This window comes from Schistocerca gregaria, chromosome 2 (genome assembly GCF_023897955.1).
Source record: "Schistocerca gregaria isolate iqSchGreg1 chromosome 2, iqSchGreg1.2, whole genome shotgun sequence".
Taxonomy (NCBI): domain Eukaryota; kingdom Metazoa; phylum Arthropoda; class Insecta; order Orthoptera; family Acrididae; genus Schistocerca; species Schistocerca gregaria.
The window spans coordinates 754,523,300-754,595,388 of NC_064921.1; the positions used below are offsets into that span (position 1 = coordinate 754,523,300).

At 43.5% G+C, this 72,089-nt stretch overlaps 1 protein-coding gene across 1 annotated transcript; it reads right to left on the reverse strand.

The window, feature by feature from the left end:
* Positions 1–3,324: 3,324 nt before the first annotated feature.
* On the reverse strand, positions 3,325–16,296 carry LOC126334945 (uncharacterized). The gene is made up of 3 exons (XM_049997689.1): positions 16,194–16,296; positions 9,092–9,369; positions 3,325–3,529 (listed from the first exon to the last, which is right to left on the reverse strand). The coding sequence occupies exons 1-3, from the start codon at positions 16,209–16,211 to the stop codon at positions 3,415–3,417; spliced, it is 411 nt and encodes a 136-aa protein (XP_049853646.1). The 5' UTR covers positions 16,212–16,296; the 3' UTR covers positions 3,325–3,414.
* Between the last annotated feature and the right edge of the window lie 55,793 nt (positions 16,297–72,089).

The following is a 72,089-nucleotide window of genomic DNA, read 5'->3' on the forward strand; positions in this document are numbered from 1 at the left end:
GTCCAGCGAACGTTCCTGCGTTTGGCCCTCCGTAGCAGGTGCCTGTTTCGTGCACCAATGTTGACTGCTGTCCATCGTCGACGGACGCTGGAACTTTTTAGTTGAATCACGTTTTATGCTTCGTCGGACAGATGGCCCTTGCCGTGTACAGCGTGAAACGTCTGAAAGAAAACACCCTGCACCAATCGTCGTAAGGTTACACGCCGGAGGAGGGTGCGTTACGATCTAGGTAATGGTTCCGTGGCCTCCCTAGGTGATTTCGCCATTCTGGAAGGCACCTGTCCTTGAGAACCACGTCCACCCCTACATGTAGTTTGGTTTTTCTCGGCACTGTGGCATCTACCAGCAAGAAAATACGACGTCTCACACAACTGGCAGTACACGTACGTGGCTTGTAGAGCCCTAGGATGAGTTTACCGGTGTCCCACGACCAACAAGCTACCCTGGAATCTGCGGGACCAGCTCTATCCTCAAGCGAGAGACCTAGCGCAGCTGGCCGCGTCAATGGAATCGGTATGACACCACATCAGTGTTGGCATCTTCCAGAACCGCACTAACTCTCTTCCTGCATGTCTCGTTGCGGTTCGCGCATCAAAAGTTTTTGACAGGCAGTCACATTAATGTGGCTTTACAATGTACGTTCGATTTCGACTGGTGACCGAATTCTTACCTCGCTAGGAATAATTACAGTTACTAAATGAATCCATGTGCAAATACCATCGAAAATTAGAAATACAGGGTGATTCAAAAAGAATACCACAACTTTAAAAACGTGTATTTAATGAAAGAAACATAAAATAACCTTCTGTTATACATCATTACAAAGAGTATTTAAAAAGTTTTTTTTCACTCAAAAACAAGTTCAGAGATGTCCAATATGGCCCCCTCCAGACACTCAAGCAATATCAACCCGATACTCCAACTCGTTCCACACTCTCTGTAGCATATCAGGCGTAACAGTTTGGATAGCTGCTGTTATTTCTCGTTTCAAATCATCAATGGTGGCTGGGAGAGGTAGCCGAAACACCATATCCTTAACATACCCCCATAAGAAAAAATCGCAGGGGGTAAGATCAGGGCTTCTTGGAGGCCAGTGATGAAGTGCTCTGTCATGGGCTGCCTGGCGGCCGATCCATCGCCTCGGGTAGTTGACGTTCAGGTAGTTACGGACAGATAAGTGCCAATGTGGTGGCGCTCCATCCTGCTGAAATATGAATTGTTGTGGAATTTGCAGCTCTCTGCTAGCTCTGCGAGTCGATTTTCCTGGGCTGCGAACAGATGCTTGCTGGATGCGTGCTACATTTTCATCACTCGTTCTCGGCCGTCCAGAACTTTTCCCTTTGCACAAACACCCATTCTCTGTAAACAGTTTATACCAACGTTTAATACACCACCTATCAGGAGGTTTGACACCATACTTCGTTCGAAATGCACGCTGAACAACTGTCGTCGATTCACTTCTGCCGTACTCAATAACACAAAAAGCTTTCTGTTGAGCGGTCGCCATCTTAGCATCAACTGACGCTGACGCCTAGTCAACAGCGCCTCAAGCGAACAAATGTACAACTAAATGAAACTTTATAGCTCCCTTAATTCGCCGACAGATAGTGCTTAGCTCTGCCTTTTGTCGTTGCAGAGTTTTAAATTCCTAAAGTTGTGGTATTCTTTTTGAATCACCCTGTATTATGGGCATTTTTTCCCGATGGAGTGAATTAAGCAAGACACACGTTTACTTACTGATTTACGGTAAGTTCTGTTCTAACTGAAATCGAGGACGAACGCAGTGAGGGACAGATGAGGGCAAGTTTCCCAATCCTCACAAAAAAAAGTTCGCTAATCGAACTGTCATCCTGCCCCGTGAAACAGATAATTCAGCATCGGTTTGGAGAAAGCCAGAACATGCCATGAATAATGACTAGTGGCAAGTGTACCCCGTGTCATTTGTCGTGAAATCTCAAAATTGTTTCCCTGTTCACAGCGAAACTAACGTGGTCTTGAGATAAGTCTACACAGGTCGCGTATTAACTGATTCGTTTGGCTAGCTTCGTCCATCGTGACACACGTATATCAACAATATTTATCGCCTAACTGGCAAAACACTTATACGAGTGCTATTTAAAAGTAAAGAACGTTTCGATTTGACGAAACTCGCAATTGTCCCCCATTGCTGCCGCCGTGTCATAGACCTAATATGTTGGCGTCAGTATGACGCTAACAGTGAACACAAACGGTCGTTTGCGGTTTATTTGTGCGATTTTAAAATGTATGACCAAATTAACAGTCGTGCCAAGCGTGAGGCTCGTAGAGTAATACGGTTTGTGAAACCAAAATACGCCCGTCCTTTCGAAATTTACGGACAGATAATCGAAGTTTATGGAAATATGATGAATGAAGCATCAGTTCGAAAGAGGTGCCTCGCTTTTAATGGTGTATGAACGAATGCTCATGATGAAGAAGTGTCAGACCACCCTTCAGTTATGACTCACAAAGAAAGGCAAAAAAGTTCTACACACCAAAAACCTTATGATCAGAGTGCTTTCGAATCGAAAGAGCGTCCTACTCATCGACTTAATGACTAGAGGAGACACCATAAATGCAGCGGTCTTCTGCCACATCCTTCACATCGACTTCGCCGCTCCGTTCAAAACAAATGGCGTGCATTGTTGCCCAGCGGCTTTGTGCTTCGTCAAGATAACACTCGCCCGCAATCTGCGGGGTTGACGAACGATACGCTTCGCCAGTTTAAGTGAGAAATTAAGTTTTTGAACAATCGCATTATAGACGGGAGTTGGACACGAATTGAACGATTTTTGGGGCACGGAAGCACTTTGGAAAGAGGACGTTAGTGGCTGGTCCAACAACGTAGCGACTACAGGGCATGCAGAAGGAAAGCAAAGGAAAGATGATGGAGCGCTACGATAAATCTTTGTATTTTGATGGAGACTACGTAGAAAAATGACAAAGGTATCAAAATATGTTGTGAAATTAGTTTTCTTTTATTAGGTCGAATAAAAGGTCTGGAAAAACTAAATTCCTTTACTTATAGAATTACCCTTGTATTTAGCCACCGGGATAATGAATATCTGAGAATGCTCGCGCCTGATGAGCGCATATATCAAACAAAAAGCAACCTGTGGTGATTCTTATGAACATTAATTACGACAGTCGCAGCGTCGTCTCCAGGCGATGGTTGAGTTTGCTCCCCTTTCGCCACCCCCTACCCCTTTTCCCTCCACCACACGTCCAACTAGCAGAGATCCTGGGTTCGCTGTTGACTGGGATGTTTGTGACCAGGAAGGAGCCGTAAAATAAAAGACACCGTGGTAAGAATGGAAGCAGCAGTTTATTGGGTCAGAGCGCGTTACGAGCTATGTACACAGGCAGATGACAGAAGGTGGATGGAGGTGGTGGGCGTTACTCGGGCACGCTGTGCACGGAGTAGTTGATCTCTTGGCCGTCGACCACGGTGCGGACGGAAGCCGTGCCGTCCGGGTTCTCCTTGGGGCCGGCGAGTGGCTCCACCTCATCCCTGCGAACATAACACAGACACACACATTACCACCACTCACTTACCAGTCACACAAACACTTTGTTTATCTAGCCTCATTCCCTGCCGGTGAAATACACAAGCTGGGTCGTAAGTCAGTTGTCACTAATAGTTTAAGGTTATGTTGTTTTTAGTATCTGAGAAACAACGAATAGAACGTCAGCTGTCGAACAGAGCGTATTTATTTTGCATACATGGTGTAAACATCACCATCATTACAGTGACGTTTGCGATTTCTTTGTGGAACGCTTTGCAAACACCAGGTCTACGGACATAACCTACTCTAATCACTGGAGACATTAGAGCGCCATTCTACTCGCCAGTCGACTCTTTCACGACAGCAGAGTAACCGCGCTTGGCGGTGTCGTAGTGTCGGTGGTAGCCTGGCCAGACCCACACGTGTTCATACTCCTCCTCCAAGCAGAAGTTTCCCAATGGTCTTTGGGTGACACAGCAGATGCGATATGTGCCCTGATTTCGTCCCTGGATCATGTTCGGTCGGACACCGTTGTTCGCACAGTGCGTCGTCCGTGATGTACGCCTGTACTAAGCGGACGCCAGAACCTTGTTTAGAGAGTGGGAATGTTCCACGGACCACTGCTGAAATCAGCGACACATCTCCGATACATTGTACCCAGCATCTACATCTACATCTACAAATACATGGATACTCTGCAAATCACATTTAAGTGCCTGGCAGAGGGTTCGTTAAACCGCCTTCACAATTCTCTATTATTCCAATCTCTTACAGCGCGCGGGAAGAATGAACACCTATATCTTTCTGTACGAGCTCTAATTTCCCTTATTTTATCGTGGTGATCGTTTCTCCCTATTTATGTCGGGGTCAACAAAATACTTTCGTATTTGGAGGAGAAAGTTGGTGTGAAGATTCCCTCGCAACGATAAATGCCTTTCTTTTAATGTGTCCAACCCGAATCCTGTATCATTTCTGTGACACTCTCTCCCATATTTCGCTATAATACAAAACGCTCTGCCTTTCTTTGAACTTTTTCGATGTTCTCCGTCAGTACCATCTGGTAAGGATCCCACACCGCGCAGCAGTATTCTAAAAGAGGACAGAGAAGCGTAGCATGTGCAGTCTCCTTAGTAGATCTGTTAAATTTTCCAAGTGTCCTGCCAACAAAACGCAGTCTTTGGTTAGCCTTCCCCACAACATTTTCTGTGTGTTCCTTCCATTTTAAGTCGTCCGTAATTGTAATACCTAGGTATTTAGCTGAATTTACGGCTTTCAGATTAGACTGATTTATCCTGTAACCGAAGTTTAACGAACTCATTTTAGGACTCATGTGGATGACCTTACACTTCTAGTTATTTAGGGTCAACTGCCATTTTCACACCATTCGGATATCTTTTCTAAATCGTTTTGCAATCTGTTTTGATCTTCTGATGACTTTATTAGTCGATAAACGACAGCGTCATCTGCAAACAACCTAAGACGGCTGCTCAGATTATCTCCCAAATCGTTTATATAGATAAGGGACAGCAAAGGGCCTATAACACTACTGCACCTACCCAATGTAGAGCAATCAGTCGATACGTCCCAGCTTCCCGCAGGCCTATACTGCGACCCCGTTCAAATGGCTGAAGCTGTTCAACAGACGTAAGTACCCGTTGGTGGGGCATGATTGTAACCAAGATTAAATACTGCAAACACTGTACACCTCCAAACTCAGCACAGTTACTGCCTGCACAGTCAAAACAGACAACGCACAGACAGGCCTCCAGAGAGAGATCTGATCAGCGATGATCGTGACAAATGAATCAATAACACTACAACTCCTCAGTACGCACCTACGAGAGTGAGTCAAATGAAAACCTTAAATTTGTAGTAACAAATCGAAATTTCCCGCCGTTATCCTGCAAGTTGGTAAGCGTGCTACAAACAGCGTACAGAATGGCCTGTAGGTGGCAGCATAGTGCAGATGCACACATACCTTCGCAGTATCAGTATAAAGATGACCGCCCCACTTGCGACTTGCACCAGGGAAGAACAGCGTTCTGTTATTCGGTTTTTGCGTAGTGAAGGTGTGAAGCCTATTGAAATTCGCCAACGAATGAAGGTTCAGTACGCTGATGCATGTTTGTCACAGCAGCAAATCTACGAATGGAGTAGGAAGTTCTCAAATGGTATGATTTCAGTGGAAGATGCTCCTCAGCCAGGTCAGGCACAACGAGTTGTGACTCCACAGAACACTGCAGCAGTTGAAGCCATAGCTTCACCGCCGAGTGACACTGAATGACATTGCAGCACGTTTACAGATTAGTCATGGGTCAGCACACCACACTGTGCATGATGTGCTTCAGTGTCACAAAGTGTCTGCAAGATGGGTGCCATGGCAACTGACTCATGAAATGAGAGAACGACGTGTTGATGCTTGTGAAGAACTTCTTCGGCGCTTTGAACGAGAAGGTGATGGCTTTCTTGCAAGAATCGTTACTGTGGACGAAACCTGGGTTCACTTCCACCAACCGGAAACGAAGAGGGCGCCATTCTTCATCACCAAAACCATCAGCAGGGAAGGTTATGCTGACATTCTTTTGGGACGAAAAAGGCGTCATTTTGGAGCATTACATGCGTAGAGGGACCACTGTCAGCAGTGCATCATACACAGCTCAAAAAATCATCTGCGGCCTGCAATCAAATCAAAGCGATGTGGATTGGTATCAGCAGGTGTCCTTTTGCAACATGACAATACAAGGCCCCACACTGCCCGTACCAGAGTTGCAACAAACACTGACCTGCATTTTGAGTGCCTTCCTCATCCACCATACTCACCAGACCTTGCCCCAAGTGATTTCCATATGTTTGGACCACTCAAAGACGAAATGGAAGGAAAGAAGTTCCGTTCTGATGAAGACGTACGCCACGCGGTTCATGAGTGGTTGCGCGGACTAGCAAAAGAATTTTTTCTAAAGGAATTTATACACTTTGCAAGCGCTGGAGGACTTGCATTGAGCGTGGAGGAGATTATGTTGAAAAGTGATACAGCTTTGTACCACTTCTGTACAATAAATAATATTTAAAAAATATTTAAGGTTTTATTTGGCTCACCCTCGTATTATACCTTACAAGGGAACCTCCCCATCGCACCCCCCTCAGATTTAGTAATAAGTTGGCGCAGTGGATAGTCCTTGAAAAACTGAACACAGATTAATCGAGAAAACAGGAAGAAGTTGTGTGGAACTATGAAAAAAATAAGCAAAATATACAAACTGAGTAGTCCATGCTCAAGATAGGCAAAATAAAGGAGAGTGTGAGCTCAGGAGCGCCGTGGTCCCGTGGTTAGCGTGAGCTGCTGTGGAATGACAGGTCCTTGGTTCAAGTCTTCTTTCGATTGAAAAGTTTACTTCCTTTATTTTCGCAAAGTTATGATTTGTCCGTTCGTTGAGGTGACGTCTCTGTTCACTGTAATAAGTTTAGTGTCTGTGTTTTGCGACCGCACCGCAAAACCGTGCGATTAGTAGACGAAAGGACGTGCCTCTCCGATGGGAACCGAAAACATTTCATCGCAAGGTCATAGGTCAACCGATTCGTCCACAGGAAAACGCGTCTGATATATTCTATACGACACTGGTGACGGCTTGTGCGTCACATGACAGGAATATGTTGTCGACCCACCTAACTTGTACACTTGACGAATGGGTATAAAGATTCTTGTGCCTTGCCCGATTTAGGTTTTCTGGTGGATGTGATAATCACTCCCAAAAAAGTGGTGACAACATAAGAGTTTGTCACGTAAACTGCAACAAATGCATGCAACAGTTTCACAGCTCCGTCAAAAGATATGTTTTTAGCGTTTTCAAATTTTTCCGTGTGCAGACCGTCAAATCCTGCATATGTCAAAGCAAATCTGAACATGTCCTGGAATTTTGGAGAGCGAAGTTGATTATGTGTGAGTGCCTGAACTCTGATATTTGTCTGAAAATAAAAAAATGAACTGTTCTCTGAAGGGAGGGCTTGAACCAAGGACCTCCCCTTCCGCAGCTGCTCACGCTAACCACAGGACCAAGGCGTTCCTGAGCTCATAGTATCCATAATGTTGCATATATTGCGCCTGGACTACTCAGTTTGTATATTTTGCTTTTTTTTTTTTTTTTTTTTTTTTCATAGTTCCACACAACTTCTTCCTGTTTTCTCGATTGATCTGTGTTCAGTTTTTCAAGGCCTATCCCCTGTGCCAACTTATAACTAAATATGAGGGGGGTGCGATGGGGAGGTTCCCTTATTAGTGACATGCACAGTGGTTGTAGTTGGACTTTGAGTGAGGGCGTATAGTGGGCATGCGGGACGCCGGGTGGACGTACCGCCGAATTGCTCAACACGTGGGGCGTGAGGTCTCCACAGTACATCGATGTTGTCGCCAGTGGTCGGCGGAAGGTGCATGTCCCCGTCGACCTGGGACCGGACCGCAGCGACGCACGGATGCACGCCAAGACCGTAGGATCCTACGCTGTGCCGTAGGGGACCACACCGCCACTTCCCAGCAAATTAGGGACACTGTTGCTCCTGGGGTATCGGCGAGGACCATTCGCAACCGTCTCCATGAAGCTGGGCTACGGTCCCGCACACCGTTAGGCCGTCTCCCGCTCACGCCCCAACATCGTGCAGCCCGCCTCCAGTGGTGTCGCGACAGGCGTGAATGGAGGGACGAATGGAGACGTGTCGTCTTCAGCGATGAGAGTCGCTTCTGCCTTGGTGCCAATGATGGTCGTATGCGTGTTTGGTGCCGTGCAGGTGAGCGCCACAATCAGGACTGCATACGACCGAGGCACACAGGGCCAACACCCGGCATCATGGTGTGGGGAGCGATCTCCTACAATGGCCGTACACCTCTAGTGATCGTCGAGGGGACACTGAATAGTGCACGGTACATCCAAACCGTCATCGAACCCATCGTTCTACCATTCCTAGACCAGCAAGGGAACTTGCTGTTCCAACAGTACAATGCACATCCGCATGTATCCCGTGCCACCCAACGTGCTCTAGAAGGTGTAAGTCAACTACCCTGGCCAGCAAGATCTCCGGATCTGTCCCCCATTGAGCATGTTTGGGTCTGGATGAAGCGTCGTCTCACGCGGTCTGCACGTCCAGCACGAACGCTGGTCCAACTGAGGCGCCAGGTTTAAATGGCATGGCAAGCCGTTCCACAGGACTACATCCAGCATCTCTACGATCGTCTCCATGGGAGAATAGCAGCCTGCATTGCTGCGAAAGGTGGATATACACTGTGCTAGTGCCGACATTGTGCATGCTCTGTTGCCTGTGTCTATGTGCCTGTGGTTCTGTCAGTGTGATCATGTGATGTATCTGACCCCAGGAATGTGTCAATAAAGTTTCCCCTTCCTGGGACAATGAATTCATGGTGTTCTTATTTCAATTTCCAGGAGTGTAAAAAGTATTAGGACAATTAATGTAAAGAGAGTTGGACAGTAGATAATGTCGGAGAGGAGAGGAATAGGAGTGGTGGAGAGGAGTGTGGGAGAGGGTTGGGGGAGAGGATTGGAGAGAGGAGAGAGACTCACTTGAGGATCTTGAAGCCGTCCTCGTCGCTGACGTACTCGACGTTGCGGCGGAGGTAGCCGTCGCTGTAGGAGAAGGAGCCGCGCGTGCTGAGGCCGTCGCGCACCTCGGAGCGGTGCTGCGACTGGTCGGCGATGCCGTCGTCGATGTGCGTCTCGTACGAGTACTTAGCGTTGCGCGCCTGCTCCAGCGCCTCGCGCTCCAGCTGCTCCGCGATCAGCGCGCGCTCCTCCTTGGGGGGCGCCGCCGCCGCCACCGCCGCCACTGCCACCAGGACCACCTGCCGTGCCAACCGCAACCACACGTCACCATACCACACTAAGGCTACCTCACTTGTGGATGGCCAGACAGGAGCATGGACGCCGCTTCTCCAAAATGTAAGTCTTACAGCATATGATGAAAAGTATCCGCACATCCTATCTAACGCGGAATTGACCGCTAGATATCACGAGAGGCGGACCCGGTTGTACAAAAAGAGGAGGGGTGTACTGTATTGCGTCAATAGAGAAGCAGTAGTAGCTGAATGGATCAGTCAGGACAGGCTGTGTCTTCGAACGTGGATTAGTCGTTGGAGCCGGCCCTTGGGGCCGTGCGGTTCTAGGCGCTACAGTCTGGAACCGCGTGACCGCTACGGTCGCAGGTTCGAATCCTGTGGTATCCTTAGGCTAGTTAGGTTTAAGTACTAATTTCTAGGGGACTGATGACCTCAGAAGTTTACTCCCATAGTGCTCAGAGCCATTTGAACCATTAGTCGCTGGATGTCACGTGAGTAGCAGATGCAGAAGGCACACATCGACCAAGTCGACTGTTGCAGTTGTGAAACTGGACTGGGAACGTGAAGGGACAAACACAGCTAAACCAAGGCTAAGCAGACCTCGTGTCCTGACGAACAGGGAGCGTCAAACACTGCCGAAGATGGCGACGAAAAATCGCGAGCGTTCAGCTAATGGAGCCACTCCTGAGTTCCAGACTGCTACCAGTAGCCCAGCTAGGACACTGACTGTAAATAGGAAATAAAAAGAACGGGGTACAATGGTCGAGCAGCTGCTCATTGGCCACACATTTCTGTTCAAATCAAATGGTTCAAATGGCTCTGAGTGCTATGGGACTTAACTTCTGAGGTCATCAGTTCCCTAGAACTTAGAACTGCTTAAACCTAACTAACCTAAGGACATCACACACATCCATGCCCGAGGCAGGATTCGAACCTGCGACCGTAGCGGTCGCGCGGTTCCAGACTATAGCGCCTAGAACCGCTCGGTCACCCCGGCCGGCCACACATTTCTGTACTCAATGCTAAGCGACACGTGACTTAGAGCGACGCCACTGGACAGGGGATGACTGGAAACGAGTGATCTGGAGGGACGAATCACGCTGTATCCTGTGACAATCCGATGGAAGAGTATGGGTTTGGTGAATGCCTGAACAACTGTACCTTCCATCGTGAGTATTGCCAACAGTGAAGTATGGAGGAGGTGGTGTTAAGGTAGGGGGGGGGGGGGGGGGTGTTTTTCGTGGATAGGGTGTGGTCCCCTCACTGCGCTCAAGAAAACGCTAAGTTCGGAAGGATGTAGACCTATTTTACAGCGTTATTTACCGCTTATAGTAGAACAAGACTCCTAAGATAATGGTTGTTTTTAGCCGAGCGGTCTAAGGCGGCGCTGTCATGGACTGTGTGGCTGGTCCCAGCGGAGGTTCGAGTCCTCCCTCGGGCATGGGTGTGCGTGTTTGTCCTTAGGATAATTTAGGTTACGTAGAGTGTAAGCTTACGGACTGATGACCTTAGAAGTTAAGTCCCATAAGATGTCACACACATTTGAACATTTTGAACATAATGGTTGTTTGAACCAATGTGACAACGCACTCTGTCACAAAGCAGCATCTGTGAGGCAATGATCTGTGGACAATAACATTCTTGAAATGGAACGACCTATCCAGAGTCCCGACCTTAACCCTGGGGAATATCCTTGGCGTGGCTTGCAACGTCGACCTCAGTCCAGACCCCAGCACCCAACATAACTACCTCGTCTGGTTTCTACTCTTCACGAAGAATCGGTTGCTGGTTCTCGAGACATTCAGACATCTCACTGAAAGAGTCCTAAGCAGAGTTCATGCTGTCATAAAAGCGAAGGGCTAACAAACCCAAATTGATGACCACAAATAGGCGTTCGGCTATATTTGGTCAGCTAGTGTGTGTCTCGTGCACTGCTCCACCTCACTAGATTGCTGTCTCTATAAGAAAGTTTTGTTGGGCAGAGGAAGTTCCTCAGCGAACTAGCTGCATTGTCATAACGCTAGGGCCAATCAGTGTCCAGCGTCAGTTGCGCAAGGCGTTAACGGCCCCTCCTGCGTTCAATAGTATTGTAAAAGCGTTAATGTAATGTTCACCTGAGTGCGCGTATTGACGTATTGCCAGTATTAGTAATATAGACCACTAGTATTAATGGCCCCACTGATATTCTCAATACTGAGCGTGAGTTCAAATGTTGACGGTTTGAAAATATTCGCCTTTCAGTTATTGACAGAGCTTAATGAATCTGCCTCACCGCATTAATGTGCACTGTTTGTGGTTTCAGTTCGTCTTTGTGCATATTATACAGCAGATTCAATTTTTTGAAGTTATCTTTTAACGCAAAATGTTTTAATAGTCGAATGCAGGGGTAGTCAATCAATGTAGCACTTGGGACTGTCAGTGGAGGATTCATTATGACAATACTTTCTTTATTAATCCGAAAATATAACAGTTTCTTGTTGAATTACGCTGCAGTGTTGAAAACTAGTTTTGCTTCCAAAATTGCCACGGTAGAGGGTGCTTAAGAAAAGTCATACTCCGACAGGAGGCAGCACTAGTCAAAACTAAAAGAAAAGTTCCTACAGTTATATGTCCGGCAACGAATACCGGTTCTTATACGGAGCGTTTTACTTGTAATGGGCCGGCCGGAGTGGCCGAGCGGTTCTAGGCGCTTCAGTCGGGAACCGCGAGACCGCTACGGTCGCAGGTTCGAATCCTGCCTCGGGCATGGATTTGTGTGTGTCCTTAGGTTAGTTAGGTTTAAGTAGTTCTAAGTTCTAGGGGACTGATGACCACAGCAGTTAAGTCCCATAGTGCTCAGAGCCATTTAAACCATTTGAACTTGTAATGAGCAATGTGTAGTATTCGTTGGTGTAGGCTGCATTAATAGGAGATGGCATAGTAAATTACCACATACGCACTTATGAGTAGAGACAAATCCTGGAGCAATCATGGAGGTAAGACACCATGATTGCTTCATTATCAATGTATGGGACAATAATTGTCAGTGAAAGACTCATAGGATCGTACACTTTACCAAAAATATTAACAGGTGCTGTGTGCCACCAATTTTTGAGCGATGGTTCAAATGGCTCTAAGCACTATGGGACTTAACAACTGAGGTCATCAGTCCTCTAGACTTAGTATTACTTAAACCTAACTAACCTAAGGATATCACACACATCCGTGCCCGAGGCACAATTTTACGGGGCTTTTCTGTAGAGCAAACCGTATCGCATCAATATTCTCCGAAGAATAAACAGGCATCGACGGAGGTCGCTTAGCTTCCAGTACTGATTGCGAACGGTTGTCTTGCAAGGGACCCGCCACGTCGTTTCGTGAAAAAGTAACACAGTTGTCGATCGTTGCTTCGTTGTTAGTCGTCAGTTTCCGGCCATGTTGTAAATACTAGTCTCCTAACGACGGTATCGTGAATTACACGTCATTTGGTAACTTATTTGTTTCTCCAAGCTCTCCTGCTACTGTTCTTGAGATACTCTTAACAGGACATCTAGTGTGGCTCATAAATTATGTTCGAAACAAATGGTCAGACGTTTATTGCACAACCCTGTGTAACGACATTATGGAGCTCTTGAAAAGCTTCTATAGGATAATACGGCTTGTTAATATTGGAGCTGAAATTTTTGGCGACTGGGAGAGATGTGCTACAACTGATAGGCTAGGCGGCCGGATTTGGCTATTGAGGTGCAAACAGCGTCAAGTGGGACTCACTCGCCAATCTTCATCGTTCTATGCAGCAGAAAGGGAAGACTACATTACTACGATGAAACGTATATCCTCTTGGTCGTTCTTTATATTACATAGGTACAGGGTAATCTACGATTTTGTGTGGATGAAGCTATATACTAACTTCTAGCGTATCAGAAAGGGCGTGGGAAAACATTTCAAAGCTGTGTACACATTCATGTTTAAGTAAACAGCTTTTGTGAAAATATGAATACAGTATAAATCTCGATGCAACGTGAAGTCTGGCATGAGAGCTGCACTCGCCTTCGAACTTGAGTTTATTTAACTGAGTTCTTGATAAAAGTTTCAACGCCAATATTAACAAGCGGTACATCATAACACGAGGCTTCTGAAGAGCTTTCCAGTGCTGTTCAAATGTGTATTGTTCCATAAAAAAAAAAAAAGCCTTCAATATCTCGCTTCATACAAGTATTAAGAGAATTAAAAAACAGAATAAAATTAAGTGCGCCTTGCATGCTAAACTTTTTCCGAAAACCTCTTTTTGATATATAAAGCCATTCGCGAAGTTAAAGAGGTATTCCATCTCACGAGGCTCATTCGTCTTGATAGGGCTCCTTCACTCACTGAGTGCTAGAGGTTAAAGCTGGTAAATTCCTAACATCGCTGATCTGCTGACCATAGAGGGAAAATCTTATTGGTACCTCACCCAACCGACAACTTACAGATTTAGTACACGCTAGCAGTGAGGGTTAGTAATCCATAAATTTCCAGATTGGCGAGAAGTCGTGAATGGAAGATTGCGCTCCGTATGACAGTCATTGTATGAACCTCTGTGAAGAGCCCAGGGAACGTTGCCCGGTAACTTACTTAGCAACGTCAGCGCCTGCCATCTCATAACATGATTCCTGGAGCGCTTCACAACAGCGGCCATACGAAGGACATCAAAACAACGCTACAGCACCGAAAAACATTCACGCTATGCGGCGAAAACAGTCTGCCGGAATCATCCTGTGGAGAGACACTCTTATGTCATCGTTATCTTCAAAAATATATAATTAGACGTCGGCGTTAATGTTGCGTCTGTAGCTATTAATATAGTCAGGGAGAACAAGAAAAACAGAACCTCCCATTTCACACATTGTAAGCTTTGTGATGGATAACATTTTGCCTGGTCGTTGCAAGGTTTGTGATGAGCAACATTTCTATCTAGTCATTATTATGAATGTAAATATTTTGACCTGCTTTAGATGCTGTTGGCGGACGTACTGGAATGTTGAAGTATAATCCATCTACTTTACTCAGAGTAAAGTGTCAAGCGTGTCATCACTTAAAACTTCCGGGCTATTAGGTCGTGGCCGATGTATGAAGCTTTCTCCTACTGTTTCCTCTCCGGCTGCGGGAGACATATTTAGATGTAAAAGGACGAACACTGTATGAAACGAGTATATTTACATCTCAAAAAATGTGCCTTAAATTTTAACACCTAACTGTTCATTAGAGACGAAACTTAGATCGTACGGGACAAAGACAAGAACAAGCTAAGACGATTAGATGTTGGTATCGACGTTAGTCCACACAACTGCGAGTCTATTGTTTTAAGTGTCCCATCAATCAGGCCAGGCCGGATGAATGTAATCAGTGCTTGAATTTTAGGAGAGTTACTGAAATGAAATGTAGGATGACGATTAACTCCAGAATCTTGCACGTAAGCTACACCTCTCAAAAAACACAAAGGAAACAGGCGCTGCGAAAAAAAATGGTTCAAATGGCTTTGAGCACTATGGGATTTAACTGCTGTGGTCATCAGTCCCCTAGAACTTAAAACTACTTAAGCCTAACTAACCTAAGAAAAGAAAAGACAGCATGAAAGGAGATTAAAACGTACTGGAAAAATAGGAAGCGACGAAGCAAGAAGAGGAACTGGAGGAGTGATCTCAGCTCGTCAATACGATATTTTTAAAGAATTTTATTCTTTCATAAATCTAGCGTTGCACAGGGATTACAGGAAATCGGTTAGGAAGTAGCTTCGTTGCGTCAGTCTCTTATTATTGCCATGCACACCTATAGTCACGAAGTGGCTGTAGAATACATAAACCAATGTCATTCAGGAGACGAGGTAAATAAATGTGTTGTATGTGAAGAATTTAATTTTGTGTACATCAGCTGCAATGATTTATGATTACGCCGTGTGGCTAGGGCCGCACGTCCGGTAGACCGTTCGCCTGGTACATGTCTTTCGAGTTGACGCCACTTCGGCGACTTGCACGTCGATGGGACTGAAATGATGACGATAAGGACAACACAACACCCAGTCCCTGAGCGGAGAAAATTTCCGACCAAGCCGGGAAACGAACCCGGGCCGTTAGGTATGACATTCCGTCGCGCTGACCACTCAGCTACCAGGGGCGGACATTATTTATGATAATTATAAATAATTTCAAAAAAAGAGCAGCTGATGTACATACATTGAAGTTCCTCAAATATCTTATAGCTGTCAACGATCTCGTGCAGAAAACATTAAATTTAAAGCGTAATTAATGCGAGAGAAAAGAAACATTGTGTATACGGGGTGTCCCAGGAGGAACGGTCAATAGTCAGGGATATGACAGCCCAATTATCATTCAAAGAAAAATAGTCCAGTAAACATGTGCTCTGAAATGCATACCTTAAGAGCTGCGAGCACTTGTTAACATTCGAAACTGTGAAACAAATCTTTTCTACTACAAGCACTTTGTTTTCCATACTTTGCGAGATAGTAGTATGAACCAGACAAAACAGTAAATCTAGTAAACATGGGCCCTAAAGTTAGACGACTGTCAGACAGCATTTCGAAATAAATTCGATGAATGCATATAACTTGGCTTCAGCTGTGATAGGTATAGATGTACTATGTATTGGTGATATAGTGAACATTTGCCAGTATAAGAAAATGGCTGAAAAGAAAAGTGGAACACCAGGGAAGGGATCCGGCTAAGGGGAACAAGAACTAGTCAGACGAGAGAGTATCTTTTAGAGGGAGGAAAGGTACGAAAGCACTGGAAACTGGGACGGGATTAAGCTGGGGAACGTGTTGGAAGCGCAGGTAGCGAACTGGCGGTACTCACGAGTGTGATGAGCTGCATGTCTGCCTCGGATGTCGCGTCTCTGGCTGTGTGGCCTTCGGGCGCTGCCTTAAGTAGCCCCGGGCTGTTTGCCGCATCCCCTGTGACGACTCGCTTTCTCTCGCAGCTCTTCCTGTCTCCCCACCACCGACCTCCTGCTGACCTTCAATCTGTGTCCCATTATCAATCACCTTTTAACTAATTTACGTATCTTAAGGCAGTAAACTTGGAATCGAATCTCGTTATAGGAGTAACGGGAAGCCTCCGAATGACAGTAGGTGCTCCAGATGTCACATTCACAGTCGGAAAGGTACAAGTACGCTTCGGTCAACCTGTGGAAGGTTTATGGCGGCAACGAGGTAGGAGAATGTTGCGTGAATTGAGATTTACAGACCCGGGTTCGCTTCCCGACGGGGCCAGGGATTTTCTCTGCCTCGTGATGACTGGGTGTTGTGTGCTGTCCTTAGGTTAGTTAGGTTTAAGTAGTTCTAAGTTCTAGGGGACTGATGACCATAGATGTTAAGTCCCATAGTGCTCAGAGCCATTTAAACCATTTGAGATTTACAGACACTGAGGGATACAAAGTCACGGGCTTCAGATCTGTAGTTTGAAAGTGCACGCATGCGTCTTCGTTCTTACCATATCGCATCCCGCCAAGAACAGCGACACGACGCAAAAAAGCAATACTTGAAAAAATCGACTTAAAGAGTTCTATAAAACTTTAGTATAAGCGTCCATTAAATTTCGAGTAAGTAATTTTGCCAGTAAATTCCATTTTAGTCTGTGCAACAGTAACATGGACATGAGGCTCTGTTTTCGACGAATGTGAGGTGTCATCGGGTAATTACTAATTAATTATTTGAGTTGTGTACTTTTCATGATTTTCTAACAACTTTTTTGTTTTTGTTGTGACCTGTCACTTGTCACTTTTCCACCCTATATACTTTATATGTTTTTACTTATTGTAATATAAAACAACACTTGAATCTCCATCAGGCAAAATTAATGCTTAAGATAAAAATCAAGTTGAAATTGTATTAGCAAAATATAAAATGTGAAAATGTAATCTATGAAGATTAATACGATTTTGCAAGGAACTTCAATTAGGTACAGTTTAAGAAACACAATTTGCGGGAACATAGAATCAGAAATGGTCTTGTTTAATATTGGAATATAGCCGAGAAAAGGAATTCATTACGAACTTTCGTCACGGGAGAAATTTCCATGTTTTCTTGTACGCTGCAAAGGACGAAATTTCGTAATATGTACAACAGCTGTAGTCATCAAAACACAGGTACTGTATATAAACGCAGACATGGTAATAATCAATTATTTTAAAAACTGCATTCAACTTACCTTATACACGAAAAATTTCGCAACTCAGAATATGCCGCTCTTCTTAAATGAGCCAAGCAAAGTTGAAGTGACACCGTTCTTGCTGTGGTGAATAATTAAGCAGCCTACGACAGAACTGACACAACTGCCCTGAGGTGGACAAATTGCGAGGTATAGATGTGACGTTTTTCGTGCGCATTGGGGCACTTCACATGTATATTTATGTGGCAAATAGCAAAAAAGCCGTTTTGCAAATTCTGTCACTTTTCTTGCTGGGGTGTGATATATTTACATATACATATTCATCTCTGCTCCGCATACCACTGTGAAGTACACGCAGAAGCATACTTCGCATTGTTCTATGTACTGTATTATGGGTTCTTCTTTTCCCACTCGGGTAAGGAACACTGGAAGAATGAACGCGTAAGCCCTTCTGTGTGCACAGTAATTACTTCTGTCTTGTCAACGGTCCCTAGGGGAGAGAAATGTGGGAGCAGCATATTCCTAGATTCCTGGACTGATACTGATTCTTGAAACTTCGTCAAATAGAATTATAGCGAGAGACTTAGCGTCTGTCTTTAGGGTAGCTAACCAGTGAATCTGATTTTAAAAAAAGATTATTTCATCTGAAATCGATATTTAGAGTTTTTGAACAAAATAGTGGTTAAAATAACTGAATGGTACATCGGGAAGTCTTTTAAAAATCAACTTAGAGATCTCTCGATGTGCTCCCATTCCTATGTTTCGATTGCTTTCAGACGTCAATGTTGTCATTATACACCTGTTCGAGAAACATGACTATATGTCTGTTTTTTCAAGTAGACAGCTCTGTTAGAAGATACGCTTTCGGATACTCCTCTGTTTCCTTTGTATATCTTCGGTTCTCGAGCCTTGTTTTCCCTATAAAGTTTTCTGTAATTCGAGCTGCTGCCATTTTGCCATTCTCAGAAGTTATTATGCCTGCAATTTGTTTTAATGTGGGGCAGTTAGCAGGTGTGAAGTTTTAAGTTATTCTGGGTTTAATTTGAGACAGTCACTGTTAGCAGTTGATTCCATGAGAGTGGCCGAAGCTGAAAAGTGGGTTCTTCAGGCAACTAAAGACGCCTGAATAATGAGGAGAAACAAGAAAAGGAAGACTGAAGATGTGGAACATGTAACCTAAGATGATTAGCAAGTGGAGTGTATTAGTAACAGCAGAGATGAGTCATAAATCAAATATAACTTTGAATTGAATTTTCCGAGAGGAAAATTTTCTGACGTGTTTAGTTCATGCACAAAAAATCTATTTGAGATTGACGTCTGAAATTTTTTGAGGTGTTTCAGATATAAACATTTTTATAATAAAAACTTGTTACTAATTTTTAGATAGACATGTCGTTAATGTGTAATTAATGTCTCAAGCATCTAAATAAGGTAGTTAGTCAGTGCATAGATTCCAAATGTGGACCGACATATAAAACTGTAAATTACTGATCTTCACAAAAAACTGTAATAAAGTCAACGTGAGAACGAATATGATTAATTACATGCCAAAATGTTCAGCAAGAAACGCTCCTATTGTCCTGCAGTTCTCATCCAACTACCAACTAAGAGTTCACTTTTTTTAGATATTGCCTTGTAAACGTTATGAAAATTGTTAGTGCTTTTCCAGGCGTTCGTATGAAAGTCACCTTAAGTATATGCCACTTCAGGTTTTTACATCATCTCCGCGAGCCCCCCCCCCCCCCCCCCCTGTCCCCTCCACAGGTGAAATAAATCTGTGACCGTACGAGCTGCCCTTCTTTGTACACGTTCAATATTCCGTGACTGAACTGTATGGTATGGGTCGCACACACTTGAGCAATATTCTAGGATGGGTTCCACGAGAGTTTTGTGAACAGTATCCTCTGTAGAATGATTGCGTTTTCGCAGTATCCTACCAGTGAATCGAGGTCTGCCATCTCAAAAATTTTCGACAAAATAGACGGAAGTTTTCCAGGCGTCTTTAATATCATAAAGCAAACTTGCTTTCTCGATGGGTATCGTGGCTAAAGGAAAGGAAGTGCATGTTCCATGAGTACTTCCGTGAAGCATGATATACGTAATGTATGAAAAAATGATTTGTAATGTTTGTAAGGTTTCGTATCTCAATCGGTAAAAATGGAATCCTTAAAGGATTGCTTCGTTGTCTGTGTGTCTGCTGTTGAGAGTCATTTTCTCAGGAAGTGGTAGACATATCAAGTTCAATTTATTGTCACACACGGCCCCTTGCCAGGGTAAAAAATTTAACCTTCTAAGTTAATACAATCAAAAGATATGGCCATTTATGTCACAAATTCTTATACTCGCGAACTTACTCACCAGAACCTATAACATCCATTCCGTTGACCTAGAATCGTGAAATTTGGCTAGAGGCAAGGTTTAACACTACAAGTAAAGGGAAAAACAGCCGACAATTGTTAATCTGTAGTTATATCTCACGAAAAAAAAATCTTTTGACATTTTTCATCCGTCTGTCTGTCCGTCTGTTAGGGCCCCTTTCTTTTTCTGGAACCCCTTGGCATGTCAGGTTCAGATTTGTCACATACTAAAGTCAACGGCCCCGTGGCGGTGTAAAGCATCTAACCTTCTAAGCCAATGCAGTCAACAAATGCCGTCTTTTATCTCACCTATTTTGATACTTGCAAACTCACTATTTAAAATGTACAGGCTACGTTCGGTTGACCCAGAATCATGAAATTTGATAAGAAACAAGATTTCACAGTACAAGTAAGGGAAAAAATCCGAAAATCATTACATTGTAACTATATCACACAAAAAATATCTTTTTGCCATTAGCACATACGCCGCATTCATCATCCGTCAAAAGCGTAATAGGACAAATATTACTGCAAACAAACATGAAATGTAAGTTGTAATCATGTTTCATTAGGTAAATTAAAATATTTTGTTAGGTCTCCTCTCTCTACGTATATAAATTGATGTCCCCTATTCGCTTGTTTTTGTATGTACCGACAAATCTCAGGAACTACTGTAAAAGTTTTGACATGGTCTTGGAATTCCCGGGACCGATATTGATAACAGACAAAAATCGTCGATATCCTCCATCCCACAATGGACGAACTATCTGTATTCAAAATTAAGTTTATTTTATAAACTATTTTTAATTAACAATTTATATTTATAATTGAAACTAGATTCCTGCGTCCTGCGTCCATGCATAAGAAATAATGAATCGTGCATTTTTCATGAAAAATGACAATTAGTTATGTAACTTAGCATTTAGTTGATGACTTTTATATTTAAATGACTTTGCTATTCGAACTAAACGGGAAACAACATAAATAGGTGAATGTAATGATCCAGCAATTACCAGTCTCGAGCGGAACCGATTTTTTTCATCTTTATGCATTTTACACTTCGTGGAAATGCTCTCATACAACATAGACCGTTGTTTAAAAAATCGCATCGGACAGGGACTGAACCCAGTAACGTTACTCGCAATACATGTATTCTACCAGAGAGCCACACTGCCTGTCGAAGTAACGTGACCACACTTCATAGTATTAAGGACGCTTAGAAAAGTTCGCAGTCGATTTTATAGAGAGTTTGTGAGAGTTGCATTTGTCGGATTTATATTTGACTTCTGAACTTCAAGTACTATAAGTACAAAAATTAACAAAAATCTCATTGCCGTGTGGTATCCTTGTTAGCCTATACGAGCATTCTGTTTCATACCTCTGTAAATTGTATTACAAAGGTATTTGTACGAGGGGCGTTCAGTTAGTGATGCAACAAGATTTTTTTTTTGAAAGCACGTTGGTTTTATTCAGGATTCCAATACACCATATCATTCGCCACTCTTATGACTGCAGAATCCTATTTTTCTACAAAATCTGCTTTCATTGTGACGTATTACGGCGTCTTGCTGGAAGTGCGTGTACGCCCGGATGGTGCCACTCTAGCAGTCGACGTCAAAGCCAATGTCTCCCTGCATCAATAACCTATTCATCAGCCACATACTGCTTCCTTCTGAATCTGTTTAGTGTATTCATCTCTTGGTCTCCCTCTACGATTTTTACCCTCCACGCTGCCCTCCAGTACTAAATCGGTGGTCCCTTGATGCCTCAGAACATGTCCTACGAACCGAGCCCTTTTTCTAGTCAAGTTGTGCCACAACTCCTCCCCAATTCTATTCAATACCTCCTCATTAGTTATGTGATCTACCCATCTAATCTTCAGCATTCTTATGTAGCACCACATTTCGAAAGCTTCTATTCTCTTCTTGTCCAAACTATTTATCGTCCATGTTTCACTTCCAAACATGGCCACACTCCATACAAATACTTTCAGAAACGGCTTCCTGACGCTTAAATCTATACTCGATGTTAACAAATTTCTTTTCTTCAGAAACACTTTCCTTGCCATTGCCAGTCTGGTTTTACTTCTTGAAAGGTGTGCAATGCTTAACGCACTAGACTAGTATTCGAGACAGTAGAGTTTAAATGCGCGTCCCCCCATCTGGATTTAGGATGTCTGTGGTTTCCTAAATCGCTACGAATGCCGGACTACTATTTGAAAGCGAACGGATGACATATTCGTTGAAAAAGCTGTGGGATAGAGCACAGCATTTGTTATGGGAACGAAAGAGTAAAGACTAGAGCAACCAATTCTGGTCTAATGTTTAGATACTGTATCAGACAGTAAAGTAAAACTTGTTCACTCGTTAATTATTATTTATTCTTTTTTGACATATAGTGAGCTTTGTAACTTGTTATAGCTCCTACTATTTGTTGATGATTTTGCTCTTTCCATTTCTTACCCTTAATGTACCAATGGTCTTTAGAGATTTGATTCATTTGTGTTTATCGTTTTGGGAATCTGGGTGACCAATTCTGTCTACATGATTCATTCATTCTGTTCTAAACTCTTGAATGTGATCTTATGTATTTCGTATTTGTAATTCTGTCTTTACTTCTACATTACTTTTTCCCTCTACTAGTGTTCCCTGACTTTTTTCTCGAAAAGTTCATTTTGCCTTTTCTTTCTTTCTTTTCTTCTTTTTCGTAGGACTCCGTATCTTAACTCCCATGTAACAGAAAAGGAATAGTCATAGTTTTTAGTGTGTGCCACTTGTGTAACTGGATCTTGTTAATTTTGATTTCTGTATTTACTTCCATTCCTCTAACTTCTATGACCTTACAGTTTTTGATCGAGACTTTAAAGTTGTACACTGCAGCTGTTAAGATAAGCTCATGACCTTTCCTCATTAGGAATACCAACTTCAAGATATTATTATTTGATCTGAAGCATACGAAATAGACATTAAATGCGCGTTATCATGTTAAAAAACTTTGTGTGGTTTACGGAGGTATTGGCGTGGGGCAAGCCTCATCGGAGAGGTCCACCACATGAGCGGCTAGGGAAGGGATTCCAGTGGTGGTTTCCCGTTGCCTTCCACTGATGCTGAGGAAATACACGCCAGGTCTCTGACCGAACACGCTGAGCTACTGTGCCGGCTGTCCACCTAAATATCGGGGCGGACTTGTTACGTTAAGTTCGGTGTTTAATTCTTAATCTCCAGTATACGTGGATATAAAATGTCTTCTGTATGAAAGCTTAAAAGTCCACTAAGACAAAAAAAAGCGACGCATCACTAAGGACTTACCCGAATGGAAATCGGTAGGTGCGATCTACATATACAGTCAATTTCAGAAAAATTGAATGATTTATTCAAGAGAAAAATCTTCACAAACTGGGCGAGTCATTAACGCGTTGGTCCGCCTCTGGCCCTTATGCAAGCAGTTATTCGTCCCGGCAATTACAGATAAGTTGCTGGATGCCCTACTGAGCGATATCGTGCCATTTTTGCCTAGTCGGCGCGTTAGATAGCCAAAATCCCGAGATGGTTGCAGGACCCTGCCCATAATGTTCCACACGTTCTGAATTGGGGAGAGATCCGGCGATCTTGCTGGCCGAGGTAGGGTGTGGCAAGCACGAAGACAATCAGTAAAAATTCTCACCGTGTAAGCCCAGGATGGCTTGCCGTGGAGCACTAGAAAACTGGGGCGTAGACTGTCATCAACGTACCGCTGTGGTGTAAGGGTGTCGCGGATGACGACCAAAGGGGTCCTGCTATGAAAAGATGTGACATACCAGGTCATCACTCCTGGTTGTCGGTCGTATGACAGGCGATAATCGTGTTGATATCCCAGCACTGTGTAGCGTGTCTACAGTCACGTCTCCGTTGGTCACCGGGGCTCAGTTCTATGCGGAACTCATCACTGAAGACAATTCTTCTCCATTCAGTGAGATTCCAGGCCGAAGACGTGTCTGCAGACGTCCCAGACAGCGGTGGAATACCAACCGGACTGTTGCCAGCCACACGACCCGACAAACAGGAGTGATGATGTAAGGTGCTATTTATTTTCAGAGCAGGACTTCTTTGGTTGTCATCCACAGCACATTTACAGCACAGCGCTACGCCTATCATACTCTACGCCCCACTGTGTTGCTCTTCATGGTAAGTCTTCTGGGCTTATGTTTTAGCAAGGAAATGTACGCGTGCACTAAGCGAGAGTCTCTACTGCTATCTTTGTGCTTGGCAAACCCTACCTTGGCCACCAAGGTCGCCGGATCTCTCCCTGAGATCCCGTGGGGTATTATGGACCGGACCTTCCAGCCATCTCGGAATTCTGACGATCTAACGCGCCATTTCGACAGCATTTAGACGAAATCCCTTACGAGGACATTCAGCAACTGTATCAGTCAATCCCAACCCTAATAACTGCTTGCATAAGGGCCAACCCGAATAACTGCTTGCTTAAGGGCCAGATGCGGGCAAAAGCGTTACTGACGTGCACAATTTGTGAAGATCTTTGTCTCGAATAAATCATCCAATTTTTCTGAAATTTATCATTTGCTTGTCTCTACACGTACATCACATGTGCCGATTTCCATCCCATTTGGATAGTACTTCGTGCTGCGTCGTTTTTTCTTGTCTTAGAGTGATATAAGTTAATGGACATTAGTATTCTTCTTATGTCCGAGGACAATCTAACGCTTATTGTGCTTTATTTCAAGCTTAATATGACTTGATGGCTACGAAAACAAATGTCCAATGAAGAGTTAAGACTTCACTGAGGTTGATCGTTCGACGTTTTTGGTAGTTAACGTAGAAAAATCAAACTGAACAATGTTTAAGTTCTACGTTAAATTGTAATTACAGTAAGTTTGACGAAACTCTTCACAGTTGCGGAGAAGTCAGCAACCATTAACAGACATTTGCCCAGTGAAGAGCTATGTTAATCATCTCAGTCTTCGAAATGAATGTACTATATCCCACATAATATGGGGAACAATAAATTTTTATGTGTGATTCGAAATATCGAAACTTAAGTTTCGGCTATGAATGGCATCCAAAATGACGAGTATTTTTTTTCTCGTAACGTTTTTGTCTACCAAGATATTACAACTATGACATTTTTAATGTTGCGTTGATTATTTTTGCCACATTCTGGAGTTTTTGAGAGAGGAAGTACATTAATGTGCTGTTGATAATGCTTCCACTCGAACGTTTCACAAAAGTAGTTGACGAATGCTTCTAATTGTGAGTTGGTGACAATACATTGCAGTATCATTTCTGTTACTGTTTATTAGTGTGGCAAAAAGAGGCAAATAGAGGCGTCACTCTCGACTACGTTCACAAATAGCACATAAGCATTAAGAGTGTTATATAAATCACAGAAAACCACAAGCAATTTATAGCAACATCTATTAGCATCCAGAATGGGGTTTCACTCTGCAGCGGAGTGTGCGCTGATATGAAACTTCCTGGCAGATTAAAACTGTGTGCCCGACCGAGACTCGAACTCGGGACCTTTGCCTTTCGCGGGAAAGTGCTCTACCATCTTATTTATTTATCTATTTTTAAATCTCATTTTGTTCGATTTTGTTCGTTATATCTGCTCTGAGCGGACGTCGTAAGACATCCGTTTTAAGCTCGTTGTTAATCGATTAACTCAGTTTTTTTTTTTTTTTGTTACAGAGGGCGACTAACCCTCTGAGCGAACACGCTGAGCTACCGTGCCGGCTTCCACCTGAGCTACCGAAGCACGAATCACGCCCGTTCCTCACAGCTTTACTTCTGCCAGTACCTCGTCTCCTACCTTCCAAACTTTACAGAAGCTCTCCTGCGAACCTTGCAAAACTAGCACTCCTGAAAGAAAGGATACTGCGGAGACATGGAGTGCTAGTTCTGCAAGGTTCGCAAGAGAGCTTCTGTAAAGTTTGGAAGGTAGGAGACGAGGTACTGGCAGAAGTAAAGCTGTGAGGAACGGGCGTGAGTCGTGCTTCGGTAGCTCTGATGGTAGAGCACTTGCCCGCGAAAGGCAAAGTTCCCGAGTTCGAGTCTCGGTCAGGCACACAGTTTTAATCTGCCAGGAAGTTTCATCTATTAGCATCTTCTTTTTTTTGAGATCTCCAAAATGCATTGTTTATGTCATACATGTGTAGTTTCTACACTCTCTGCAAAATGCATTTTTATGTAATACATGAGTACTTTCCACAGTCCCTCAGTAAATATGTAAATCACAAGTATTATCCTTACAAATAAATATCCATTTGAGTGCTGTCATTTGTAGGAATACTGTTCGGTAACTTGAACCATTTATGGCGTATCTTGTGTGGTCATTTTTCGTGAGGAAGACTGTTAGTGTATGATCACCATGCGCAAGAGTGCTTCGAAGTCGTTCACCACCAAGTTCTGTCTTATGGCAATGATTTCCTCTCTGCCTGCCAACAACATCGAAAGTCCTGGGGTATTCGTCATGTATAAAGAAGCTCGGAAGAAGGCTATATCCAACAGTGGATGATAAATGACTGATGTAAATTCAACTTTTTGTTTACTTCCAGAGTTTATCCTTCCCCTCTGGAACCAAGTTAACAATCCCTTAGCAGACGTCTCAATAATTTGTTGATTCTACCGTTTAGTTATGAGTTCGTGTCACTGACATAATGAGGTCTTCATCTTCCATAACTGGTAGCAGAATATCATTGAGAGAGGCGCATAATTCCTGTGGTGACTTTGATCGTCAAGTGACGACGCCGTCACATAAAACAAAAGTGTGTGGTTCCTCAAACGGTGGCGCAGTGCTTACGTCTAATCAAGTTTTCCTGAAAGAAAAAATATTCATTACATGCATTATGTTCTCACCTGACAAAACATCAACAGACTTAACAGTGGTGCAACAATTCCAAGTATTCGTCTATTTACGGTAGAGTAGTACAATCCGTGAGTACTGGGCTACAGTATTTTAAGTTCTGTAATAGTATCCAGTGATTGTGTGATGCTGGTAGTGTGACCACGTTCCACAACTACTGCTCATGTTTTCATGTTCTGGTGAATCGTGTACGAGTTGCTTTTCTTCCTTTTCTTTACATCGTTTTCACCTTCGTAGTTTTCGTCTACGAAGCGTTTAACCGTGTGGTGATATTCCTGCTTGCATTTCCTCATTCAATAACTGCTCGCAAACGTATCAACTCCAAGTCTAACCAGTCAGTGCTGTTTGTCGTTCCCAGAGATCAGCAACTGTTTTATTTTGCTATTGGTTTTTGTAGTTCTTTTATTGACGGGAAATGGAAAGTGCCATGCCATGAAGCACGAATCAAATATTTATAAAATCTTGTAGAGCTGTTCATCACCTCATTATCATCAGCATTCTACCCATAGTCAGGTTTTCACATGATAAATCTCTGTGCTCTCCTGTCTTCTGCCACCCTCTTCAGTTCCGCATATTTTCCGCTTCCCTGTATGTCGTATATAATCTTGTATCTCCTCCTTCCTCTGAAGCTCCTCCAACATACTAGACCTTCCAAAGCGCCTGTTAGCAAGCACTCGTGCCCCAAGAAATGTCTCATCCAGTTCTTCTTCCTTTCTCTTATAACCTGCAACAGTCTTCCCCTCTCCCCAATTCTTTCCAACACTTTTTCATTACTCACTCTTTCCTTTCAGCTTATCCTCTCCATTCTCCTCCACTTCCAGCTTTTAAATACTTCTAGCTTCTTCTTCAGCCGCTGTTATCAGTGTCCACGTTTCTGCCACATAGAGTGCCTCATTGAGGACAAAACACTTGCCACATCTTCTCCTCAGACCTTTATCTAATTTGCCTCATCATAATTTATCTTTCTATTGAATGTTTGCTTCCCCGTAGCAACGCGTATTTTCACCTCCTGGTGGTATCTCAAGTCTTCAGTGATCGTACATCCAAAATATTTAAATGGTCGTATCTTGTCCTATTTTCATATTTGCAAGTCTCCTTCTTTTGTAGATCACCATACTCTTTGTTTTTGTTGTATTTATTCTCATCCCATATTCCACACAAGCTCCATTCATACCTTTTATTTTCATAGCATAACGGGAATTACACAGTTAAACTATCATTCCATTCGAAACTGATGACCATCATCAATACCAATACAAGGTATGCACTGACAGGAACGTCTCCACTCTTGTATGGTTCAAATGGCTCTGAGCACTATGGGACTCAACATTTTAGGTCATAAGTCCCCTAGAACTTAGAACTACTTAAACCTAACTAACCTAAGGACATCACACACACCCATGCCCGAGGCAGGATTCGAACCTGCGACCGTAGCAGTCCCGCGGTTCCGGACTGTAGCGCCAGAACCGCACGGCCACCGCGGCCGGCTCCACTCTTGTATCCGTTGTGGCTTGGAAGAAAACATCTCCTAAATGTCATCCTGAGGATTTCCTTATCATATCTGAAACACAAGCTGTTGCAACATATGAAGGTTGCTGACTGGAGGCCAATATGGAAATATACGTCTTCCCATCACATCTCAGACGTGCTGTGTCGGTAGCAAATCAGGAGATCGGGCAAGACAGTCAAGGACGCATGTATTCCTCATGGTGTTTGTGGTATCAGTTGCAGTGTGGTACTTTGCATTATCCTACTGAAGTATATCATTTAATGCCCTGATCATTACGAGAATGGCAACACGGTTTAAAGCACTTGGCACATACTGGCGAGCGTTCACATGCTCACCAACAACTATCAAATCAGATCTGTTGTATCAAATAACTCCTCACATCGTGATTGTAGAAGTTGAGGTCTGAAAACGGTCGCTTCCAGTGACCTTTCATGAGGTCGTCAACGAACATACTGAGGTAGATCTGAGCGCCGCAGACAGAAACCAGACGCGTCGCTTAACATGGCAGAATGCTACTCAATGTCCCTGTTGACTCCGGTGCTACACCACGCAAGTCTCTGTTCCCTGTGTTATGGTGTCGTTGGTGAACGACGCATGATAACCAAAGATCTCAGCCCATCTCCCAGTAATCTCCTGACGGTTCGCGGTGACACTCTGACTGTAGCCTCTGCCAAGATTGCAGCTGTTGCCATACGTCTATTCGTCAGAGGCAGTCGGACACTCGTACCAGCTTCTCATAGTGTAACGTTCCTGGAAGGACCCCCGCCTACTCTTCTCGCCACACAGTTCTCCTGGATCCACCTCATCACCACTCGTCCTACATCTACATCAATATTCTACCAGCACCTGACGGCGTGTGGCGGAGGGTACTTTTGGTACCACTAACTGATCCCCCTTCCCTGCTCCACTTGCAAATGACACGCGGGAAGAATGATTGTCAGTAGGCCACTATATTAGCTCTAACTTCTCGAATTTTCCCGTCGTGGTCGTTTCGCGAGATGTGTGTGGAAGGAAACGATATGTAGTCCGACTCTTCCCGGAAAATGCTCTCTCGGAATTTCAACCGTGAACCTCTCCGTGATGCACAGCGCCTCTCTTGTGACGTCTGCCACTCCAGTTTGTTCAGCATCGCTGTAACACTCTCGCACCGACTACACGATCCCGTGACGAACCGCGCTGCTCTTCGTTGAATCTTCTCTGTCTTTTCTATCAGTCCTGCCTGGTAATGATTCTAGATTATGAACAATATTCCCGAACTGTTTGAGCAAGCGCCTTATGAGCCACTTCCTTCGAGGATAAGTTACATTTCCTTAAAATTCCTATAAATCTGGCAGACATATGCTTTTCTACAATTTGTTTTATGTGGTGTAACATAAGATCCATGTCACAGATTGCGCGGCCTTGCCTTGTTCTTAGCATAAGTTAATTTAAGTAGTGTGTAAGTCTAGGGGCCCGATGACGTCAGCAGTTCGGTCCCTTAGGATGTTACACACATTTGAACTTCAGATCGCTCTGGACAGTTACTCCTAGATATTTTACAGTAGATAGTGTTTCCAGCAGTTTTTCGTCAATAGTGTAGTTGTGAAGTAGTGGATTTCTGTTCCTACGTACGCGCAATATTACATTTATTTACATTCAGGGTGAGCTGCCAGAGCCTGCAACATTAATCAATCCTCTGTAGGTCCTCCTGCAAATCGTTACTGTCTTCTGGCGTTGCTATCTTCTTATAGACAACCGCATAGGCTGAAAACAGTCTTAAGGGGCTTCCGACGCTTTCTACTAGATCATTTATATACATTGTGACAGTACCGGTGTTATCACACTTCCTTGGGGTGTTCCGGAAATTACGTTTGCAGCTCTCGAGTTTGTAATATTAAGAGCGACGTGTAGAGTTCCATCTGCAAGGAAGTCGAACCCTGTCGCAAATCTGGTCCGATACTCTGTAAGTTCGATTTTTTTTAAGTTCGTATTTTTTTCACTAAACAGCAGTGCGGAAATGTCTTCAGGAAGTCAAGGAACATGACACCAGTCTGACGCCGTTGTTTACAGCCAAGTGGATCTCATGAAGGAACAGAGCGAGCTGATTCACAAGATTTCTGTTCACAGAACCCGTGATGATTTTGCTAGAGAATATGTTCGTTGTCCAAAAACGTCATAATTTATGAGCATAAAATATGTTCCATAATTCTACAACGATATAGATCTGGCTATGCTGACACGTCGAACTGAAAAGCTCGAGTAACGCTACACTCGTGGAATAGCCATCATGTACTCACTCCAGTCTTCAAATGTAGGAATGACCTCTTTCGGTACTGAAAATAATTTTAATCAATGTATATCAGAGGTGTGGAAGTATTGAAGAATTTTAACACCTTTGAAGTCCAGAACAAGCCCCCGTGGCCGATGTCGCTAACTTATGGCCCTCTATCTAATGTGAAGAAGACCCAGATCTCTGGTCGATCATCAGCGATCGGCTTGTTATCTTTGGCGCGTCCCCGTGCATGAGCATCTTTGCGTGGTCAGTTTGGGGCGGCCGGTGAGACTGGCGGAGTTGTGGCTCGGGAGTAAGCACACGTGTGATGTCTGTTACGCTGGGGCTGTTTGCTAATCGTGAAACTCCTGCGGCGGTTGCTGGTTGCCTGGAAGGCATTTCATATAAACTGTGTCAAGCCTCACAGTGAGATGGAAGTCCGGAGTTGGTGTCGGCCTAGATGTTTGTACAAATTGAGGTGCCTGTGTGAGAAGCACGGCGTGGGCCTGTTGGTTGCGTCGTCCTTCTGGCAGCCACCGCAAGCGGATGTTCGGCCGGAATGTCTACAGTTTGTGGTGAGCATAGTGTGAACAAGTTCTCGTATGATGTGCTCCCAGCCTTAGCCTGTGTTATTTGTGGGTGCCGACCCCTTGTCTGTTACTGCTTTCGGGTGTCCTGTAAGATTTCACAGCAAAACTGTGTTTTTGTGGCAGTCTGTGTTTCTGGCTCAGCCTCCGCCTAGAAAGGGATTGGACATCTTTGGGAATTCCTTAAGGATGTAATTTAAACATATTTAAAAAAAATTGTTCTTTCAGAATAAGCGCCTGTTTCTTTGGGACACTGTAGGTCAAACAGGAGTGGCGTAATGTTAATGAGCATTTGTCATTCGTCAAATGAAGTGTATTTAATGTGTTGCAGTTTTCTGGGGCACGCAGCTGTGTTATTGAACTCATTTTGAAGTGCTCTGTCGGATGAATGACTGCTCCCCACTTCGGTTTATTCCTCTGAGTAGTATTGTAAGGTTATTTTGGATATTTGTCAGTGGGGTGTATTGCTTCAATTTTGTTTTCCTCCTTCTCTGAATTATGGAGAATTGTTTAGTTTATCTGGTTATTGGCTTAACTCGCGCTTCACGCACTAAATCACTTGATATTGAAATTGTTTTTTTTTAATTCCTGTTTGATGTCAGACAGATTCAAATGTAACTTCATTTATGTTATTTGAAATAAATGTGTTGGATTGACCTTAATGAATTATGTGCAATCGGAGTAAGGAACCCAGCCCTTCATTAGTGCTTAACAGTGGCATGTGGTTCGGGTTGTGAGCCCCGTGCTCGGACCACTATCGCCCTCTATCTAATGTGAAGAAGACCCAATGTTTTTTATAAGGCAAGCAACAAAGATAAAAGCGAAACTTTGCGATGAGATAGTGGCACAAGTTGGTAACTTCAGATTCCTAGGATGCAAAACTACCAGTAAGAAACAAAAACAAGGAACAGTATTTTCTGGAACCCATTAATTAAACAATTAAGGTAAATATTAGTGAAATATCTAGTGGGGAGTTGCGCCGAGACATGGACACTGTGGCGGAGGGAGGGGAAACGGTTAGCTGCTTTCAGACGTAGATCTGGAGAAGAACGGAAGCTGTGAAATAGCTTTCAATGGAGAAACAATACAGCGAACCTGCTGAAAATAATTGTTTAATATATTTTCCTAGGTTTGGACACTTCTGAGTATGTCTTCATTACAATGAAAATTTGAAAGCCTCAAAATTACATTGAGAGAAGGCTATAATCAATGTTTAGAGCAGAAATGCTCATGTCAAACATTAAAAATTAAGACCATTTCAGCCGTTGGAACGCTTTTAATTTTTGACGTGAGTATGTCTGCTTGAAACTTTGACTATTGCCTTCTCGCATTGTAACTTTGCGGCTTTTAAAATTTCAGCCTGTAGAAGATATCCTTACAAGTGTCAAAAACTAGGTTGTTGTTGTTGTTGTCTTCTGTCCTGAGACTGGTTTGATGCAGCTCTCCATGCTACTCTATCCTGTGCAAGCTTCTTCATCTCCCAGTACCTACTGCAACCTACATCCTTCTGAATCTGCTTAGTGTACTCATCTCTCGGTCTCCCTCTACGATTTTTACCCTCCACGCTGCCCTCCAACGCTAAATTTGTGATCCCTTGATGCCTCAAAACATGTCCTACCAACCTATCCCTTCTTCTAGTCAAGTTGTGCCACAAACTTCTCTTCTTCCCAATCCTATTCAATACCTCCTCATTAGTTACGTGATCTATCCACCTTATCTTCAGTATTCTTCTGTAGCACCACATTTCGAAAGCTTCTATTCTCTTCTTGTCCAAACTAGTTATCGTCCATGTTTCACTTCCATACATGGCTACACTCCAAACAAATACTTTCAGAAACGACTTCCTGATACATAAATCTACATTCGATGTTAACAAATTTCTCTTCTTCAGAAACGCTTTCCTTGCCATTGCCAGTCTACATTTTATATCCTCTCTACTTCGACCATCATCAGTTATTTTACTTCCTAAATAGCAAAACTCCTTTACTACTTTAAGTGTCTCATTTCCTAATCTAATTCCCTCACCATCACCCGATTTAATTTGACTACATCTACATCTACATCTACATGACTACTCTGCAATTCACATTTAAGTGCTTGGCAGAGGGTTCATCGAACCACAATCATACTATCTCTCTACTATTCCACTCCCGAACAGCGAGCGGGAAAAACGAACACCTAAACCTTTCTGTTCGAGCTCTGATTTCTCTTATTTTATTTTGATGATCATTCCTACCTATGTAGGTTGGGCTCAACAAAATATTTTCGCATTCGGAAGAGAAAGTTGGTGACTGAAATTTCGTAAAAAGCTCTCGCCGCGACGAAAAACGTCTATGCTGTAATGACTTCCATCCCAACTCGTGTATCATATCTGCCACACTCTCTCCCCTATAACGCGATAATACAAAACGAGCTGCCCTTCTTTGCACCCTCTCGATGTCCTCCGTCAATCCCACCTGGTAAGGATCCCACACCGCGCAGCAATATTCTAACAGAGGACGAACGAGTGTAGTGTAAGCTGTCTCTTTAGTTGACTTGTTGCATCTTCTAAGTGTCCTGCCAATGAAACGCAACCTTTGGCTCGCCTTCCCGACAATATTATCTATGTGGTCCTTCCAACTGAAGTTGTTCGTAATTTTAACACCCAGGTACTTAGTTGAATTGACAGCCTTGAGAATTGTACTATTTATCGAGTAATCGAATTCCAACGGATTTGTTTTGGAACTCATGTGGATCATCTCACACTTTTCGTTATTTAGCGTCAACTGCCACCTGACACACCATACAGCAATCTTTTCTAAATCGCTTTGCAGCTGATACTGGTCTTCGGATGACCTTGCTAGACGGTAAATTACAGCATCATCTGCGAACAACCTAAGAGAACTGCTCAGATTGTCACCCAGGTCATTTATATAGATCAGGAACAGTAGAGGTCCCAGGACGCTTCCCTGGGGAACACCTGATATCACTTCAGTTTTACTCGATGATTTGCCGTCTATTACTACGAACTGCGACCTTCCTGACAGGAAATCACGAATCCAGTCGCACAACTGAGACGATACCCCATAGCTCCGCAGCTTGATTAGAAGTCGCTTGTGAGGAACGGTGTCAAAAGCTTTCCGGAAATCTAGAAATACGGAATCAACTTGAGATCCCCTGTCGATAGCGGCCATTACTTCGTGCGAATAAAGAGCTAGCTGCGTTGCACAAGAGCGATGTTTTCTGAAGCCATGCTGATTACGTGTCAATACATTCCATTATCCTCGTTTTGTTTTTGTTGATGTTCATCTTATATCCTCCTTTCAAGACACTGTCCATTCCGTTCAACTGCTCTTCCAAGTCCTTTGCCGTCTCTGACAGAATTACAATGTCATCGGCGAACCTCAAAGTTTTTACTTCGTCTCCATGAATTTTAATACCTACTCCAAATTTTTCTTTTGTTTCCTTTACTGCTTGCTCAATATACAGATTGAATAACATCGGGGAGAGGCTACAACCCTGTCTCACTCCTTTCCCAACCACTGCTTCCCTTTCATGCCCCTCGACTTTTATGACGGCCATCTGGTTTCTGTACAAATTGTAAATAGCCTTTCGCTCCCTGTATTTTACCCCTGCCACCTTTAGAATTTGAAAAAGAGTATTCCAGTCAGCATTGTCAAAAGCTTTCTCTAAGTCTACAAATGCTAGAAACGTAGGTTTGCCTTTTCTTAATCTTTCTTCTAAGATAAGTCGTAAGGTCAGTATTTCCTAACGTGTTCCAACATTTCGACGGAATCCAAACTGATCCTCCCCGAGGTCCGCATCTACCAGTTTTTCCATTCGTCTGTAAAGAATTTGCGTTAGTATTTTGCAGCTGTGACTTATTAAACTGATAGTTCGGTAATTTTCACATCTGTCAGCACCTGCTTTCTTTGGGATTGGAATTATTATATTCTTCTTGAAGTCTGAGGGTATTTCGCCTGTCTCATACATCTTGCTCACCAGCTGGCAGAGTTTTGTCATGACTGGCTCTCCCAAGGCCGTCAGTAGTTCTAATGGTCTAGGTAAAGTATTAAATAATTATTTGCAACCAGTTGGCTGTGTTATTTCTCCTTTGAAATTTATATACGGTTGCTGAAAGACAGCCAAGTTCAAAACTGGTGTGAAATAGAGAGATAAGGTGTGTGTTGTTCTTAGCATAAGTTAGGGATCGCGACCCTAGCAGTTTGGTCCCTTAGGAATTCACAGCCATTTGAACATTTTCCAGGTGTAGTCCAGTGTGTGTAGCAGGCAGGCAGGTTGGTTGAAGGTCCTCAACTGGCCTCTTGGTGACCAATTCACGGCCATCAATAGCATCAAAGCCGAATCAGTTTCATCAGTAAACACAACAGACCTCCACCCTTGCCTCAAATGAGCTGTCGCTTGACACCACTGATCTCGCAAATGGTGGCGATTTGGGGTCAGTGGAATGCACGCCACAGAGCGGCTGGCTCGGAGCTATCCTTGTAGTAATCGATTTGTAACAGTTTGTTGTGTAACTGTGGTGCCAGCTACTGTTCAAATTGCTGCTGCAGATGCAGTAAGGTGTGCCAGAGCCATACACCGAACACCATGGTTTTCCCTCTCGGTAATGCCACTTGGGCTTCGGAAGCCCGGTCTTCTTGCAACCGTACACTTTCGTGACCACCACGGCCAGCAGCCATGTACAGTGTCTACATTTCTGCCAATTCTTTCCGCAGTGTCGCAACAGAACATCCAACTTCTCGTAGTTCTATTATACGACCTCGTTCAAAGTCAGTGGGGTGTTGATAAAGTCGTCCTTGTTGCCTCGTAGGCATTCTTGACTAACATCAACTCACCATGTCCAGTTCCAAAGGTGACTAACGCTCACAATCGTTACAGCACATATTTAAAGCAAAGCTGATTTGTAACATCAAAGTGGCGCTACGAGCACCATTCTTGTGCGACCGGAGAGAAGCTGGAATAGACATCATCTTTCAGATATAGAAAGACGCCTATCAAAGTTTCGTTTACGTCACACACCTGTGTGGTGCGCGATTTTTTTTTCATTAGAGTAGGTCAGGACGCTGGATGAGAAGAGACTGCACAGTAAACGATGCACCAGAAGTGACTGGGAATCGGACCATTGGATGCCAGTTGACTGATAACATCATATGCAGCTCTGAAAAGAGTAGAGGAAAACCGGGAGGACTGGAGAAGGCTTAACTTGCAACTAGCAAAAGAGCTGTTTGCGAGGTAAATGCGGATGTGAGAGTTATGCTGTCTTCAATATGAAATATTGCCCGGGGACTGATGACCATGGATGTTAAGTCCCATAGTGCTCAGAGCCATTTGAAATATTGTCCTGTTTAGTGCAAATGTATCTGAAATGCAAACTAGTTGCAAACCTTAGCACAGTGTGCTGGGTATTAAATCAAATGCACTCACCGTGTAAAAGTATGTGTTGATGAGTGAGGAAGAGCCGTGGCAATTAGGTTATCTGAACGTGGGACAAGTAGGATATTAACAGAATACCACTCACATGGTGTACAAAGTGAAATTTTATTCTGTTAACTAAATACTGCAAACCAACAAATTTATGACACAGAATACCTCGATTAATATGGTTCCAATGGCTCTGAGCACTATGGGACTTAACAGCTGTGGTCATCAGTCCCCTAGAACTTAGAACTACTTAAACCTAACTAACCTAAGAACATCACACACATCCATGCCCGAGGCAGGATTCGAACCTGCGACCGTAGCAGTCACACGGTTCCGGACTGCGCGCCTAGAACCGCGAGACCACCGCGGCCGGCCCTCGATTAATACTAAGTAACCAAATTCAATTTTCTTTTTCCTCTCTATTAAATTAAGTTTTAGTTACAAATATTAGATTAAAGTAGTGTATTCATCTTCATTTATCATCACCTGCACATGTAGCCTGTCTCCACACAAAAAACTTCGTTTCCATTTTTAGTTAATGTAACCAATATAACGTAACCAATGTAATGTAACCAACAAATTCATTTCCTATGTAAACACTACAATTTTTGAACGTTTCTTATCTTCTGTGTAAATAATATCTGCCCTTTCATTGCCCTGATGATTTCCTATCATCTTGCCAAAATGTATTAATGTTGGATTTCAGAATGTTATAAAATTCTATATGTGGCAATTTTATGTTTAATAAATACATCCTTACTGTTAATGCTTCTTTTGCAAGTTCACCCACTTTTTCGTTGATTCTGACTTCGTAGTATGGTTTCACCCAAGTCATCTCTACTAGTTTTCCTTTTCTGTTACAATGAATGCATTATTCTATTATATTGGTGGTATAATGATTTTAAGAGCTCTCCTGTCTCTTGTGGACAATCAATTTAAAACGGACATAGAATCAGTCACTATTAAAAGTTTGTTTTGAACTATGTGCATAGAGTACTTTACTATGCAGCAATTCAAGATAAAATCCCGTTGAAACCTCGGCTCCAGAGAACAGACTACAGCAGAAGATGCGTCTCCAGTTTAATAAGATCGAGGTTAAACCATATGAATTTTCCATGCCATTTGTACCGCTTCGGTCATTGTGAGACACCTTATTGTGAGTGCGGAAATAAAGCAGTTGCTGATGTGAACCAACTCCTATTTCTTGTCTCTTGTCAAGGATTCACCAAGAAGACCTACTGCAGAATCTCTTTCGGGAAAATATACGCCTGCTAGTGTCGAGTAGCATTCTTTCTACGACACAGTTATAAAATACCTAAACAAAAGTAATACACATAAACGTGCGTATTCACGGTAAGCACAATAAGAAAAGTACCCGCATAAATTCATAGAAAAAAATGCAACGGCAATGAATGAAATATTATGATTACAGTGTTTGTGATATGTTAGCAATAATTATTCCATTACTGACATAAAACTTGAATCTATATACTCACTATTAATATAGAACTTGTTCATCATCTTGATTAATGTTGATATTCTTAGTGTGTATTTAAGGTAAATGTATACAAAGAAGATGGTTGTACGGTGAAAGGGCCGAAAACCAATAAAAAACATAAAATAATAAATAATGGTAAGACACACGTCATTTTATCTTTGTTTACGACATTCAGTTGTCAAATGACAATGGCCTAAAGCCCCTCCCCTCCCCCCTAGACAGTAAATACAGAAGGGCCAAAAAATGTTGACACTTTTTGACAGTCAGTATTACTGGAATAAAATGACATACAGTTACAATTCTTGCATTGGGGGAAGGTTATTTTGTGTTCAAAGAGACCCCAATTAGCAACCAAACAACGTCGATGCCGCTGAACTGTCGACCGAACTACAGCTGCCAGTGTTCCCGGTTTGATGGCCGCACAGGACTCCTTGGTGGTTTCTCGCAGCTCGTTTAGTGTAGCTGGCTTCTGTTGATAAAGTTCCATTTTCCAGGTCCCACATTGGTAAAAGTCAAGAGATGTAAGGTCTGGAGACCATGGTGGACACCCAATAGCTCCTCTTGGACATATCCATCGTTCAGGAAGATTTTCATCCAAGTAGGCTCTGACATCTCTGTCGTAGTGAGGTGGAGCGCCATCTTGTTGTAGGTAAAACCTTTCATTTCCAAACATCTCTCGGATGGCAGGTAAAATCGATGGTCGCCTTATATGAAGATACACCTCACCAGTTACAGCACCTTCAAAGAAGTGTGGACCGATAAAACCGCGCAGTGACAGACCACACCACACATTAACACCCGGTTGGTTAACGTGTTTGTCCGTGGACGTGAGGATTATCAAATCCCAGAACACCCACTTGTGGCGGTTTGCAGTACCGTTCAGTTTGAATTGCGCCTCGTCATATCAGATAACCATCGCTGCAAATCGTTCATCCTCACGAACCATGCCTTCAAACCACTTGCAATTTCCATCCTTCGATCCCCGTCGTCCTTGTTCATAGCACGCAGCGATCTTGAAATGCATACCAATTTGTAGCCTTCGGATTCCGTCGTGGGCTTGATCGACTTATACCGTTTTCATAGGCACCCTGCTTCACAGAGTTTTGAGGTGACTTTGTAAAATGTTGCAACACAGCAGCGCTCAAAGGTGGACTTGATGTAATACATTCCTGGAAATTGAAATAAGAACACCGTGAATTCATTGTCCTAGGAAGGGGAAACTTTATTGACACATTCCTGGGGTCAGATACATCACATGATCACACTGACAGAACCACAGGAACATAGACACAGGCAACAGAGCATGCACAATGTCGGCACTAGTACAGTGTAAATCCACCTTAATCTTGTGGAACGGCTTGCCATGCCATTTCCACCTGGAGCCTCAGTTGGACCAGCGTTCGTGCTGGACGTGCAGACCGCGTGAGACGACGCTTCATTCAGTCCCAAACATGCTCAATGGGGAACAGATCCGGAGATCTTGCTGGCCAGGGTAGTTGACTTACACCTTCTAGAGCACGTTGGGTGGCACGGGATACATGCGGACGTGCATTGTCCTGTTGGAACAGCAAGTTCCCTTGCCGGTCTAGGAATGGTAGAACGATGGGTTCGATGACGGTTTGGATGTACCGTGCACTATTCAGTGTCCCCTCGACGATCACCAGAGGTGTACGGCCAGAGATCGCTCCCCACACCATGATGCCAGGTGTTGGCCCTGTGTGCCTCGGTCGTATGCAGTCCTGATTGTGGCGCTCACCTGCACGGCGCCAAATACGCATACGACCATCATTGGCACCAAGGCAGAAGCGACTCTCATCGCTGAAGACGACACGTCTCCATTCGTCCCTCCATTCACGCCTGTCGCGACACCACTGGAGGCGGGCTGCACGATGCTGGGGCGTGAGCGGAAGACGGCCTAACGGTGTGCGGGACCGTAGCCCAGCTTCATGGAGACGGTTGCGAATGGTCCTCGCCGATACCCCAGGAGCAACAGTGTCCCTAATTTGCTGGGAAGTGGCGGTGCGGTCCCCTACGGCACTGCGTAGGATCCTACGGTTTTGGCGTGCATCCGTGCGTCGCTGCGGTCCGGTCCCAGGTCGACGGGCACGTGCACCTTCCGCCGACCACTGGCGACAACATCGATGTACTGTGGAGACCTCACGCCCCACGTGCTGAGCAATTCGGCGGTACGTCCACCCGGCCTCCCGCATGCCCACTATACGCCCTCGCTCAAAGTCCGTCAACTGCACATTCGGTTCACGTCCACGCTGTCGCGGCATGCTACCAGTGTTAAAGACTGCGATGGAGCTCCGTATGCCACGGCAAACTGGCTGACACTGACGGCGGCAATGCACAAATGCTGCGCAGCTAGCGCCATTCGACGGCCAACACCGCGGTTCCTGGTGTGTCCGCTGTGCCGTGCGTGTGATCATTGCTTGTACAGCCCTCTCGCAGTGTCAGGAGCAAGTATGGTGGGTCTGACACACCGGTGTCAATGTGTTCTTTTTTCCATTTCCAGGAGTGTAGATCGGAGAGACGTCTCCTTATGTTTATCCTGAACAGTACCGCCGGCTTCCAGTTTACCCGAATACTATAAATTGTTGTACTTGTTGGTGGCAAAGTTCCGCACACACTATGCCTTTGCCGTTATACCTCCATCATTTTTCGTATTTCCACTACCACTTCAATATAGCCTTGCGTTGCTCAAACGACAATCTTATTTCATTCATTGCTACACTCTCATCTTCTGGAGAACGGGTGCTAAAATCTGTTGAGAAAACGATAGACTACACTGCAGCGCAAAATTGCAACGATTTGTCGTTTTGTTACAAAGACATTAACTATCAAAGAGTGTCTAAATTTTTCTGGACCCCTCTGTAGAATTGCACAATGTTCCCTGATCGACAGTAATACTGAACGTACAGGGTGAGAGTGAGAGGTTGCGCAAAAATATTGAGAACATCAAAAACTTTTGGAATATACTGCGCTGCCTGGAAATATTGTACTGTCTGTGGACAGTACTGACAGCGCCCTCGAGAGTCTGTCACGGGATTACAGAACATAGGCCAAGGAGGTTAGATTAAATTTGTTGTTGCTGTTGATGTTCTGGGGAAAATGAGTGCAAAACAAACCAGAAGAGAATCGTTATTATAGTGAATCGAAATGTACGAATCATTGTCAGCATTGTGGGATGTTAGGGCAGATGAGTACAAAAGCAGAACTCTTAATGGTGAATTGCTGTTCAGAAAATACGAGTATATGCAACCGCTACAAAGTTAGATGTTTTTGAAAAAATTAATTAATGTGAAATTATAATTGAAATCCTATATATATATATATATATATATATATATATATATATATATTACTGCAAGAATATAATTCTTTAGTTCGCGTATTATTACATGACAAGTTTCCATAACTTTGTCTCAAATAGTGAAACTGTACTTGTAAATTTCAAATCTTCGAAATAATTGCCAACAACAAGGTATCGCGTCCTAATAGAAATGCACTGACTTGGCGGAACAGTATCTCTGTATTATTCTGTATTTTGATGGTGGGGATATGAGGGTCCGAAAAAATTTATCCTGTGGGGAAAGGGTGGCTAAGTGCCTATGTATCGCGAAGCCAATGTATGGGGAGAACTATTTCCAGTAATGTATTTGGACCATCAGTACACAAGAAGTTAGTACAATTTTTTTTCGTTCAGCCTTAGTTCTCTGAGCAAGCTTTCGTGAGTGACTTTTGACGATCATTCAAGCAATTTTTCATCCATGGTTTTTTCTGCCTGCAATGATCACGGTAGCAGCGTCCTTGTCATCCAGCTATCCGAACCCGAACATTATTGCACAACATTACTGAGTAGTCTAAGTAGAACCTCAATAATATTGCACAGTATTATTAGGCAATGTTACTGACCTTCCAACGGACGCTTAAGACAACGAACGCCGGTTCGTGACCGATTGCAGTACATTAGGAAATTTTCACTATTCGTTTTGTTATCATGTTCTGCCAACACACGCTAGCAGTGAGGGAAAATTCTGTTAATGCAAACTCTCTGATTAAGTCCCTATCTAATTGGGCTCAAATTTCAGCCATGACCAAAACAAAATGGTGCAACCCATTGTAAAAGTTGACTGAAATCCCTTCGCTACTACACGTCACCGCAGATAGCAGGAGCTCAAAGAACATGCCACAGCCCACATCCACCTCAGGAATTGAGTGCGCTACTTTATTTGGCCCGTCTAGCGGCACGCTACGGTAACATGGCGAGGGGGTTTCACGTATAGCCTGACTGCAGACTTGCATCTTCAAATAATAAAAAATTATTTCCGTAACTTTATTTTTTCGAGATGATGTTTAAAACGTGGTGACTACTTCGCGTGGCCCTCGCTGTTAGCGTGTACTAAACGTGGAAGTCGACTCGGTGGGACGCGTATGTGTTTTCGCTCTTCGATCAACATACCAGGGGTGTTGGGCAGTTACCATCTTTTTCAGGCTAGGTAGGAAGGAGGGTAGCCTTCGGCTATAACAAGCGGTCCGAAAGAGCTTAAATATGGTCATTTTAAATTATAAATCATAATATGAATCCGTTGTTGTGCGGGCGGGGCAACGATGCACGCCCAGTGATAACGGGCGGGCATAGGTCGTCGGGGCGAGAGCAAATGAGCGACATCACATCACGGCAGCAGACAGTTATTCTGTTTGGTTATTTAGTTGGTCCTCGACATTCTTACCAGTATTTGTCTGTGATGAAAGTAAAGGAGGTAAGTACACATTTTTCGAAGTAAAACTCTTTCAGCCAAAGCTAGGTATTAAAACAGGGAATATAGGCGTAAGTACACCTACGTATGTGAGTATTACAAAAAGTTCACAACAGTTAGGCACTACCTAAGAAGGATACCACATTACAGAGCCATGTATAACTAAAAATAACGATAGCAAAAGTATATTTATTTCTTTATTATTATTGTTACTGTTACTATTAGTATTAGCGAAGTCTCCCAATAAATGGAAGGCGTTAAGCAAATAACTTAGTCCACTTTTGCTTAAGCTCCTCTTGTTATTTCATTAGCCTTTCATTCCTTCCGAGGAGGCTTGTTTACGTTCTTACAACCACTTTGGTCTATACTGGTTTTGTTTTGGTTTCTCTGGCGAAACTTCCCATTTGTTTACTTTGTGTCGGAAGGTGTCTCTTTCTAAAATGTCGGTTGGTCGTATGTTTGCGTTTTTGAGGTCCTTACGAATTTCGTTCAGCCAAAGTGTTGAGTTCTTAAGTGACGTTACATTGTCTATGATCCTTTTTACTAATCATAATGCTTTCTTTGACTTTTTGGAGGCTTTTTTACTATGAGATTTTTTCAAGGCCAGACGGTTCGTTGAATTCTCCAAGGTATTTAAAGTACGGGACCCTGTTAATTTCGCCGTATTTTGTTTTCAGGCTCGCGAATTCTGTCATTGAACATAGGAATTCAGTTTTCTCGAATGAGATTTGTAACCCTACTGTTTCTGCACCTTCTTCAAGTGTCTCGAGCTGCTCAGTGGCAATCTCTTCGTCCTCTGTTGTAATCGCCATATTACCCGCAAACGCGATGTTTTTTATGTAGAGGTTGTTTTTGGGAGAGGCTAGTAGGATCGACTTTATAACGATATATTTACGTAATGTGTATACATAAACATACAGTTATAAATGTCCCCGTTCGTAGTAGCTAATTATAACAATATGTTTACTTTTGTGCTGTAACATATAGCTATAACCAGCGGTGGAAATATATTTGCGAACGCCGACCGTGTGCGGCTGTTTCTTGTTGGAACGTCTGATCAGTCGGAAGTTGCACTGCGGAGGAGAGTAAATGCCTATTCAAAATATAATTATATTTGGATAGCTCAACTCGAATTTCCTAAGGGACCGTAGTTTATCATGCATTTACCAGTAGAATATGGGACGGAGAAAATATATTGCCGCATACAACTTCCGTCCGATTTCGACGAAAGAATTCGTGACTGTGAACTCTCTATTTGGCAGAAACATAAAGAAAATAAAATAACTTCATAAAGGAGTGAGACATAGATTCTATATTAAACAAATAATCCCTACACCAGTTCCATTTAACTCTGAATTTATGGCAATTACACTGCAATGAAGGATTTAACATGGATGCCGTTTTGACTGACACTTCTCTTCTCGTAATGAAGATAATTCCTTTGACGTTTTCACATACACGTCACACAGTAAATTTACTGCTATGCAATATAGCACTTTAAGTATTGCACTTTTACTTTACACTAAAATAATATTATTTTTAACAATAATAATACGGCGGCAAGACATGCGCGTCCGACACAAGTTACAAGAGACGAGGGAAGAATGAGTAACTGTTCATCGAGAATATCTCGTACATAAAAACAATGTGTAAAGGTGTTCTTCTTCTGCCCGTTTTTCGCGCCGCGGTTTTCAAAGTCAATAACTCACTGCATCTCTGACGGCGCTTCGACAATAAACAAGTTACGTCACAGGTCGTTCACCTTTTACATTCCCGCAACATTACTTGCTAACTGTAGCTGTTGCCGAGCGACTGCTCGATTGGTGAATCATTTAAAATAATAAGGCAATCACATAATGTTACAACTTCCAAAGCCCTCGTTTGTTATTTCTCCCATTTTTCCATAACATTGTGTAGGACGACGCTGAACTGAAGAAAGGAGAGTCTATCGCCTTGCCTGACACTTGTTTCAGTGAGAAAGGGTTCTGAGAATGCCCTCATAAATTTTACTTTACATTTCGTGCCAGTTGGTGTTTGTTTCATGAGTTCTCATGTTCTGGAATCTACTCTCCTCTCTTCTAAAATATGAAATAGTGAGGATCTGTCTGCGAGTCGTGCTCCTATTTCAAATCGACAAATGTAGGTTTTAGTCTGAGGGCTCGCATTTCGAGTATGGTTTTGAGGTTAAAAATTTGCTCTGGGCGTGACCTGTTCGGTCTGAATTCTGCCTGATGTTCTGCTAATTTTGGCTCTAGTTGCTTTTGTGGTCAAATTCCGTCCTTCCCTGATTATTTTTGTTTTTAAGCTTCTTGTTATGTGAATTAATTTCTTCTTGTGTTGATAGTGGGAAACTATCTGTTGTGATTTGTAGATGTATTTTCGGGAATCTCTCTTTGGGTTCTGGACAATTTAAAAGCTCTGAAAGGTGTGTGGCTATTTCTTCGCCATTTTCTCTGTCAAGGCCAATTTCCAATTTATCGTCTTGTTTTCGAAAGCGGGTGTTCTGTGGTCGGTACTCTTTGTTTGGTTCGTAAAAGTCTCGTAGAAATTGTGTGTGTTGTAATTTTTGAAGCTGTCTTCAATTGACCCTAGTAGGCCATTGACATATTTTCGTTTATTTTGTCTTAAAATCTTGGATGTTTGTTTGCAAACTTCGCGGAATTACTTCCTATTTTTTACAGTTTTAATTCTGAAATGCATTCTTGATTCCACCCAGGGCGTTTTGACTTTTGGTGAAGAGGGTTCGGGTCTTTCGCTGTTTTGATCATTTTTGTTTGAAATTTCTCCTCGTCTTCCATAGGTTGTTCTTTCCATTTTTCTGTTATTTCAGACTCTCAGCTTCTGTGTAGATAAAATTTTGGGATCATCAGTGTTTTCCTCTTGTGTTTTGTTTTGAATGTTAAAGTGATTTTGATTCTCTTTAGACAATGATCTGAATCTATATTTCCACCCGGCATTCGTACTATATTGCCACATGATCAGTCTCAAACTTTCCTAAATAATATATAGGTAATCGCCATGTTTCTTTTTGTTTTTTGTTTCTTGGGCTTCATTTGAAGTGAGGTTCACATAATTTTCAGATTCTTTGTTGGCATAACTCAACGAGTCATGTGCCATTCCTGCTGGTGAACTTGTGAGCAGGATAGTCTCCCCTTTCCTCTTATATTTGCGTTCCCTGCCAATTTGTGTATTCAAATCATCCAGTAGAATTTTCACATCATCTCTTGAAATTCTGACTTTCTCTTTTTCAATTTCTTCCCAAATTGATTCTGTTTTTAAGCAATTTTTATTGTTACCATTTGTTGGTGCATGTACGGTAATAAAAGTGTAATTTTTGTTTAATTCTTGAAGTCATAAGTCTGTTGTGGATGTTTTTCATATCTTTTACTAAATAAAAAACTTTTTTGGCTACAATAAAGACCATTCCAAATAGTGCTGCTCCTTTGCCAATTTTCTTGTTTGTTCCACTTGTGAATATTCTGTAATTATTGTAGTCTATCGTTTATGAATCTGTGAAGTGTGTTTCTTGCACGGACAGAAACTGAATTTTCTGCGAGTTAAGTTGTGAGATTGTGCAGTTTTCCCGCTCGAAAGGGTGTCTAAATGTCGAAAGTGCCAATGTAAATGTAAATGTATGCTTTTCGCGGAAGTTGATCATAGGTCTCTTCCGTAAGTCTTACCTCCCCAGAATCCGAATGGTTGGTTACCACTTTGAAGTGGATGGAACGTCCACCTGGGGTAATGTAGTTACTCGTACGAATCGCGTTAGCATGTCATCAGTTTTATAGCTTTTGCGAGTGGTTTAGAACCAGGGATTGCGAGTTCCTGGAGCATGTTCAGAACCGACGATGTCCATACTGCCGCTTGCTCCAAGTCACACGCGGCGTGGATTTTGGGTGCCATTTTGATTTTATTTCCGAGCTACCTTGCGTATGTGTCCGACATTCCCCTATCCGCCAGCTGAGGACGCGCCAGATTGGGGTTGAAGAACCCCACACCACTTTATTATTCTGTTACTTGTTTATTTTGTTATGAAAAATACATTAGTTTTACGTTTTTACTTATTATTCTTATGTTCGATTGCATTTCTCCTACTTTTCAGAAAATGGCATCTAAGAGAAAGTACCACAGCACATTAAATTCGTATTTACTTCGATGGAAAGTAATGGAGAAATAAAACCACAGTGCGTTGTACACTGAAGCACCAAAGAAACTGGTATAGGCATGCATATTCAAATACAGAGATATGCAAACGGCAGAACACGGCGCTGCGGTCAGCAACACCTATATAAGAGGTGGAGAAGGATACTGGTGTTTAACGTCCCGTCGACAACGAGGTCATTAGAGACGGATTAGGGAAGGATGGGGAAGGAAGGCGGCCTTTCAAAGGAACCATCCCGGCATTTGCCAGGAGTGATCTAGGGAAATCACGGAAAATCTAAATCAGGATGGTCGGACGCGGGATCAAACCGTCGTCCTCCCAAATGCGAATCCAGTGTGCTAACCACTGCGCCTCCTCGCTCGGTACCTATATAAGACAACAAGTGTCTAGCGCAGTTGTTACACCGGTTACTGCTGCTACAACGGCAGGTTATCAAGATTTAAGTGAGTTTGGACGCTGCAGCCAGAAAAGGCCTGCAAGAACGGGCCCAACGACGACTGAAGAGAATCGTTCAACGTGACAGAAGTGCAACCCTTCCGCAAATTGTTGCAGATTTCGACGCTGGGCCATCAACAAGTGTCAACGTGCGAACCATTAAACGAAACATCATTGATACGGGCTTTCGGAGCCGAAGGCCCACTCGCATATCCTTGATAACTGCACGACACAAAGCTTTACGCCTCGCCTGGGCCTGTCAACATCGACACTGGGCTGTTGATGACTGGAAACATGTTGGCTGGTCGGACGAGCCTCGTTTCAAATTGTATCGATGGATGGACGTATACGGGTACGGAGACAACCTCATGAATCCATGGACCCTGCATGTCAGCAGAGGACTGTTCAAGCTGGTGGAGGCTGCGTAATGGTATGGGGCGTCTGCAGTTGGAATGATATGGCCCCTGATACGTCTAGATACAAATCTGACAGTCGACACGTATGCAAGCATCCTGTCTGATCACCTGCATAAAAAAAAAAGGTTCAAATGCCTCTGAGCACTATGGGACTCAACTGCTGTGGTCATCAGTCCCCTAGAACTTAGAACTACTTAAACCTAACTAACATAAGGACATCACACACATCCATGCCCGAGGCAGGATTCGAACCTGCGGCCGTAGCAGTCGCACGGTTCCGGACTGCGCGTCTAGAACCGCGAGACCACCGCAGCTGGCGATCACCTGCATCCATTCGTTCGTGTCCATTAAGCATTCCGACGGACTTTGGCAATTCCAGCAGGACAATGCGACATCCCACACGTCAAGAATTGTTACAGAATGACTCCAGGAACACTCTTCTGAGTTTAAACACTTCCACTGTACAGCAAACTCCCCAGACATGGACATTAGTGCACATGTCTGGGATGTTTTGCAACGTTCTGTCGAGAAGAGATCTCCACCCCGTCGTACTCTTACGGATTTATGGACAGCCCTGTAGGATTCATGGTGTCAATTCCCCTGAGCACTACTTCATACATTAGTCGAGTACACGCCACTTCTACATGCTAGCGGGGGCCCTACACGAGATTAGGCAGCAGTATCTGTTTCTTTGCCTCTTCAGCATATGTGCAACCATTCTCGAGAACGTTTCCTTGAAGCCAGCGAAAATAAAACGCCACTTATAAACTATTCATCCTAATTTCTCTGATCGACAACCTGAATTTTTTGAAGCAAAATAAGAGAATCTGAAAAAAACTGCTGAAACGCGGGCCTTCTCGTAGAAGATTTGCGTCGTCAGAGAAAACATTACTAGCATCTTCTGAGACATCAAAATTGGTAGCATAATCAAAAAATCTTCACACAACAGGACAAATACTAGTGAAACATTGTTTGATCGAAGCTGTCGAAGAACTTTGGAAATACCTCTGTCGAAAAACACGATCACAGCTTGTTTTAAGTGGCCACGCTTAGTTTTTCAGTATTTGTTCGCTTTTTAGATGACGACAACATAATCATAGAAGAGTTATTGATTTCACGCAGACTGGAAACGACGTCAAAAGGTAATGACAAAATGGCTCTAAGCACTATGGAACTTAACATCTGAGGTCACCAGTCCCCTAGACATAGAGCTATTTAAACCTGACTAACCTAAGGACATCACACACATCCAGGTCCGAGGCAGGATTCGAAACTGCGACCGTAGCAGCCGCGTGGTTCCGGACTGCAGTAAATGATGATATGCGTATGGCTTTCAGCAGAAATATTAGCTGCAGAATTACCGAACTTGTACGGTAGATGCAAGCTCAAAAATCACACGAATGCTGACCAAATTCAGTTTTGCACTAAAAATGTTGGGCTTTCTATTATTATATTACTTTTGACGAGAACAAATATTTTAAACGTTTCGGTTAAAGATTATTTTTAGGTTGACACTGCTTATTTTCCTTGAACCTCGTGGTCCCTGCTAACAACAAAAATCCAAAATAGTCCCTGGTAAAAAAAAATAAAGGTTCGGCATCACCGATATATAATCACTATGTTTCCAACTTTTCTGGCACATTTCGTTCTGTATGAAACACCTACTTCTTTGTGTGGTGTAAGACAAATACCACGCGTGTTGTTGCATGAGAGTGAGTCAATGCAGGTTTGTGGCCTCGAGGAAGTGCCGACTACCGTAAACACTTCTCACGGCTGGAACGCAGGTTTTTCGGGCGAAGCTTGTTGCTGTCGTTCTTGTACAGTCTGTTGCATCGTGTGGCGTTAGAAGAACTCTAGCATTTGAACAGCATTAGCCCAGCTTTGCTATCGTATGACTGATGGGGACGACAGGGTCTGCAGTGGCAACGTAACACTAACAGCTGCACTTTATTACGAAATTCGCTTTATGGCATTACTAATTTCGCAGCAAACACAATTATTATTATTAGGAATTAAAGTACCGATAAACCGAGACATCTCCCCTGTTACTTGATTTATTACTAGTTTCGCTCGTCAAACGCCATAATCGCCAGATTTGTGGTAGGAAATTACAGTGTACCTCATTTTGGCTGCCATAGTTACGACGGGGCGAGTATGAACAATGAAACAACCAAATAATCCTAAAAAACGAAGGTCTGGAAACAAAGGATTCTGCAGATTCGTTGTACGCACAAGCGGAGTCACACCAATGTTACTACACTGTTAATGTCTAAGGCCATTATTGTTTGGAAGCACCGCAAATGAAGTGTGAATTGCAAAGAGCTTTATCATCATTCCAGGTATCTACATACTGCCAAACAGCGTTTCGACGGCTAGTGAATCGGTCGTGACTCGCCAATACCAGATCCCCTGACTTGAAGCCGTCGCATTTTTTATGTGGGGACATTTAAAAGCTTTCGTATATTCCAGTCCCGTTTATAGTGTCGATGGCCTCCGGGAACGCATTGTGGGTGGTTATCAATACAATCAGAACACAATGGGGATTTTTGAATGTGTACGGGCATCGATTAGGGAAAATGCTGAAACCTGCCTTCATACGAACGGCTGTCATATGGAGCAACTGTAATACGACTGTCCTCCGGCGCATATCTGCAGTTTGGACCCTCAGGGACTCTTTTATAAGTTCTTCATAAACTCGGTCGTAACACATCCTATAGGGGAAACCACTGGATTCCAGACGTATGTTTATCAGGATAACTGTCTAATTATCCTCGTCCCTTGTGTTTGTACCTATAACAGCCAAACATCCTCCATAACAACAGTGTCCGATGAAGATAACCACAAAAACTCAGCTTATAGCATGGTAAATTACCCTCATTGCCATGTTAGCAAAGAATTAAGTGGTTAATGTAGCACTCGACACCATTGTCAACACAAAGTGGTGTGAGGTGGATCTACAATGTTTACTGCAAGCCCTTGGCTGGGTGAATGATCAAAAGCACAACAGAAAAGTTATGTCGTCTCATTGGTAGAGCCACAGCAATATGTAGAAACCTGGAAGTTATTCACGTCATACGATGCACGTTCATTCCGGACCAAAAACAAGGAATGTAAATAAACAAACTACCACATTTATCAAAACTGGCTCCCGTCATGTGGGCAACTGCCACCTTTGTTCTCACGGACACACCTCTTGCTATACGAATGAGATATACGAATCAGGTGATTGCATTGCGCAAGCTAAAAACCAATAATTAAATGAGAATAAAATACTTAAGGTTGAATAACAAGTACACTGTTTTTGTTCTACTGATTTTTTTTATATTTCAAACTAGTTTTCGGCTTATTGGACCGTCTTCAGGAAACTACTGGCAAGCGTCTGAAAGGTACACTAGCTCTTAGGTAACCAAACATTATAAGCAAAGATACAGTCCACTTGCATGAAGTGTTGTTGGTCAACTTATTTCTTAACGCTGAAGTTACACTTTACACAATGGACGATATTAAGCACGATAAATAATTAAACTACACAATATCACAGCTTAAATGGTTATAACGCTTAAGTTTGCGAAGTCTTGACATTGGCTGATCACTGCTAAAGCACTTATCATTTATGTTGAACAACAAACATCTTCTTTAACAATGTAAATTAAACTTTAGGCAATGGGCAATAATTATTGTACACGATGTTCCCCAGTGCCTAAAGTTTGATTTACAGTGTTAAAAAACACTTAAATGAAGAATGCTCAGTGTAACATTTTTCTCAGTCAACGTCAGATCCTCACAAACTTAAGCATTATAAAAATTGACCGCCCCCGGTAGCTGAGCCGGCACGGTAGCTCAGCGTGTTCGGTCAGAGGGTTATCAGCCCTTTGTAATTAAAAAAAACTGAGCTAATCGATCAACAACGAACTTAAACGGATGTCTTACGACGTCCGCCCCTAGCATATGCAACGAACATAAGCGAACAAAATGAGATTGAAAAAAAAAAAAAAAAGTGGTTAGCGCGACGGACTGTCAATCCTAAGAGCCCGGGCTCGATTCCCGACTGGGTTGGAGATTTTCTCCGCTCAGGGACTGGGTGTTGTCTTAATCATCATCATTTCATCCCCATCGACGCGCAAGTCGCCGAGGTGGCGTTAAATCGAAAGACTTGCACCAGGCAAGCAGGGTACCCGACGGAAAGTCCTCGTCACACACCATCATTATTATAATAAATATTTAACCTGTAATATTGCGTAGTTTAATTATTTGTTCAGTTTGATATTGTCCATTGTATGAAGAGTAATTTCAACGTTAAGAAACAAATTTGATGCACAACACTCTATGCAGGTGGATTGTATCTTTGCGTATAACGTTTGGTTATCTAAGAACCAGTATCCCTTTCAGACAATAGTCTGTTGCTTCCTGAAGATCGCCCAGTAAGGCGAAAACTGTTTTGAGGTAAACAAGAACCAGTAGGACACAGAGCACTTGTTATTCAGCCTCAAATGTTGAATTGTTCTACCAAGAAGTAACGGAAGAATCCATTAATTAGAATAAAATATCTTGCACCTGGAAACTTAGCCAGTGGAATATGCCTGACTACCAGGAGCATTCGCTGTCATGTCAGTCGTCAGTACTATTGTGAACTGAAATATCCTTTAGGAGTTTAGGCTGAAAAAGGGCATAACTGTTTATCAGGGTGCCAGCCGTGCCAACTTTTGATTCTGACAGTAACAAATGCGTTCGCTTGTTCATAGCGTTTTGAGGAGCGCGACACAGCTTTTACAAGCTACCGAAAAGAATAGTTTGTAGCTATTATTACATCAGCAACTAAGGAACTTTCCCGCTTTAGCGACATAATCCTCAAGTTGAAACGTCTGAATTAACAGAATCACGAGCTGGAAAAATATTGCACACCTTAATGCACATTAAGAGACCATTGGAGTTTCTGCTCGTTAAGCGTGGCGTTTTCAGTTCCGGGATACGGAAGAAATCGAAGAGGTGATCTTTATTGATAGTAGATGGATTTATTTTGATGTGCTTCCAGATTGATGTCCGTCAAGCGCAGTCAAAAACAAGTCGAGGCGATTGTAATGGCCTCGTTCCACCACCCTAATCTTTCATATTTAAGGAGGACAATTGTCACAGCATAGTAGAGAAACCAATTGTTTTTACAAAATGTCATCAGAAAATTGAAAACAGAGGAATCAAAAAATATGTAGATCACGTTGCAGAATATACCCTGCGAAACACAGAGGAATGCTAAATTCACATGAGCTTTTCTTTTGACGTAGTCTCATTTTCGATCAACATGCCTTTTTGTTGTTTTTGCAGTGAGTGAATTCCACCCAAAGAGCCATTTGGGAATGTCTAAAAGATACTGCTCTTCACCGGACTGCAACACTTTTCATAGCGACACGTTTACTTACACAGGATATGCGGACATTAGGAGGGTGCTGAACCTGGTGAATAGAATGGAGGTTCCAACCTCCGGGGTTGTTTAGACTATGATGCAGAAATTTCGCTGAGAAGCCCTTACTTATCATCTCTAGTCCCGATCTCTCCCCCGGGCAATTTCCTCATTTTCGGAGCCCCGAAGAATGATATCCGTGGCCGTCAATTTGCTTCAGACGAAGAGGTGCACTCCTTGATACAATCTTAGTTCCATAGGCAACAGCAAACATTTTTCCATGAAGGCGTTGACAGTCTTGTCTCGTAGTGGAATAAATGTATTAACAATTATGCCAGTCCGCAGCGAGTCGTCTAGTTGTTAGCGTTGACGCGTGAGAACACGGGGTGCTGGGTTCGATTCTCGGCCGGGTCGGGGATTTTCTCTGCATGGGGAGTAGGTGCTTCTGTTGACTTGTCATTTCACGATCCTTTAGGAAAACGGCGAGACGGGAAAGTGAGAAGATTGGGAATTTGCATGGGCGCTGATGACCACGCCGCTAAGGGACACGCAACCCACAGTCATCATCATGTTATTGCGATTACTTTTGGAATAGCAAACAATTTACTTACTTTGACACACAAACCAATTTCACTAAATAAGTTTGTAAACTTACCTCTTCATAAACTTGGGCAATATAGATTTTCATTATTGTTGATTAATCAGTGACCTTTTTTCGGAATAATTTTTCAGGAATGTTCGAAATTCTGCATTAATTAACTTATTTAAAGGGATTTTGCTGAAACTAGTGCTTTGTATATGTCCTTCTTAAAAACTATCGTTGCTGTTATTTCCACTTCTGTTAGAAGAAAATGCTGCTGGTTAGGTGGTTTGGGTTTGGGAGACATTTTTATTAACAGAATTTGTATGAGCAACTGTTTGGAAATGTGTAACCCGAAGTTTTTTTGACGTAGGTCACCTATGAAAACGGTATAAAAATAATGTTTGTTTAGTTTAGTTCAATAAAAACGACAATCCCTAACTCGAAAACGGATTGATTTTTAAAAATATTCTGAAAATACAAAAATAAAACATACGTGTTTTTTACACACTTGGCACATTACTATATTTTCATCTGTTGGTAGAGTAGGATTTCGATCAATCCACTCTTAAAGCAAACAAGCCTTCCTGGTCTTTTCCTTCGTCGTTGTAATACTGTCTTCCTCCTGCTCACATTTCAGAAATTACGAGTAACAGCACATAGTTACAAATATAAAAGTTAACTGAAAATGGAATTTAAAAAAAAATGGTTCAAATGGCTCTGAGCACTATGGGACTTAACATCTGTGGTCATCAGTCCCCTAGAACGTAGAACTACTTAAACCTAACTAACCTAAGGACATAACACAACACCCAGCCATCACGAGGCAGAGAAAATCCCTGACCCCGCCGGGAATCGAACCCGGGAACCCGGGTGTGGGAAGCGAGAATGCTACTGCACGACCACGAGATGCGGGTTGGAACTTTTTAATTCTTGGAAATGTTACCGTTGCGGCAGACGGCTTCTATTTATAACTTGTACAAACCCTATAGTGTTTTATAATAAGTTCCTTGCACTGCGGTGACTACAGCTGTTATGAAATACATCACATGTATGTGCAAATGCGAATATGGAATGGAATGGAAAGAAGACAACTAAAATTCGTGCACGAATTTGGCTATCCATGCACGACTCACGGCCAAACCCAAACTTCCATATACTGGCAATCATGCGTCTATGACCCGTAGACTTGGCGGGAACGCGTTGTATTCGAAGATGCTGTTTCGGAATTTCGTAACATGATCCATATGAAATGTCACGTTCTTCTTCAATCTCACGTAAATGTTACATTCTTCTGGAGTGTCTTTGACAGTTAGTCTTCGATTGGCACACCATTTCGTTGGCGTTCCTGACATCAGCGTCGGTAGACGTTGAAGGGCGTCCTGGACGTGGGTCATCTTTATCTTTCGTCCGGCCATTTTTAAACAGTGCGAACCACTCATAACACCGAGCACGGGCGAAGCACTCATCACTGTGAGTTTCCTGCATCATTTGGTGTGTCTCTGCCAAGATTTTCTTGCGTTTCAAGCAAAACTTAACGCAGACGCGTTGCTCCTCTAACTCTTCCATTTCGAAATTTGCAAACCTTGCGACACAACGTTCTACACAATACAGCACTGAACAATAACTAAGCGACGTACAACACTGAAACTTCCGGCATTTACACATTAAACACAGGCCTATACAGGGATGCTAACCGCCTTTCGCTCCAACACACCATTGGCGCAAAATTACGAATGTTCCGGAATTTTTCAGACAGACCTCGTATGTATATTCCCGTAGAGCGGAGACATTTTACTTGAAATGCGCTTGCCCAGTGTCGGCGTGTCAATAATATATTGCCGTGCCTGTGTTGTTACGACGCAAAGTTCCTTTAGACATGCATGTAACTCCATAGGAACAGCCGCCGCGGCGACTACAGCAGTTATGAAATACATTGTGTTCACAAATGCGAATATGGACAACCGCCAGCTGTAGAACGGAATGACGACAATGAAAATTTTGTTGCACCCATATTACCCGCTTATCGCAGCGGTCGCCTTATCATTTGGGTATCCGTGTAGAACTCACGGCCACATCCAAACTTCAACATGTCGTCAATCATGCGTCTAAAACCTGCGCTCGTACATCCCTTACGTACATTCCCGAACAGGTGAGCCATTTTACTTGAATGCCGCTTGCTTCGTGATGGTGGATAAATACGGCGATTCATTGCCTGTGTTGCTCTGAATTACGCTGCAAAGTTTCTTTAGAAATGCAAGGATGTACAACGGAACAGGCACTGCAGCGTCTACAGCCGCTATGAAATACATTAAATGTATCCGCAATTGCTAATATTGACAACCATCAGCTGTAGAATGGAATGACGACAATTAAAATTTATGGCGGACCTGGACTCAGACCCCGATATCCCGTTTCCGGGTACGCTCGCCTTACCAATTTTTTTTTTAATGAGAATCATTATTCTTCCATGGAACAGCATTTACTGATGTGCAGAACAAAGGTAATTTCTGGGTGCGTCTATATTATCTATAAAATGTAAAAAGAATAACGGAAAACTCCTTTATTTAACATAGGGAGCAGGAAAAAAATTAGATTATCCTGGTGTGCGGAAAGAAACGACAAGCCCTCGTTTCAAAGACACTGGTTGCAGACATGCCTTCGGAGCCTTTGATGGGCATGACATTCTAGCTTCAACTGTCAACCCCACTCATCGGAGTGGTTCCAGCTGCCAAGCAGGTTGAAAAAAATGCTCCCTAAACAGTTAATAAAAGTGGACTGATATTTAATATGTCGTGTCATTACGTCGTGTCGTGTTAGAAAAAACGTTCAAAAACAGATCACGTTCTTGGGACCATTTGTGAGAAGATAAACGACGGCCATACACTTTATCCTGGTGACAATCATGCGCTTTTGCTCCCGGAGATAAAGAGCCCGTAACTGCTGGAAAAAGAACCATACGTCCGTCGCCGCGCCGCAGAGCAGACGGTTTTCGTCTGTCTCGCCCTCATTACACCTCGGGCAGAGGGGACTGCCAGTGCGATGGCATGGAGTTTGTGTCGCGTCGGGTATTTACCGGTAACGACGATGTACCAGGTGGCGTTCGTTTTTTGGTGCAGTGTGGTTGATGAACTGCGCGCCAACTCCTGGTTACCTATCCTGTGGGTGGCATTTTTCGACATCATTCCTGGGGTGAGTCCGTATTGAAAGGTGATAAATATCTGGCATAGTGGGACCCCTAGTGCGAGGAAAGTCTTGTTGGACGTAACTGTAAACCAGAAGGAAATGTTTGATAAGTGGTAGTACAGGTGTAATTTGGGCCAGGGCGATCAGCGGTGGACATGAAATAGGTGCGAGTTCGTCGACCAAAAGTCCAGTGTTACTGTTGAGGCTGTGATTTCATAACATCAAGATAGAATGTACGTGAAGAATTGTACTGCACGCATGGATATTGACCATGGCGAAAGACCCTCTTCATTTGTGGAGTGTGAGGGTGTCATACTTGGCCTTGAATTACGTGACCAATACTGATAAAATAACCGAAGACCGGTTGGATCTGACGCGCCATTACTGTAGAGACAAGTTTGTGCAATGTGTGTTATGCAGGATTCATATAAACGTTAATACAGTGCACTTTTTTCAACATGTCGTTTGTTCGCGATAACTGACTTCGAACGCCAGTTCTGATGTTCTTAAGTTGACGCCGGAAGTAGACGGATATTTAGAGTGAAAACTATTCCTAGACAGCGAGCGTACAGTCTCCATCACCTTGAACGGAGTTACACTTTAAACAAGGAATCCACTTCCATTGCTGATCGCGCTGGATTTGGCTACGTTCATATGGCTGCCCGCATCGTTCCCATATTGTTCGATCTACCGGGTTGTGTCCTGAACCTCCTCTTTGGTACCTGCGATAAAAACGAGGTCGTTTGCATACAGGCGGCATCTGAATGTGCGTCATCGAAGGGTGATCCCTGATGAACGTCACTGCAGACCGCAGAGAAGCGGTTGTAGTGCAATGACGTGCATGATCGTTGAAGGGGGCGACCCTGTCGCACTGTTCGTGCGACCAATATTGGTTTTGTTATCTGTCTATTGACCATCACCCTCGACGAAGCGTTACGAAGTAGGCGCATGATTAAATGGACGAAGGCAGATGGAAAACCATCTGTAGCGTCACCTTCGCGAGGAAGCTGTGTTTCACGCGAAATCGAAGGAAATCATGGCTCTCTGCAGTCGAAAGACTATTGCAATGGCGATGGCGTCTTTATAATCACGTAGCGTTGATTGTATGTTAGTATCTGCGCCCAAGAACGTCTGTACAGACGACATCGCCTGAGACGCATGGCCAGTAGGCACGTAAAAATCTTAAAACCTGTAATGAGTAAGGTGATCGGCCGATAGCTGTCAGGTCGCGTTCCTTCAGAGGGTTTGGTTATCGGAATAATTCGGCCTTCCAGAAATTCCAGTGCTGGTGGCGTCGCAGGGGACAGTAGTTCCTGCTATATTTCCTTCCATCGCGCCAACATTGAGTCCTCGAAGGTCCTATGAAATTCTAACGGCAGGCCATTTGGTCCTGGCTATCGGTTGAGAGCCACCTTGCCGAGCGCATCAGTGATGTCTTCAGTGCAGAAGTTTGTTAAACGAGAGTCCGCCCCCTGACCATCAAGGGAACGGTGGACCGTCACCTGCCCAACGTTAGGGTCTCCTTCACGATAGAAGTGACGATAGTGATCTTCGAAGGCTGTTGCGATGTCTGCCTGTGATACCAACAGTCGGCTGTCACGCAAAACTAAAGACTGGATCAGCACTTGTCGACGGCGTATGAGATCTGCGATTGCATGATCCATTGAGGGCGTTTCTCCGGTGATGCTGTCTTGGAGTCAGGCTCGGACAACTACACTTTCCAAGTGGCGCCGAGTAAGGGCCAATATCGTGGCCTTTACACGCTGAACCTCGACATGACGTTCCGGGGAGGGCAGGTGCTCCGTGAAGTCCTGGAGGATCATGTAGTAAACTTCTGTCGTGTCTCGCACCACTACATTCGTTCCTAGTAAATTTTGGAATTTTGTGGTAAGGTCTTATGGGACCAAACTGCGGACGTCTCGCTCCCTAAGCCTAGAAATTACTTAATCTAACGTAAACTAACTTACGCTATAGACAACACACACACACACACACACACACAAACCTCCATGACCGAGGGAGGACTCGAACCTCCGATGTGGGGAGCAGCACGGACAAGGCGCCTCAGACCACGCAGCTATCCCGCGCGGCTTCATTCCTAGTCATACTGGACCAGCACACGGCGTAGGGCTGGCTTTACACTTTGCACCAACCACAGAAGTATCGACGAATACTGTGTGATGCGTCTTCCGCAGGATTTCCATGTTGTCGTGACCATTCGTGGACATTCCGATTCCATAAAGGTCTGAGCACTATGGGACTTAGCTTCCGAGCTCATCAGTCCCCTAGAATTTAGAACTACTTACCTAACTAACCTGAGGACATCACATACATCCATGCCCGAGGCAGAATTCGAACCTGCGATCGTAGCGGTCGCGCGGTTCCAGACTGTAGCGCCTAGAACCACTCGGTCACTCCGGCCGAGCCGATTCCGTAAGGAGACCCCGACGGCGCCATATCGTTTATCGTCGGATGTTGATCGTAGACACATAGTCGGAGACGGTCGAAGGCTTAATCCAACACGATAACCATTGGAAGTGGATTACCTGTTGAAAGCGTAACTTCGTTCAGGGTGATGAAGACTATACGCTGTCTAGGAATCTAAGAATCGTTTTTACTCTAGATATCCGTCGTACCACGGCGGTCTACTTTCGGTGTCTGCTTCAGAACCTCAGAACTGGCGTTCGAAGTCAGTTATTGCGAGCAAACGACGTGTTAAAAAAAGTGCAGTGTATTAACATTTATACGACATCCCGCATAACACACATCGCACAAACCTGTGTCTACAATAATGGTACATTATTTTGTCGGTACTGGTGACGTAATTCAAGGCCAAGTATGACATCCTCCCACTCCGCAAGTGAAGAGGGGATTTCGCCCTGGTCAATATCCATGTGGGCAGTTCAGTCTACGTGTACATAATATCTTGAAGTTATGGAATCACAGCCTCAGCAGTAACATTGGAATTTTGGTCGATGAACTAGTACCAAGTTCATGTCATACGTTGATCGCCCTGGCCCAAACTGCACCAGTGCTGTCACCTATCAAACATTTCCTTCTGGTATAGAGTTATGTCCATCAAGACTTGTCTCGCACTAGAGCTCCCACTACGAAAGATATTTATTACCCTTCAATGCGGACACACCCCAGGAATAGTGTCGAAAAATGTCATCCACACGATAGGTAGCCAGCAGATGGCGCGCAGTTTATCTACCACACTGCACCAAGGAAACGAGCCCCACTTGGTACATCGTCTTTACCGATAAATACCCGACGCGACACAAAGTCCATGCCGTCGCCCTTACAACCTCGCTCTGCCTGAGATGCAATGAGGACGACACAGACGAAAACCGCCTCCGCTGCGGCGCGGCGACGGACATATGGTTTGTTCTCCAGCAGATACTGGCCCTCTATTTCCGGGCCCAAACGCACATGATCGTCCCCAGTATCCGCCTGTATCCCGACGAGAAGTATTTTCCACCATCAAAGATGCATGCTGTCACCAGGATAAAGGATATGGCCGTCCTTTATCTTTTCAGAAACGGACCCAAGAACGTGATCGATTTTTGGACATTTTTGCTAACGCGACACCACATAATGAGACGACACGTTAAACAGTAGTCCACTTTTGCTAACTATCTAGCACCCATTTTTTCCAACCTGCTCTGCAGCTAGAACCACTCCGGTGAGCGAGGTTGACAGTTGAAGCTAGAATCTCATGACCATCAAAGGCTCCGCATTCCCTTTCTGAAGGCATGCCCCCAATTGGTGTAGGCCTATTCAAAACGAGCGTTCGCCGATTGGTCTTCACACACCATATGCATGTTCTAGTTAAGTTTTTTCCCGTTTCCTATGCTGAATAAAGAAGTGTTCTGTTATTCTTTTTACAGTGTATGATTAAAAAAGATACAAAGAAAATTTTTTCCTTAGTTACTCGCATTGTTTAATTTAGAAATTGACTAGAGTCAATCGACAAAAGTTAGTTCTATTGTAAGTGCTGCTTCATGCAAGAACTAAAAAAAAAAAAAGAAGGGTAAGGCGACCGTTCGCGATAAGCGGGAATTTCGGCTCCGAGTCCCGGTCCTTCACAAATTTTCAGTGTCGTCATTCCATTCCACAGTTGACGGTCGTCCGTACTCACAATCACGAATGCATTTAATGTAAAACCATGTTTAGCGCTTTCTCGATATTTTCGTTTCTGTTTGCAGTCCTGCAGTCCTGAGACATCCTTCACATAGACCACCTTCATAAGAATTACAACCATGTCTGAATTTGGCTATCCATATACTATAGGCGAGACGCGTTAGAATTTCACTTACTGCTGGTAGCGTTATGCCAGCTTTAAACTTTGAAGCACTAAAAGGCTACAGGCGAAAACAGGAGCCGTTTACAGAGCTGTGAGGCGTTGCCTTTGGACGTTTACGACGTCAGTTGCATTACTGGCTGACGTCAGGCCGCGAAGCTGCAGCTTCCAGGCCACTGCAACTGCCAGGGGTCAACTTATGCCGACTCAACTGTAACTTCAAACCAGCAACACATTTCGATGAAATTCTTTTGTTAATAAACCGTAAGGCTCGCATTAATCCGAAGGTAGGTTTCAATACCACAGGCACGGTCCTGTTGGAGTTCGTATGCCGATGCCTTCCTGCTACCTTTGAACTGACTCACCCAGCCAGTTACTTTGGGTGATACAATTTAACGTGGATTCCGAATTACGGAGTAACTAGGCATCTTCACGTTAACAATCACTGCCAGAGGTGAAAAGAAGTGGAAAGTGAATGGTAAGAGTGTAGGACCTATTTGGGGGTCTCGACAGCTCTGTGTTGAAATGCCAATCTTCAAGACAAATGGACATGTATGGGTTCGATCCTTGGTCAGTCCAAGGATTTTAATCTGTTACTTATTTCTGCCTTCATCTTTGACAATATTTGTTAATATTAAAAATGGCGAGTGCGTTCTGGTTCAGAGTCTAAGTTAAACTGTACGTCCCTCCCTAATTGGTTTGGTAATCTAATTCAGAGGAAAGGCAGCTGCATTCATCTCCCATAGGACCATTCGTAGTAAAGCACTGAGGTGCTCAAACCAGTCTTAAGGCTGATGGTAGCTTTATCTTAATAAGCAAAACTAGGATGCTCCTCTTGAACGAAACATACACAACAGGACTACTCTAACCAATCCATGTAAGCCAAACTATTTTGCAGATAATTATTTCGTACTGAATGCCAACATAACAACAACAAAATTTCATTGAAACCAACACCATTTCCGTACCAGGTCGAGAAATATTCTTCACGCTTTAGTAATGCACATCGCTCATTACGAGTGGTCGTGCTCGTGGCTTCCTCACACATCTCTCTATAACTGTCCAGCAGTGGAACATTCAAACCTACACACAAAATGCGTAAAAAAAAAAAAAAAAAAAAAAAAAGTTGGCCCAAGTATGTGGTACGTATCTAGAGGCGAGAGCACATGACCATATTTAGGGTAATTAATCCATCGAATGGGGACTTCAGCGTCAGGTATCACCTCTGTGCAACTTGCAAAGTATAGTCTATGGCCGGCCGCGGTGGCCGAGCGGGTCTCGGCGTTACAGTCTGGAACCGCGCGACCGCTACGGTCGCAGGTTCGAATCCTGACTCGGGCATGGATGTGTGTGATGTCCTTAGGTTAGTTAAGTTTAAGTAGTTCTAAGTTCCAGGGGACTGATGACCTTAGTAGTTGAGTCCCATAGTGCTCAGAGCCATTTGAACCATTTGTAGTTTATGTGTCAGCGCGAAGCTTGACGCTGTCTCTCCGTTTCTTTCGGTTGTCATCGGTAACAACACAAACGCGAACGAGCTACATGAATGGTGAGCTGATTAATACATTGGAAGGTGTGATATTGAAGTGGCTACGATTTTGCGACTCAGTGCAATAAGAGCTGTGAAGACTGGTACACAGTATCCCTGAGATACTCGGTGCAATGACTACGTTTCAGTGACGACCGGCAACATGTGGGAAACCGCAGATGCTCTGCTGTTTGCCCTGTTTTAAGCCCTAAAGAGATTAGCGAATGAATTCACGATATATGGTGCAAAAGTACTTGCACCTGAGAGCAGTCTAACAGATGAAATGTGTTCGAGCGCTGTGGTTCCTCCTCTCCTCTTGTTCTCTTGAGTACAATTCAAGTAATTCGGTCCATGTACCAGGCCGACATACCAGTCCATTCCACCCACGACATGATCTTTATCTACGGCATACAGGGTGTTCCGAAACTATTCGTTGAAATAAATACAAGATATAGAGAAAAAACAAAGTATAGTTAGTTGTGGCACACCCAGGAGCAGATGAAGGGTCAGATCACAATTTTGTAGTGATGAAGCGTAGGCTGAAGTTTAAGAGATTAGTCAGGAAGAAGCAATACGCAAACAAGTAGGATACTGAAGTACTAAGGAATGACGAGATATGCTTGAAGTTCTCTAAGGCTATAGATATAGCAATAAAGAATAGTCCAGCAGGCAGTGCAGTTGACGAGGAATGGACATCTCTAAAAAGGACAATCACAGAATCTGGAAAGAAAAAAATAGGTACAAAGAAGGTAAATGTGAAGAAACCGTAGGTAACAGCAGAAATACTTCAGCTGATCGATGAAAGAAGGAAGTACAAAAATGTTCAGATAAATTCAGGAGTACAGAAATACAAGTCGCTGAGGAATGAAATGTATAGGAAGTGCAGGGAAGCTACGACAAAATGGCTGCATAAAAATGGGAAGAAATCTAAAAATAAATGATAGTCGGAAGGACTGACTCAGCATACAGGAAAGTCAAAACAACGTTCGGAGAAATTAAAAGTAAGGGTGGTAATATTAAGAGTGCAACCGGAATTCCCTTTTGTTAAATCAGAGGAGAGAGTGGATAGGTGGAAAGAGTACACTGGAGGCCCCCATGAGGGGGAACATTAGTCTGATGTGATGGAAGAAGAAACAAGAGTAAATTTAGAAGAGATAGGGGATCCAGTATTAGAATCAGCATTTAAGGGAGCTTTGGTGGACTTAAGATCAAATAATACAGAAGAGGTAGATAACATTCCGTCAGAATTTCTAAAATCATTAGGGGAAGTGGCAACAAAACGCCTATTCACCTTGGTGTGAAGAATATAGGAGTCTAGCAATATACCACCAGCTGACTTTTGGAAAAATATCATCCACACAATTCCAAACACTGGAAGAGCTGACAAGTGCGAGAGTTATCGCAAAGTCAGCTTAAGAGCTCATGCATCCAAGTAACTGACAAGAATAATATACAGAAGAATGGAAAAGAAAATTGAGGATGTGGTAGATGATCAGTTTGGCTTTAGGAACGGTAAAGGCACGAGAGAGGCAATTCTGATGTTGCGGTTGATAATGGAGCAAGACCAAAGAAAAATCAACACAGGTTCTTAGGATTTGTCAACTTGGAAAAAGCGTTCGACGATGTAATGTGGTGTAAGATGTTTGAAATTCTGCGAAAAATAGGGGTAAGTTATAGGGAGAGACGGATAATATAACGTACAAGAACCAAGAGGGAATAATAAAAGTGAACTACCAAGAAAGAAGTGCTCGGATTAAAAAGGGTGTAAGACAAGGATTTAGTCTTTCGCCCCTGATTTTCAGTCTGTACATCGAAGAAGCAATGATGGAAATAGAAGAAAGGTTCAGGAGTGGAATTAAAATTCAAGGCGAAATGTTATCAATGATACGATTCGCTGATGACATTGCTATCTTGAGTGAAAGTGAAGAAGAATTACATGATCTACTGAATGGAATTGACAGTAACGAGAACAGAATAGGGCGAGTAAATCGAAGTAAGACCAAAATAATGAGACCTAGCAGAAATGAGAACAGCGAGAAACTTAACACCAGGATTGATGGTCACGAGGTAAATGAAGTTAAGGAATTCTGCTACCTAGGCAGCAAAATAACCAATGACCGGCAGAGTAAGGAGTAAATAAACAGCAGACTAGCACTGGGAAAAAGGGTATACTTGGCTAAGAGAAGTCTGCTAATATTAAACATTGCCCTCAATTTGACTAAGAAATTTCTGAAAATGTATGTTTGGCCACAGCATCGTATGGTAGTGAAACATGGACTGTGGGAAAACCGGATCAGAGGAGAATCGAAGCATTTGAGATGTGGTGCTACATACAAATGTTGACAATTAGGTGGACTGATAAGGTAAGGAATGAGGAGGTTCTGTGCAGAGTCGTGGAGGAAGGGAATATGTGGAAAATATTGACAAGGAGAAGGGACAGGTTGACAGGTCATCTGTTAAGACATCAGGGACTGACTTCCTTGGTGGTATTGGGAATAGTATATTGAACCGGGGACCTAGAAAACGACGGAGAGGCTTCGTCCCCGCTGTAGCCATCAGTGGTTCACAACCCCAGAACAGGCTACAACAGTCCAGCCCCCCTCCTCCTCACCGCCACCCCACACTGAACCCAAGGTTACATATAGTGCGGTTAGGCCCCCAGTGGACCCCTGGACCCCCCTAGGAACGTCTCCTACCAGACGAGTGTAACCCTAAATGTTTGCTTGGTACAGTAACTATGGTGTAAGCGTACATGGAGACTGTGTTTGCGTTGCAATCGCCGACACAGTGTAACTGAGGCAGAATAAGGGGAACCAGCCCGCATTCGCCGAGGCAGATGGAAAACCGCCTTAAAAACTATCCACAGGCTGGCCAGCACACAGGACCTCGACAGCAATCCGCAGGGGGGGATTCGTGCCGGGGACCGGCACGCCTTCCTACTCGGGAAGCAGCGCGTTAGACCGCGCGGCTAGCCGAGTGGACTGATTTCGATGGTGCTACAGGGAGCTGTAAACGGCACAAACTGTAGAGGGATACAGAGACTGGAATACGTTCAGCAGGTAACTGGGGATGTGGGTTGCAACTGCTACTCTGAGCTGAATACGTCGGGAGGGGGGAGACATTCGTGGTAGACCCCACATCAAACCAGTCAGAAAACTGACGACTCAACAATAAAAAAAGAAAAAAAAACGGTGGGGGGCATGTGGTCCCCGACGGCACTGTAATGTCAGGGACGTTTTACACAGAAGGTAGTTGCTAATTACAGCGGCATTCACAGAAACTGCTAGAACGCAGTACAATTGGCGTGGGTGCACGCAGTACATCTTCGGATCATTGACTGTCCTGTCCGTTCGAAGATCCCTGGTTTGTCCACAACGGTATCAACATCGGCAACAATTCTAGCGATGATATCTTATTCGGTTTCCACAACCGTTTTATACACCAGCTGCTTCATATGTCCCCAGAGGAAGAAATCCATATACGTGAGGTCAAGCGACCTGGGTGGTCTGGCCACAGGGCCACCTCAACCGATCCACCGATTCCCAAAGGTGGCTCTCACATGATTTCTCCACTCACCATTGAAATGGGATGGCGCACCATCGCGCTGGAAATACATAATTTGTCGAACTGTCAGACGTACATTCTCCAGCGGTTCTGGCAACACGTGTTCCAAAAAGATGCAATATATCCGACCGTTGGGGCGGAACGGAAGAACGTGTGGTTCAATCAACGCATCACCGAGAAAACTGGCCCACACATTAACATCGAATCGCTGTTGATGAGAACAAGGTTGAGTACCTCGTGGATAAGTGCCCAAACATGCGAACTGTGGGTACTGAAACAGCCTTCACGAGTAAACAAAGTCTCGTCGGCGTGCAGGAATGCAGCCAGAGATTAGGGGTGCATGACAGTCGTTGTAGAAACCATTGTGCGAACTGCACGCATTGGGAAAAATCTTCTGTTTTATCTAGGAACCTGCATGCTCTGTTCGCTGGACAAACAATCAAACAACGCGTATTAATGAGTTTTATTTCAAAAAGACAATTACAGATACTTAACTTTGATAAATGTGTCGCAAGCAAAGGGCGACATACAAAATAATCAGCCTTCTTCAGAATAGACAAACTCAAGTCTGTGCTACATAGAGAGTACTAATGGTGTGTCAGCTAACGAAGTGACTAACGTTGAAGCTGCTATCGAAGTGGGCCGCACCAGTTGGGTGCGGCGCATATGTGTTCTTCACCTAGGGGCCGCTGCTGTTGCGGTGTCGTCTTGGAGGAAGGTCGGCCAACGTGGAATTGGATGACCTCTCCTCACAGCCGTCTCTTCCCTGGCATTCCGGACTGGCGTGCCGGGGCTGACTTTACGCCGTAACGTCTTCAGGTGCCCTGACTGCCACTTGCTTAAGATGGAAAGGATAAAGCTGTTGGTCATGTAATACATTTCACACAAGGCTATGTCTGACGCCAAGGATGTGTGCCATACGTCTTGTAGATGGAGTGTCTTCAACGTGTCGCAGAATCTCATCTTCTATTTCGGGGGTTCGCGCAGTTCGATTCCAGCCTGTACCATGCGTACTTGTATGGAAAGTTCCTGCTTCCAGTAACACACCATGCAGACGTCCGAATTTTTGGTTTTGTGGAGCCTGTCGGTTGGGAAAGTGCTGTTGGTAGTCTCTCACTGCAGCTCGTCCATTTCCATTCACAAATCGGTTTATCAGTTGGATACCAGCCGTTTAAGCGCACGTAAACCGCCCCATCTTCACTGTAGTTGTCACAAGGCGGTAATGATTGCGACTGAATCGATGTGTTTACGAGGAAGTCACCGTTGCTGTTACAGGGTGGTGATGCTACACAGCACAGTTTTGAATGTCAGTACACATTCCTTGTCAGCGACACCGTCACAACAGCTTATCTCAGTACCACTAACAAAATGTCCCATAACGTTGCAAGTTGACTTCAGAGAACACATGTTCTTGTCGAAGTGTATTTGTTTCGAAGTTCTCTACCTCCTCTGTTAATTTGAACAAATTGTTTCATAACACCCTATACAGGGCAGAAGGCGGTATTCTGCTAGCTACCAGGTTATCTGAAGATTTAGAGCAACGAAGGTGACGATTCAGCAGCCAAGAAATCCTGCATAGCACCTTCTGTGATACAGTGCTAAGTGCAGTATGTGGAGCTACAGCGTCATGCTTCATTCGGAGGAGGAGGAGGAGAAGTTACTGAAACCGAGGAGTGAGGGATAATAAACGGCAATTAGAGAGGCACGCAAGCAATACCTTCTTCTCTGCCTCGTGATGACTGGGTGTTGTGTGATGTCCTTAGGTTAGTTAGGTTTAAGTAGTTCTAAGTTCTAGGGGACTGATGACCATAGATGTTGAGTCCCATAGTGCTCAGAGCCATTTTTGAAACAATACCTTCACTGCGTTACAGCAATGGAAGTGTTACTAACGGCAGCGCCACTAACGTGGAGTTACTAAACATAGTTTACCAGAAGTCTTTCATTAAGGAAGATATAGTAAATAGTCCATATTTCGATCAAGAGCAGCTGCCAACGTAATTTGAAACTAATTACCCTCGATACACGAAGCGGCTTAAGTGACTTAACAGAGGCAAGTCTTGTAATCCATATTGTATTCTAATTAGATTCCTTTCGGAGCACACTGCTGAAATAGATCAATTTTTAGTAATTATGTATAATCGCTGACTCGATAAAAGAGCCGGCCGGTGTGGTAGAGCGGTTCTAGGCGCTTCAGTCTGGAACCGCGCGACCGCTACGGTCGCAGGATCCTGCCACGGGTGTGGATGTGTGTGATGTCCTTATGTCAGTTAGGTTTAAGTAGTTCTAAGTTCTAGAGGACTGATGACCTCAGATGTTACGTCCCATAGTGCTCAGAGCCATCTGAACCATTTTTTCGATAAAAGATCCGTATCAAAGAACTAGAATGTTGTACAGTTCTCCCTGTACACAAGAATGGAAGTAGAAGTATTCCGCTGAATTATAGATCCATATCTTTCACATCGACTTGTAGTACGATTTTTTTATCATATACTGTCTTCCATCTTCAAGAAATACCTCGAAGAAATCGATCTATTGACATATAACCAGAGCGGATCCAGAAACAATCGTTCTTGCGAAAGGCAGCTTGTTTCTTATTCAAACGATGTAACGCGTGCTATCTACAGGGGCTCTAAAGCTGATTCTGCGTTTCTAAATTTTAAGAATGCTTTTGACAACGTTCCTCGGAACCGGCTTATAATCAGACTGCGTGCTGCGGAGTTTTTCGTCTTAGCTGTGCGACTGGATTCGTGATTTCCTGTCAGAAAGTTCAATTTCGTGGTAATCGACCGGAAGTTATGTAGTGAAAATGAAGTTGTATCTGGTGTCCCCCCAGAGAGTGTTATAAGCCCTCTGGCGTTCCTAATCCACATAAACAATAAGACAATCTAAAGAGAATTCTTAGATTGTTTGTAGATGACACTGTCGTTTTCCGTCTAGAAAAGTCGTCATAAGATCGAAATAAACTAGAACATGATTTAGGAAAGATATCAGCATGGTGTAAAATATGGCATAAAAAGTGAGACGGCTTCCACACGATTATTACAAAAAATCGTTACATTTCAGTTGCACGAGGAATTACACAACCTGTCATTTCAACTAAACACCGACGGATTGAAATTACGGAACAATTTAAATTTGAGCCATCATACAGAAAATGTTGTGGGCAAGGCAAGCCAAAGTCGGCGTTTTATTGCCAGAACACGTAGATGATGCAATAAATATGCTAAAGGGACTGCCTACACAATACCTGTCTTCCCCCTCTGGAGTACTGCTGTTCGGTGTATGATCCTTACCAGAAAGTATTGCGGAGGACATCGACAAATTTCAAACATGGGCACCTCGTTTTGCACTAGATTAAAGAGCGTCGTGGATGTGATAAGCAAGCTTGGGTAGCACTCATTAAAAATGAAGGATTTTTTGAAGCGGGGAGATCTTTTCACAAATTACATTAATCAGCTTTCTCCTTCGAACGCCAAAACATTTTGTTTGTTTCACCTACATAAGGAGAAATGAACATAGTTATAAAAAAAGAGAAATCACAACTCGCATGGAAGGATTTCGGTGTTCATTTTCCTCAGATACTATTCGGGAGTTAGACGGTGGAGGAATAGTCTGAAGGTGGCTGTATGAACCTCTGCCAAAGACATGTGAAGTATGAACTTCGGAGTAGTGATGTAGAAGTATATGCAACCGACAACGACATAACCATCGAGACTCAAGTGCTCGTAAGAAGGCTTCAGACAGTCGCTGTTCTTTGATGCACGGTTTCTTTACCCGAATGTATTATGCTTGTGGATTGCGACCATCTGTTCACCACATTCTGGAGGAGTGCACCTAGTTTCGTACGAGAGAGTACGCTGTAATTTAGGTAGGACAACATACAAAGTGTCAAAGGCCCAGTACATTTTTGTTCGTCCTGACGGCTCTTATGAAGAATGTTAGGAAGGAATACTTGGTTTCGTGCTCATCAAACAGGTTTGAAGCAACCATTCCCCCATGAAACTTCCTGGCAGATTAAAACTGTGTGCCAGACCGAGACTTGTACTCAGGACCTTTGCCTTTCGCGGGCAAGTGCTCTACCATGTGAGCTACCCAAGCACGACTCACGACCCGTCCTCACAGCTGCAGTTCTGCCAGTACCTCGTCTCCTACTTTCCAAACCTCACAGAAACTCTTCTGCAAAAGAGACGAGGTACTGGCAGAATTGAAGCTGTGAGGACGGGTCGTGAGTCGTGCTTGGGTAGCTCAGATGGGCCGGCACCGTAGCTCAGCGTGTACGGTCAGAGGATTAGCTGCCCTCTGTAATAAAAAAAAACATCAAATAAAATAAAATAGAAAAAGAACTGAATTAGTAGACAACGATAAACTTGAACAAGCGCCATGGGGCGTCCGCCCCGAACAAATAGAACAAACAATGACGGCCAAAATGAGATTTTAAAAAAATATGGTAGAGCACTTGCCCGCGAAAGGCAAAGCTCCCGAGTTCGAGTCTCGGTCCGACACACTGTTTTAATCCGCCAGGAAGTTTCATATCAGAGCACAATCCGCTGCAGTGTGAAAATCTCATTCTGAAAGCATTTTGCCTCTTTTTTACGGTCTATGCATTTATTCGTTTTCTTAGCATTATCACAATTTTATATTGGTAGGTTTGATCTGCTATGACAGCCTAACTATAAAAATAAAAAAATGTCTTCGGTGGTTGCAAGGCATTTACTCCGTTATTTCTCACCAAGTGCTCTACCCCTATTCATTAGACCAAGCAGAAAGCATGATACATCGGCGTAGATGACCTATCGCCAGTCGACGCCATTTAAAATTCTATAATTTTTCTGCAGGGCTCGTTCGTTGAGTAGCAGCAGAGCCCATCTATTTCCTGGCAACTGCAACTTCGCAAAACAGGTCACTGATCTACAGTATCTGTTTTAAACAGTCTCCAGACAGCCCACAGGTTCATCGCAGTTTTCGACCAGGCCAGCCCTTGTTGCCTCACAACTCCTGCGTTTATATGGAGCGTATCTGGTTGCTCTGTCATTTCGCAGGTCCGCTACCAGAACCATTCATATTGCGCTATTCAGTAGCGCCGCATCCCTAGCCTCAAACACATGTCTTATTCTTTTTCCTTGAGAAAATGAATAAACGTCAAAAATAGAGCCTAAACATGAAAATGCTATTTCATATACGGTAAAATAATATCTAACAGTACTGTTCCATATCCCGTTTTAAAACTGTTTGGTGTCATCAAAGGTTCAGGCAGTCATTAATGACTTCTATGTTGCAGTCGTGTGTATGTCCTCCAGACGGATTAGTGGACAGTTCGTACTTCTAATTTACCAAATATCCGGTTCTGCCGTCATCTCGTGGCATAATTTCAGTCCATAGCAAAGACTGCTAAGCTCTATAAATGTAGCAAAACGTGTAGGCATCTCTTGGAGAAACTTGTGATAAATTTTGACTACGAGTTTAACGAATCACAGCTGTAGTTCGTCTCGCACTACAAATATAAATGTGGGACTGAATGAGTGCATGTGATCTGACGACAAAGCAAGCAGCAGTGTTCAGGTCATTGAGTAAATGCCGTGACATTTGTGCTGAGTTGCGAAAGGCTAACTTACGCTGGAATACCAGCACTACCTAAGAGTGCGGAATTCATATCAAGTTAAACTAGCAGAGAATGTAAATTTTACATGAGATGCATTCAAGTTCTAAGGCCTCCGATTTTTTTTTTCTCTGGACTGGAAAGAGATAGAAACATGCGCATTGTTTTA

What these genes read in the sequence shown, in the direction of transcription:
- LOC126334945 (XM_049997689.1), bottom strand. An exon ending in GACGGCTTCAAGATCCTCAA is followed by an intron (nt 3,530 to 9,091) that starts GTGAGTCTCTCT and finishes TTATGTTCGCAG; the next exon opens with GGATGAGGTGGAGCCACTCG.